The sequence below is a fragment of the Stenella coeruleoalba genome (genome assembly GCF_951394435.1).
Source record: "Stenella coeruleoalba genome assembly, chromosome: 14".
In the NCBI taxonomy this organism is placed as follows: domain Eukaryota; kingdom Metazoa; phylum Chordata; class Mammalia; order Artiodactyla; family Delphinidae; genus Stenella; species Stenella coeruleoalba.
This window is the reverse complement of record NC_137160.1, coordinates 74,982,717-75,052,700: the sequence shown is the minus strand read 5'-3', so window position 1 is coordinate 75,052,700 and position 69,984 is coordinate 74,982,717. Positions and strand designations below refer to the sequence as shown.

Here is a 69,984-nt window from a genome sequence, read left to right as displayed (position 1 = left end):
CTCCCACACATGGACACAAACACACAGGCATGCCCACAGGCACAAAAGCACACAGCCATGCACAGACGACTTGGGACGTAAAGCCAGTCTGAGCCATCGTGTCCACAACTGAGGGTCAGACCCTTCTCTGAAGGTACTGGAGCACGTATCTGCTTTGTACTGGGCTCTTGCCCAGGCTGGAGAAAGGAGAGCAGCAGTGGCATAACCCTGGTCCGCCTTCCCATGCCCCTGCCATGCCTGGGGCCAGCTCTGGGGTAAAAACATCCCCTTTGCCAACCAAAGGCTGGATTTCAACCGTCACCTTGGCTTAAGGCTGGAGTGAAGGACTAGACGGAGGCAGCCTCTGGAGGCAGGGGTTTTAGAGTCCACCTGATGAGAAGACAGAGGGAACCTCGGCTGGTAGGACCCACAGGGAACCAAAGGGCCCCCCCTCCCAGGAGAGGGGCCCCAGCTGGGATGGGGAAGCTGGGTGTATCTCAGGCAGGTACACACACCTGGTGACCCAGTGTTCAGTGCTCTCCACAGAGCCCTGGACCAATACAGAAAATCTCGTGCTCCCAGGACCCTCTTCGTAGGCTCCCCATTTCCCCCACTGAGTGGTCCAGGAGGGCAAAGGCAGAATGGCAATAGTTTCTTAGCTCCAGTGCCCATCCTGCTACATCAGGTCATAACAACCATCACCTCAGCTTCAACCATCCACGTCCTGCTCTCTCCCTGTGCCTCCGCCCTGCCCTTGGCATTCCTTGGATGTCAACCAGGAAGGGCTACTCCAAGGTAATTGACATGTGTTATCTGAACAGGGTCAACAGGCCCCTCGGGTTCTTATCTCAAGCTTGCCGAGACCAGGAGAGGAGCAAATGGCAGCTGAAAGGTCTCCCAAGAGTGCAGCCAAGGACAGGAAGCTTGAGTGGGAGACAGAGCACCTGGAGTGGAGACGGGCTCTGCCACTCACCTGGAGGAGTGTGGGGTTGGGGAGACGGTCTCTGGCTGAAGCAATCCCAGGGGCTTCAGGGAGGAGGCTGCCTTTACACTGAGCTTCGAAGAATGTGTAGGATTTAGAAGCGTAGAGGGCATGGCATGCAGGAGGCATGGCTTAAGCAAAGGAAAGGTGGTAGGAGAGCAGTCGTGGTTAGAGGCACAAGCCCAGGTGTTTACATAGCAGCGTTCCAGTTCAGCTGTGTGACTTGGAGTAAGTGCTTGACTGCTCTGTGCCTCAGTTTCCTCATTTGCAAACATGAAGATTATAATAGTATCTACCACATAGGTTACTGCAGGATTAACTGAAATGACTGCTGAGACCCAAAGCACACAGTAGGTGCTCAACACAAGAATAACTACTAGTTCCTCTGCACCCCTCACTGTTGCAGGAGGAACACTCAGGAAATGGTAAGAACTAGCAGTTACTGAAAGACGACACCTGTGCCGGGTCCTAGGCAGAATCTGCAAACAACCCATTTTACTAATTAGAACACTGAGGTACTGAACCAGACCATCATTTACTCAAGGTCACTGTGGTAGTGAGTAGGAGCAAAGTTCAGGCTCAAGCCTGGCTGTGTCCCGCTCTGGAGCGCTCAGTGTCTATTCCAGGAACCCACAAGGACATAGGGCTGGGTCCTGGAGCCTTCTGGAGGGACAACCTTGGCAACCGAGGTGGACGTCTACGGTCAAAGGGAGGATGAAACCGAAGCAGCGGGAGAAGCAGAGGGAGGCCACTGCTGCTCTCAAATCCTCAGCCACACCTGGTGGAGGGAAGAGTTTGGCCACAGGAAAGGAGGTGGGAAGCAGCAAGTGGGCCTCCTCCAGCACAGAGGGGCAGCCTGAGGCCCAGAGAGGAGAAGGCACTTGCCCAAGGTCACACAGCCCTCATGAGGCAGCCCCTCAGCGGGAGCCGGAAGCTGGGTTCTGCCACGGGCTGTGACACAGGGTGGCCCCCACCCTCTCTGAGCCTTGTTTCCTGCAGCGCTGGGAGGGGTTGGATAGGGCTCCCCCCATGCCCAGACTGTGCGGGCCCATTCGCCTCTGGGACCTCAGCACTCCCCCGCTGGGTAGAGTCAAGGAAGACCCTGGGGCAGGTCTCACCTGCCTGGAGCCGGGCTTCCCCATTGGAGACAGTTTGCTGCCCCCTGGTGGCCACAAAGGATTCTACTTTTCTCTCGGTTTCTGAAGAGATCCTTCCCAGGGGCTGCAGGTGCCCAGTTTCAGGACCAGTGTCCACCCTCCTTGTGTCCAGACCGACTTGGAGGCCCTACCTCCTTCTCCAATGTCCCACCACACAAAGAAGGCGGAGGTCCAAGAAATACAGAGTCATGTCGAAAATCACAGGGTTTGAAACTGGCCGGGCTACATTCCAGCCTGTGTGACCTCGAGTGAGTTATGTCACCTTTCCATGCCTCAGTGTCCCCATCTGTAGAACAGGGACGATAATAATGGTTTCTCCTTCATAGTGCCTTTGTGAACGTTAAAGAAGCCAAGGAATAGAAAGTTCTTAGAAGCATTTCTGGCCCATGACAAGCACTTGATAAAGATTGGTAATATTGTCCTACCAGCCCAGGCCTGAGAAGTGACAGAATGTCCCCCTCCCCTTCCTGAGCAGGTCCGCCAGGGAAGGGAAGCCTGGTTAGGAGCTCAGTATGGCCGGATTCCCTTAGGAACCGGAGTTCTGAATTCTTGGCTTTGTTGCACAAGCTGTGTCATGTGAAGAGAGTCACTTCATCAGAGCGCTGGCATCAGGTTGCTGTGTGCCTTCTCTGAGTTCATGGAGGCGGAAAAAATGGACCTGCTGGAGTTACCGGCCCAACTCAGAAAGGGTTTATTGGCCAGAGCTGCAGGGAAGCCAAAGGGAGCAGTTCAGGAGGGCTTCCTGCAGGAGGCAGCCAGCGTAGCAGCACAGGGCAGCTGCCACTGCCATCCATGAGCACAGAGGCCCCTCAGCCAGCAACCCCCTCCAGGGGTGTCCAGGAGCCTCTTGGGGATCACTGGGGACCAGCCGGCCCTCCTAAACCAGGAGCCCTCAGCCCTGGCCCAGCTGGGCTTTCAGAGCCTGTAGCTCTCCACTGTCAATGTTGTTGCCTCCACACACGATGACCACGACTGAGGCCGGGGAAGGGTGCAGGCGGCCCTCAGCCTGGAGCCTCCCCAGGAGGCCTGAGTAGATGGCGGCTAAGGCTGCCCCGCAGGCAGGCTCCACCAACATTCGCTCATCATCTGCCCAGAGCAGGGGAACAGGGGTGGAGGGGGGAAAAGGGAGGAAGAACCAGTTAGTGCTCAGCAGGCTCTGGGCACTGCAATTCCATGAAGCCAGCCATCCAGGCACCCATCTCGCAATCCATCATTTGTCTGACTCTCTCTCCATCCATCAATCTGACCATCTATCCCTCCATCCATCCGCCTTTCATCTCTCCATCCATCCATCCCTCCCTCTATCCATCATTAGACTGTCTGTCTGTCCATCTATCAGTGTATCTATCAATCATTGTTTTATCCATCCATCCATTCATCCATCCATCCATTCATCCCCTATCCATCATTTGACTGTCTGTCTGTCCATCCATCAATGTGTCCATTAATCAATGTGTCCACCCATCCTTCCATCCATTTCAAACATGTCATTTGTCAATCCACTGCCCATCAATCCAACCGTCTATCCACCCACCCATCCACCTATTCATTATCCACCTTTCCACTCACTCATACATTCATCCATTCACTCAACAAATATTTATTGAGCGCCCCCTCCCTGCCAGGCCCAGTGCTAGGAAGGCCCTGGGGACACAACAATGAACAAGACACACCAGCCCCCGCCCTCATAGAGTTCACAGTCTAGCGATGTAGTTGGATAAGAATCTGGCAGTTATGAGACTGTTGGGATTGGTGCATAGGAAGTCTTCAACCCAGGTGGGGTGGGGGTGAGAGATCAGAGGAGGCTTCCTGGAGGAGGTGCCATGATAGCTGAGTAGCCCTTAGTTACATGAAACCAATAGGGAGCAGGGCCAGGATGGGCAGCAAGAGGGAAGAAGAGTGGGTGCAGAAGTCCGGAGGCTAGAGACAGCAGGACACACCCCTTCTTCACCCCCACCCTTTCCATCCACTCAACGTGCACTTACTACATGATTACTGTATACCCAGCCCTGCGATAGGCACTGAGGATACAGGCAAGAGAGAGCACACTCTCTCCAGGGGATCCAGGGACTTTGCTGGTTTCTGATCCCGGGTGGGGGGCAGTGCTTACTCACCCAGGAACCGCTGCACAGCGCTCACGGCCTCAACATCCTCCACCACCTCAGAGAAGACCTTGAACTCCTTCGTACACGCCAGGGCCTGTGCAGCCACCGTCCTGGCACCCAGGCACTTGGCTACACTGCAGGAGCGGGCAGGTGGGGCAGGGAGGGCAGGGGTGCGGAGAAGAGCTGGGGACTCGAGTCTACTCCCCGCACAGCCCCAGCCCTCCCCAGCCCCGGCCCCCCTCCCATCCTGCAATGGGCCGGGGGCCCAGCATTCCAAGAGTCTGGAGCAGCGCCTGGCTCAGAGGCAGCACTCAGAAATCGTGTGTCCCGTGGACAGCTGGTGAACGCACATCACCCCCTCTGGCTCTGCAGCCGTGACTGTTGTTCTTGCACAGACCCCAGAAAGCCAAGCCTAGAAAATGATTTTTTCATTTTATTCATGAATAACCATTTACCGTGTCTATGCTATAGCTAATATTCACTGAATGTTTCCAAGGTGCTGGATGCTCGGATTTTCCGACAGGGGTTTTGTTTGTTTGTTTGGTTGGTTGGTTGGTTGTGCCGTGCAGCATGTGGGATCTTAGTTCCCCAACCAGGGATCGCACCCGAGCCCCCTGCAGTGGAAGCACGGAGCTGTAACCACTGGACCGCCAGGGAAATCCCTGGATTTTCTGTCTTAATCCTTATGCTGTCCCTTGGAGTTAGAAATGTATGAGTTCCATTTTATAGGTCAGGAAACTGAAGTTCACAGAGGTTGAGTAACTTGCTCTAGGACACACAGCTAGTCAATAGCAGAATGTGGGCTCAAATTCAGGTAGTCTGGCTCCAGAGTCCACGCTCTTTACCTCCGTGCTTGGGATCACCTACCTGCTGGTATTTCCCTGAGCTAGGCAGTGTTTCAGGCCTGGGAGAGGCTTTGCTGAGCTCATAAGAACTGGCTCTGAGCCCTAAGTGGCCCAGAGTACGGACTCTGGTACCAGGCTGCCTGGTTTCAAACCCTGGCTCTAAACTAGCTGTGTGACCTTGGAAAAGTCACTTCGCCTCCCTGAGCCTCAGTTTCCTCATCTGAAAAACTGGGCTAATAACAATAGCTGATAACAATAGCTAATAACAATAGGCTCACGACGTTGTCGCAGACAATGAGCTAAAACATTTCAAGTGCTTAGAATAGAGCCTGACAGATAGTGAGTTCTGCAGAAGTGTCGGTTGCAATTATTGTTATTGCTGTTATCAAGAACCAAGTCTGGGAGGGGAGACAGCAGTGAGTAAGGAAACGCAAGAACAAGTAAGTAAATGCCCACTGTAGGTAGACACTATGAGGGAGAACTTGGGAGGGGAAACCCCGATGACAGGGTTGTGGGGAGAATCTCTCTGAGGGGAGAAAAAACAGCCAGAAGAAGAAGAGGGAACCCTAGGACTTCTGGGCCGAGGACACAGCCCGTGCAAAGGCATGGCGGGAGGAAAGAGCATGACCCCTTCAAGGGACAGGAAGACGGGCCAGCGGCTGAAGTGGGATGGGGAGGAGTCTGATTGGGGCCTGAGAGCGTAGGGAACACACTGATGGGTTTAAGCGGGGAATGAAAAGTCCTATAGATCAGCCATGCAGGATTAAGGAGACCCCCCCTTGAGGGGACTTCCCTGGTGGTCCAGTGGTTAAGACTCTGTGCTTCCACTGCAGGGGACATGGGTTCGATCCCTGGTCAGGAAACTAAGATCCCGCATGCCATGGTGTGGCAAAAAAAAAACTTTTTTTAATTAAAAAAAAAGGTGACCCCCTTGAGTGCCCCACTTCCACTAAGTGGCACTGGGAGGTCCTAGGGCAGCCTAGCGCCCCACAAATGCCCCCAGCCTATGCCTACCTGGTGATGTCCGGCAGTGTCACCAGCCTGCCTGCCTTAACGGCCGCATTGGAACAGTGTGCCCCTTGGGTCTCCATGGCAATTATGGGCACGTGCTGCCAGCCCACCTCCGCCAGACCAGCCGATACCCCGGCCAGGAGGCCTCCGCCCCCCACTGCCAGCACCAGGGCACCCGGTGGGGTCCCCAGCACTGCCTTCAGCTCCCGCACCAGGCTCCCGTGGCCTTCCCTGCAGGATAAGGGAGCAGGAGAGAGGAGCAGGGGTGAGGGAGGCCCCAGTCCCACAGGCTCACAACCACACAGACTCCCCGCGTCGCCATCCGCCTCCCCACCCGTGGCACGTGGAGGGGAGACCCTGCCACGCTTAGTTCACTCAGCTTTCATCCACTCAGGTTATTCATTCACTCATTCTTTCCGCCTTTCATCAACCTCCCAGGCACATTCTCAATCCATTTAATCCATTCCACAACGCTGGAAAGAGGCAGCGTTCTTGTGTCTGGTTAAGGGGAGACCAGAGTAACACTCAGAACCAGCCCAACTCAAGTCCTGGACCTGGGACCCAAGGTCTCTGCCACTTACTAGCTGTGTAATCTTCAGCAAGGAGCTTGACCCCTCTGTGCCTCAGTTTCCTCACCTGTAAAATGGGCATTAAAAAAACCATGTCTAGGGCTTTGGGGAAGACTAAACGGATGGAATGTGTCCCAAAGTACACACTCAGTCAAGGGGATTTATTATTAGCATTTCCATTTTACACACGTGGAAACTGAGGCACGGGTGGTGAGATGCTTTGCAGAGTCACACAGGTCACAAGTGGCAGAGGCGGGGTCTGGACCTCCACGTGCCTGGCTTCCAAGCCTCTTCTCCTCTTGGGGCCTCAGTTTCCCCTCTGTCCAGCGGGAGGACCCTGACTCAACGAGGGTCTCTCAGTGCTGAGTTCCATGGGGAGAGGGGCACCAGCCTTACCATATCAGGGGGTGATCAAACGGGTGGATGTTCACCCAGCCGTCCTTCTTGGCCAACTCTTGTGCCCTTAGATTGGCCTCGTCCCAGACCTAAAGAGAAACCGAGGCCCTCAGAAGACGGGAGTCAGACGGCTATGGAGGTTGGAGCAGAGCCTGAGGTCTCCTGGATGGCTCCAGGGGCCAGTGGGCTGAGGAGACCCCCGAGGGTGAGACCAGAGCTGGTGTGGACCCAGCAGCCTCCTGGGACAAAGGCAGAGGCTTCCAAGGGGACAAATGGATGCCCTGTGCTTTCTACAATCCAGGCAGGACCCATCATGTTCTATTCTCATCATCTGGTTGCCTGCGAGTCTCCCCAGCAATATTTGGAGCTTTGTAAGAGTAGAGACCACGTCTTATTACCTCTGTATTCTTAGCACTGCCTAACATAGGCACATGCAGGCACATGGCAGGCACATGGTCTGTGCTCAATGAATATCTGTTGGATGGATGATGGACGGATGGAGGGGTGGAAAAGAAGGCAGAGGGAGGGAGAAAGGGTGATGGACGGAAGGATGTTGAATGAATGAGTGAATGAATGAGTGAGTGAATGAATGAATGGATGAATATATGAAGGAAGGAAGGAGAAGGGAAGACAGAAAAGCAGGCAGGCAGGAAGGAAACTGTATACACTAAGTATTTGGAGACCAGCTTTTGGGTACCATGATATGGCTTTTAGTTTTAACCTTGATGGTTTTTAAAAGCCTGTTTTCCAGGGATGATGGATGGATGGATTTTTTTTCTTCTTCTTCCCAGGAGGGGGGAAGGATGACATGTTTGGGTCTCTGTTTCTTGGGTAACAAAGTGAACCAATGATATCCTTATCAGATGAATATCCTTTCATTTCGGGGTGGCCTCAGAATGGGGGATGATGCTGTCACCATCTTTCTTTATACTTTTTGTCTTATTGAAAGGCAAAAATTTTAAGTGGATAGTACCAAGTGTTAGTGAGGGTGCAGGGAGACAGATACACTCCTGGTAACCACCAGCCTCCTGCTTCTCTTGGGATCACACAGGAAAAGTCTCCTCGAGGTGGGGAGAGGCAAGTTGACAGATCCCAGCCCTTAATACACAACACATCCCACTCACCCCTCAGCTCAGCCATCCTCGGGGATGACTGGGTCCCAGGCACAATTCACAGAACGGAAAAGGAAACAGGATCTCTTGGGGCTGAGGAGGGAGTAAAGGGGGAACAGCTCCCTTCAGCTGGTCTCCCCTTCTTGAGGTCCTTACCTTTCCCGTCAGCTGAACTTCGGCCCCCTCCCCCTGCAGCCTGCTCACCACCTGCAGAGAGGTGCCCTCGGGGAGCACAATGGTGGCTGGGATGCCCAGCTTCCGAGCAGCGTAAGCGGCAGCGATGCCTGCGTTACCCCCTGTGGAGGCAGTAGAAGGGGGGGCTGTGGGCATTTGCATTAGCCTGTTGACACACTGCTCTCCCACCCCCTCCATTCCCCTTTGGGAGTCACGCCTTCCCGACACTTATATGCCCCACCATTGGCCCCAGAGGTGGACACATGATCTATGTGGAGCCAATCAGAGAACGCACTCACCTGAACGCTGATTGGTTCAGGGATGAGTACATGGGACAAGCTGGGCCAAAAAAACCAATTCATGGATTGATGAGGCCATTGGGAAGGGGTACTCCCTTTTCACCAGCGTTGGTAGGATGGTAGGAGGCAAGCCTAAAACTCCGGATGGCCATCTTGCTACCATGTGGTCTATATGAGAGTAAAGTTAGTACAGAGGAACGACAAGCCAAGAAAAGGAGAGATACAGAGGAGAGCTCCTGGGTCCAGCTGTGCCTGAAAGCCAATTATCCCAAGAATTCTTCAATTCTTGGAGCCTGTAACTTAAACCCGCACGATTGCGGTTTTATCACTTACTACCAGGAGGCTTGAATGATGGGAAGGGGGCTGGGAGAGGACATACAAAGCAGCCATCTGACCATGACCTTGATGAGACTGGACCTTTAAGAAGAGGCCAAGGACCTCCCTGGTGGCGCAGTGGTTGGGAGTCCGCCTGCCAATGCAGGGGACATGCATGGGTTCGAGCCCTGGTCCGGGAAGATCCCACATGCCGTGGAGCAGCTAAGCCCGTGCACCACAACTACTGAGACTGTGCTCTAGAGCCCGCGAGCCACAACTACTGAGCCCACATGCTGCAACTACTGAGGCCCACGTGCCACAACTACGGAAGCCCGGGCGCCTAGAGCCCGTGCTCTGCGACAAGAGAAGCCACCGCAATGAGAAGCCCGCGCACCGCAACGAAGAGTAGCCCCCGCTCGCCGCAACTAGAGAAAGCCCACGTGCAGCCAAAATAAAACAAACAAATAAATTTATTTACAAAAAAGAAAAGAAAGAGGGGCTTCCCTGGTGGCGCAGTGGTTGAGAGTCCGCCTGCCGATGCAGGGGACACGGGTTCATGCCCCGGTCCGGGAGGATCCCGCATGCCGCGGAACGGCTGGGCCCGTGAGCCATGGCCGCTGAGCCTGCGCATCCGGAGCCTGTGCTCCGCAACGGGAGAGGCCACGGCAGTGAGAGGCCCACGTACCGCAAAAAAAAAAAAGAGGCCAAGCCCTGGACATCTACTGCTGCTCCAGCCAGGTCCTCCTCCCCCAACCCAGCCCTGAGGACCCGCATGAAGTAGAAAGGGGTGGGCTCACCTGAGGAGCACACCAGGTGTCTGCATCCCTTTTTGGCCACCTGGGAAGACAAGGTATGTGGGTGGGGGCTGACCCAAGCAGGTGTCATGGAGGCCAACTCTCCCCACCCCTCGTCCTGCCCACAGCTGTCCCCTTCCACCTGTACAACCTCACTCTCCCCTCCTGCCCACACACCCTCACCTCCTGGCAGAAACGTCCAATGCCACGGATCTTGAAGGAGCCAGTCGGCTGCACGTTCTCATACTTGAGGAAGACAGGCATGCCCACCACCTGGGACAGTGCCCAGCTCTCCAGCAGAGGTGTGACGATGTGGAAGTGCTCACCCTTGGCGCACTCCGCCAGAGGGCCCTCCATGCCAGCAACCACCTAGAGGGCCTGCAGGAGGGCACAAACATCATAGCCCAGGCAGCTCCAGCCAAGAGTCCCTGTGACCAGAACGGGGAACGGGGAGAGGGAGAAGCTCCTCCGCTTGGCGCCCTTAGTGCCATATGGCTGCCAAGCTGTGAGGCTCCAGGGAAGTATCCGCGCCTCTCTGGGCCTCACTTTCACCAGCTGGACAGGGAGGTTTGGACTAGGGGCTCTTTTCTTCTGTAACTGGGGCTGCTCACAGCGCTGGGGATGGAGAACGTGACCAATATGGTGATGAATGAATGAGAGTGGGAGAATTCATTCATTCATCATTCATTATTCATTCAAAAGACATTACTGAGCACCTACTATGTGCCAGGCAGTTCCAGGTTTTGGGTCCCAGCAGGGGACACGTCAGAGGCAGCCCCTGCTTTGCCGGAGCTCACGGTCTAGCTGGGGAGACAGAACCACAGAATTTCAAACAGGAGTGACCTAGAGGGGAGGGTATTATTTTAGCAAGGGTGGTCAGCAAAGCCGTCTCCCAGGAAAGAAACTTTTTTTAAAACTTGTATTATGGAAAATTTAAACACAGCAAAAGTGTCAAGAACTGTCTGACGAAGCTCCCGTGTAGCCATCACTTAGTTTCAACAATCATCAACGCGTGGCCTGCCTTGTTTTCTCCATATCTGTGCCTAACCCTCCTTGCTGTATTATTATTTTTTCCTCTTTTATGATTATTATAAATTTCCTCCCATATTATTTCTTCTGTAAATATTTCAGCATGTAGCTCTAAAAGCAAAGAACTCTTTTGAAACATTGTAGCCACAGTTTCAGAACAGTATACATTTGTCCAAACTCTTCAAATTCTAACCTTGAGTAAGCTAATTTTATTTTATGGAAATTATGCCTCACTGATGTTTATTTTTTTAATGTAATCACAACGCCATTATCACGTCTAAAAATATTAAAATGATTTCTTAATATCATCAAATATCTGCTAAGTGTTCAAATTTCCAATCATCTCATTAAATGTAATAAACCACCCGTCTTGCTGTTGGTGATGGTTTAGGGTTTTGTGCATTTTTGGTTGGTTGAGAGGTAATTTACTTTCTTTTGACCTGCAAGTTCTCGAAGGGGGAACTTTGAGATGAATGACGAGAAGAGAAGCAAGGGAAAAGCGTTCTGTAGGGGGAACAGCAGGTAGAACCACTGCCTTGAAGGAAATGAACTTAGAGCGTTCCTGGTGCTGAGAGAAGGGACTGGTGGAGGTGAGAGTAGGAGGCGAGCGAGGAGAGGTGGTCAGGGATGTTGGGGAGGGCGTTCCAGCCCACGGTGAAAGTTGAGATATTATTCTAATTCTACTTGCTATGGGAAGCCGCTGGGAAGTTTTAAGCCAGAGTGCGGATGAGTGAGTGAGTGAATGAACCAGTGTGTAAGGGCGAGAAGCAGAGAGGGAGGACATTAGAAGGGAGAACAATAGAAGGATTTTTTTTTAAGGAGCAAACGCTCTGCCCTCCCACTCACCTCCCTTTTTTTTTTCTGGCGCAGAAAAGCATTGGGCCGCCCAATAGTGGGGCTGCAGTTCCATTATTTGCCACTAGGCGGAGCGCTGCAACCTCCCCCGCCCACCACAAGCCCAAGTTTCTCGTCCACCCTTGCTTAGTCAAGAGCTGGGCTCCCCGCTTCAGAGGTTTCCAGGTCTCCTGTCCCTGGATTTGACTCTCGGCCTTTGTTGGGATGGCCCTGGGGTTCCCCAGGCATGGCAAAGCCTGAACCACCTCCACCCAGTTCCATCCAGGACAATTCTTAAGCGGGGCATGGCATTGGGGGAGGGTAGCCCACGGGTCACCCAAATCCCTCATACCCAGCCCTGGGCCTCACCTCAGCCCCAGAGCCCAAGAATGTGAGCTTTGGGGTCAATCAGAGACCAAAGTTAGAAACTAGCTATGACTTCTTGGCTGTGTGACCCAGACAAGTGTCTCAACCTCTGTGTGCCTATTTCCCCTTCTGTAAAATGGGAATAATAACATCCCAACTCACAGGTTTTGGGGCAGATTAATAATAATAGTAATAATAATAATAGCTATCCTTTGTGGAATCCAATTACCAGAAACTGACTGAGTCTTCTGGAGGCATTATCTCACTGGGGTCTTCTAACAGTGCTGGTAGGCTCATTGTTACTCTAGAATGCTTCCAAGGTGTAGGTCCTGACCTAGGAACTGGGGACACCATGGTGAACCAGACAAATATCTACTCCTGGGGGTGACTTATAATCTCAGAAGGGGATCGACATTCAACAAATAACTGTATAGACAAACAATCAGAAATGGTGAGAACTGCTAAAAGGGAAACAGGCATATACGGAGTCTTGAAGAGAAGAACAGGGGACCTACTTTGGGTCAGGAGGTCAGGAAAGGCCTTTTGGAGGAGGTGACCATTAAAACTGAAACCTGAAAAATGCAAAGGAACTAACCACACAACAAACTGGGAGAAGAGCTTGTACATCACAGGATCATTGTGATGATTACGTGAGACCACAAAGTAAAGGCATCAACTCTGCTTCACATATAATAATAGCTAATAATTATATGGGACTTACTTTGAACCAGGCACTATACCAACCACCTTATATTTTATCTCATATAATCATTACAATGACCCTGAGATAGGTTCAATTATTAACTCCACTTTATAGACAATGAAACTGAGGCCCAGAGAGGTTAAGTAACTTGTCCAAGGTCACACAGCTAGAAGTGGCATGGCCAGGATTCAAACTCAGGCAGTGCACTTTGGCATCTGTGTTCTTACCCACCATGCTTTACTTTCTCTTTTATATTAGCATTATTATCATTAAAGGGGTGAGCATTTAGTACTTAACTTTCGGTTGTCCTTAGGAGCTAAATGCTCCTGTCCAGTCCCCAGGCGCCCCCAGCCTTCTTGGTTATACCGACTGCCCAGAAGAGGACAGCAGGCGTCAGTGAACCCCAAGTTGCCAACAGCCTTATCAAGCCCAGACGCCCAGGAGGGCACCTGCTACTTCTATGAATCGGGGTAAAAGACCAACTGACTACCTTTTCCACCTCCCTTGTCCCTCACGCTTTTCCCCAGAGGCCACCTGGGTGACGCTCAACAGTCAGATCTCTGGTGCCAGGGCTGGGAAACCTCAGCCACCCCTTGGCTGGCAGAATGTCAGCCTCACCCCACTGGGATCAGGACGTGCTCCCCGATCCTCAGGGTCCCAGATCCCTAGCCTTCTAGTCCAAGGCAGACGGGCCGCAAGCACCCTGAGCTGAACCCATGTTCCTGGGAGGACTTCGGACAGTCTCACCCTCCCACTTTCTGTCCACTCAGCTGGAACTTGGCCCCAGAACTTTCCAGACTAGCCTCTACTCACATTCACAAATGTACGTAGAGCCCCAGGGCCCTATTTGGGCCCCAGACCCCCTTACCTTCCTTCTCAACAGTCCCCAGACCAGCTCAGCCCCAGCCCACTGCCCACCAGCCTGCCTGGGCACTGGCTCTGCCAGCTTCCTGCAGCTTCCTGTGGCCTTGGCCCCACCTCCTGTATTAAAGGGACAGCTCCCCACTGAAGGAGAAAGGGGACAAGATCAGCCTTCATTGCCTCCCGGTTTGCTGTCCGAGACATGTGATTACCTGGTCCCATTTCACAGACGAAGAAACTGAGGCCCAGAGAGGGGGACTCACTCAGCCAAGGCCACCCAGCCAGCGAGGGGCACCCTTTAGCTCTCACCCTGGACCACCTTTGCTGTGACATAGACACCTCCAAGCCCAGTGCTTGTGCCAAATGCCAAGCCACTTCCCCTGGACCACTGTCAAGGTCAACTTAGGTCTGAGACAAGAAAACAAGGATAAAGGAACAATTATTATCTGTCACATGAGAAAGGCATGTTTTCTTCTGAAGCTCCTCCTCATCTGTGATATTTTATACCCAACATTGGGACTCAAACAATTATTTATTGTTCAAATGAATGACTCTGACAACCGATTCATTCACTCAAAGAATATTTATTGGACACCAACTATGTGTCAAGTCCTGGGACCTTTAGCTTCAAACAAGACAGCATGTCCCCTGCCCTCAAGAAGCCCCAAGATACCACTGAAGAGCAGCTATGATCAATGCTGTCAGATGTTGGCAAGAAGAGGTGGGGTAGGGCTGTGGGCGCCCAGAGCAGGTACCTCACCTGGCCCTTGAGGGCTGGGAAGGCTTCCTGGAGGAGGAGACTGAGAGGGGTCAGGAATCAGGAACAGGGAAAGCAAAGGTCTGAAACTGAAAAACATGGGGTGTTCCAGGAACAGAGACATGTGCAGGAGGACTCGAAGAGAAAAGGCAAGGATGGGACAGCATGTGGGTTTGGGGCTGAGGAGGTGGGCAAGGACCAGAGTCCACTGGATGCCTGTGAGAGTCTGAACCTCACCCCAGGGGCACTAGGGAGCCATGGAAGGCTTTAGGCAGGGGAATGACGTGATCACATTCATGTCTTGTCTCTATCAGCATCTCACTGGGTGAATCTGAGCTGGTCACATTAATTTGGGGGGGGCCTCAGTTTCCCTATATATCAAATGGGAGGTGAGGTCCAGGCAGCACCTGGCAGCCCAGATGGTCTGTGCCCTTCTTGACCTGTGTGTGACCTCCCCGGGTTTGATGATTAACTCCTGGCCACTTGGGGTCAAGAGGAACTGCTTGGTCATGATCCTTGATGAGGACTTTAGCAGTTTCATCCCCATCCTCACATTAAACAAACACCATCCTTGACAGGTGTCCTGTCCTGGCCTGGGCACTGGGGACACAGAGGTGATAAACCCAGTTCATGCCCTGAGGTGGCCCCCAGCCTGGAGGGGAGAGGAAGTCACTAATTCAGTGACAACCCTAACACCCCCTAGGAGAACAGAGAGCAGAAGGTCCCCATAGGGCAGCTGAGGGTGGGTGTGATCAGGGAGGGCTTCCTGGAGGAGTGGGGCCTTAGCATAGAGTTCAGGTTTGGACAAGAAGCATGATGGCTGCATTTATTGCACGCCTACTGTATGCCAGCCCTTTTGTGTTGATGAGAGATTCCCAAAGGTTTTTTACTAGTTGGGTATTTATATCCTCTGTGTGTGTGTGTGTGTGTGTGTGTGTGTGTGTGTGTGTGTGTGTGTGTGTGTATAAAGTAATACACATAATTTTATGGATGTTATTGCTTAGGAAGAAGCTAAGGCATGTATTAAAGTTTAAAAATGGAGGGTTTTTTCTTTTTTTAATATTAAATAGTAGCAGTAAGTTTCTGGCATGAAGAGGCAGTAACAATTAGAACACAGACCCTGAAGCCAGCCTCTAGTACAAATACCAGCTTTGCACTTACTGGCTGTGGCTTGGGTAGGTTACTTAACCTCTCTGTGCGTTGGTTCCTCAAGTGTAAGATGGGGATAAAATACTACTTCCCCAGTAGTGTATGCAGCCTGTTGCCTGTATGGGTTGCCCTAAGGGACCTTGGAGACAGCCCTTTCCAGTGGACATTCATGTCCGGCATGCGGTCCCCAATCTAGGCTCCAGACAGGTATGCGCGGTGCCTTTGGAAAGCCCCAGGGCACAGTGGCCAGGGTCCACATTGGCCAAGTCATAATGTTCATCCGCACCGAGCTGCAGAGCAAGGAGCATGTGATTGAGGCCCTACACAGGCTGAGTTCAAGTTCCCTGGCCCCCAGAAGATTCACATCTCCAAGGAGTGGGGATTTACGAAGTTTAAGCAGATGAATTTGAAAACATGGTGGCAGAAAAGTGGCTCATCCCGGATGACTGTGGGGTCGAATACATCCCTAATCGTGGCCCCCTGGACAAATGGCAGGTCCTGCATTCATGAGAGCCTTGGCACTGTCCTCTCCTTACTCATGCCCACCAATAGATACTACTTTCCTGTCCAAAAATTAAATTAAATTAAAAGCTATTTTTCCTTACATTAAAGCAGTATGGGAGGAAGACTTTGAAGTTTTGATTATAATACTGAATTTCCATTTGGTGCGTAGAAAAAAAAAATACTGCTTCCCTAGTGGAGTTTATGTGAGGATCAAAAGAGTTAACAGATGGGGACTTCGCTGGCAGCCCAGTGGTTAAGACTCTGCGCTCCCCATGCATGGGACACGGGTTCGATCCCTGGTCAGAGAACCATCCCCCATGTTGCACAGTGCGGCCAAAAAAAAAAAAAAAATTAACAGATGTAAACTATTTAGAACAGTAGGAAGTATCCTGTGTTTGCTGCTGCTGCTGCTAGTGTTGTTTTATCAGTATTATAAAAGGTGTGACACAACAGTGTGGCAAAAATTGCAAAGGCAGCACGTGAATGTACGAAGTTTGGGAACATGACATCGTTCTATCACAGGACGCTTACAACACCCTGGGGGAGGTAGGTATTGTAATGAACTCCACATTGTGGAGTCAGATTTGGCTCAGAAAGCCTAGGTCATTTTCCTGAGGTCACACAGCAGGGGCAGAGCCAGGGCTTAGACCCAGAGCTCCTGACCTGGAAGAGGATGGAGTGAGGAAGCCAGAGTGGCTGCATCAGAGAGCAGATGAGGCTGGAGAGGGGTCCAAGTCACTGACCCATCCCCTCCCAGATCCACATTTGTTAGCCAGGCACTGTCCCTGACACCTCAGGCTGCCAAACACCCCGGCCAGTCTCCCGGATTATTCATTAAGCTTCATTTCACCATCTTCACCCCCAGCTGGCCTTCTTGTTCCCAGGGCAAGGGAACTGCGTAAAGGGGAGGGATGGAGTCTTGGACACAGTTAACTGGCCCTCTGAATTTGCAGGTTTAACTCTGGACTCTGCGTCATACACTTTCCAAGGCACAGAGGTTCAGTTCCATTAACAGGTAGGAGAACTGGAGTTCGTGCAGTCAAGCATCCAGTCTAGCTGCTGAGTAGCCCAGCTGGGATTTGCCCTGGATCTTCTAACACCCAATATGTCTTAGCTAATGTCTCAGACCCTTGCCAAGATGATCAATCATTCTAGAGCAGAGAGGGTCTCAAACTAGGGGGCCACGTTTTTGCTGGCCGGAGCTGATTCACTCTGTCCTCTGTAGAGCTATCCCGTGGGGGACTGTTCTATTTGCCACTGTCCCCATCTTTCTCTATTGCATCCCTAAGACCCAGAAGGCTCCTGCCTGGTTCCTGGAGTTCTTTGAGTTTGAAACCCTGTGCAGAGGAACTTTCCCTCTCTCCTCTTGCCCTGATAAGGAAAGGAGTCCGTTATTAAGGGAGAAGCTGAGGCACAGAACGGTTAAGTCACTTGCCCAGCAAATAGCCCATGGGACCAATCACTGAGGGATCCCACATCCAACATAGGTGGTCTTGTCCCAAGAGACTTACAAATTCACAGCCATGATATCTGAGCTGAAAGAATTTGTCAGGGCCATCTAAGCCACCCTTATAGTGGATGGGGAAAACGGGGCCCAGAGGAAAAAGGGGAACAGTTCTGGCCCCATGTTCAGATTTTTGAAATAAAGATAAATGGATAGCCAGCTTTAAGGGTGCAGTGTATTAAATATCGCACAATATAGGAGGTGGTACAACTCGATACACTTGTATACCTTTAATAGCACAAGTGTAGGGACAAGCCATGCGATTGGAGGAAAAACCCAGGACTGAACTGAGTGGTCCTCTGTTACTGATAGAAGCTCCCTGTGAATTCAGACCTGAGACCGAGGAGTTGGTCAGTACATAAAACGCACTGAATTCAAGACAGACAGTAGCAGCAGGGTAGATATTAAGGAATTGGCTCTTGCCAATTAGGATTGGCAGTAGGAGCCAGTCTGAAGTGAGCAGGGTGGCTGGAGACTGGAAATCTAGATGCTGCAGCTCAAGTCCAGGATCTGTAGATTAGAACAGCGGTCTAGAGATGGAATGATTAGTGCATTCTTCAAAAATCCCAGATTTTCCAAACAACTTCTTAGGATGCTTTCCTCAAACAGGGGTGTGATGACTTTTTTTTTAAACAAACAACAATGTTGCTTTTAAAAAGACAACAAGAGCAAAAAGTTCCTGATACACCAGTCTATGATTGCATCAATACCTGTAGGTTCATGGAGAACAATACTGATAACATCATTTGTCCTGGGGAAATGAGAGAGGTGGGGATGAGGGCGGAGTGGGGCAAGGAGGCGGGGGCCATCATGGAAACATGGCATGAAAATGGTCCGTAATCTCCGCTGTGCAATATGGTAGCCGTTCACCACCCATGCATACCGAGCTCTTGAATTGTGATTCTGCAACTGAGGAACTGAATTGTAACTTTCGTTTAATTTTGTTTAATCGATATGTAAATAACCTTAGGATGGATAAACAACAAGGTCCTACTGTATAGCACAGGGAACTATGTTCAATATCTTGTGATAAACCATAATGGAAAAGAATGTATATATATATGTATAACTGAACCACTTCGCTGTACAAGAGAGATTAACACAATATTGTAAATCAACTGTACTTCAATAAAAATTTTACTTTAATGTAAATAACCAGAGGTGGCCAGGGGCTACCATACTGGAGAGCATGAGCTAGAGAATCTGTCTAGGAGGCAGTGTGGACCCAACACGAGAGGCGTTACTGTCACCAGGGGAGGGGAAAGCGTGTTAGTCAGTCCTTGGGCTTTGTGTAATGATTCCCCCATTGAGACAGACAGATCCAAGTGACATGCAGACAGAAGGACAATCACAACACAGGGACAGGAAGTCCCCCAAGTAAATATGGGATCTGTGCGCCATACACATGGACGCAACTCAGAAACACTCCACACCTGGAAGAAAGAGGAACGTTACAGGGGGGACACCTGACAACCAGCACCTGGGCCAGGTGATCGAGGTCAGCATCCACAGTGATGAGTCATGTTGGGAGTTGGCATGGTCTTAATGGGATGGGATGAGATATCGCCCCCATGGTCTTCCTCCCCAAATCCTATAACCCCCGTCCTTCCACTCATGAGAAAAAACATAAAATCCACGACAGGTCTGTTCAAATCTGTCGAGGTCATCAAAAACAAGGGAAGTCTGAGAAACTGTCACAGCCAAGAAGAACCTAAGGAGACAGGATGGCTCAATGTAACGTGCCGTCCTGGATGGGATCCTGGAACCGAAAAATGACGTCAGGGAGAAACTAAGGAACTCTGAGTAAAATATGGACTTCATTGAATAATAATATATCGACAGTGGTTCACTAATTGTGACAAATGTACCGTGTTAATGTAAATTAATAATAGGGGAAACTGGGTGTGGGGTATATAGGAACACTCTGTACTATCTATGCAGTTTTAGATTTCCATTTCTGTAAATCTAAAACTATTCTAAAATAAAAAGGTTTTTTTTTTTTAAGTCCCTATACCCAAACCTGCAAAAGTAGTGGAAAATAACAATATTTCTTACAAGAGGATTCTTTGCTTTGCAGAAAGATTCTCCTCAGAGGGTGCTTAAATAACGAGGTGCTTTTTTTTTTTTTTCATTCTCATTCAAAGCGAGCTTAACTGACTAAAGTCCTATGTTTTAAAACGGAGGGAGAAACAGGCCCACTGCATGGACGCAGATGTTGAGAAGCTAGCCGATGACAGAGAAAAAGCTGGAAAAGAAACTGACTGCAACCATTCAGTAAAGAGGGGGCAATGAACAAGAGCCAGTCCGGGATCCGCAGTAACAAGTTTTTCCCTTTTGCCATAGTTATTTTTCTGTATAATCAGGGGAAATGCATAGCAGAGGCATGTATCATGGAGGAATAATATTTTGAGAATATTAACTTATCACTCCCTCCCCCTCACTTCCCTCCCCTGGGGAGGAGACAGACAGTGAGAGACAGAGAGTAACAGAGAGACAGAGACAAACACAGAGAGACAGAGACAAAGAAAGAGAGACATTGAGAGACAAAGAGGCAAATCAGAGAGAGACAGAGAAAGAGAGAGAAAAAGAAAAAGGAAAAGAAGGAAGGAAGGAAAGAAGGAAGGAGTCCTCATTTGTAACATTTGTTGATTTTCATGGTATCAATAGTCTCCAGCGGATAGTTCAAGCTACCAAAGTTTAACGACTTATTCAAACTTTCCTGCAGATGTACAGTTGATAGGCATCTACTCCACACTCCGCTGCTGGAAGAGGGGCCGTGCACTTTGCCTCAGGGAATGGAGATAAGAGAAAGTTTAAGGCAGTGGCCAAAACAGGGAGGGAAGTGAAGATACCTTGAGTCTCCAACCTTTCTCTGGAATGGTTGCCCGTGGCCCCCAGACTGTGGGACAAGGATTCACGTGGCAGGGAATGAGGAAGGGCCCCCCCAGCAAGCTGGGGCGGGGGTCAGACAAGTGAGGACCAGGCAGCATCCCCACCCCATCTTGTGTTGACTCAGCCCTGGAATGTCACTGCCACCCCTAGTGGGGAGGGGGGAGGGAAAACCCCTCATGGTCTCCAATTATTTACCTGCTTGAAATAAAAATTAAGCAGAGTTAGAGGAAAATAAAAAAGTCTTCATTTGGTGCACATGCGGTTTGTGTTCTGAGACTGAAACCCCCTGTAAATATCTTGGTATATGCTGGGCTTACAACTGTCCTTACAACTTTACATCAATTAAGTCATTAAATCCTCACGACAAATCTAAGGGGTGGATACTACTATCCGTTAAAGCAAGTTCATGGCAAAAGTTGGATTTGAACTTGGTTCTGTCAGGAAACTGACTCACTTGCTATCTGGAAACGGACACGCCTTGGATGCTAGAGTCATGGGCATGAACTGATCTCTCTGAGGTTTGTACAATGACAGCGGCCAGCCTCCCCCTAAGACCCTCCAGCAGCTCTCCGCACTCTCCCGGCTCTGAAGCCTCGAGAACACCGCTAGGCAGCAGTAGTTTAATGGGGAGTTTGCCTGCTGGGAACTGGGGGCCTGCTGGGGTCTCAGTTCTTGGCTGGCCCCCGAACACGAGGTTGGCAGGCGTGTGACGGCAGCAGGTAGGAGTGAGCCGCTGGTGCGGTGATGAGCAGGAAAGGGAGGGCAGCGGCTGTTGGCCTGTGAACCTAGGCAAGAACGACCAGCCAACACAATCCAGACCAAGGTCCGTGGCTCAGCTCGGTCCTGTGCAGCTGGTCAGTGGAACAGACCTGCAGGTGTGGCTCTTGTCACTCTAGGACTGGGTTCAGGGTAGAGCCTGCTGACGAGCCCAGGGCACCGCCCTCAGTTCTCCAGGAGAGTGAACCGGAGTGGAGCCGGGGGGGTGCGCCCACTCAGCACCACAGCCACGCGCATCCCGTCTGCCGGCAAGGGCAGTAGAGAGCCCGGGAAAGTCATGGCCTTGAAAATGTCCTCTGATGACAAAGAACCTGCAGGCTTAACTTCTGTGTGGAACGTTGGTGTGCTGAAAAGCAGTTCTGTGTGCCTTTCCCCCTTGGTGTGGATCAGCGATGCTGAGGCAGCAGGCGTGTCACAGAAGTGTGAGCAGAGACCGTCCGGAATGCCCGAACTCCAGGGAAACTAGAGGTGACAGCCAGCCTAGTGAACAGGACAGGAGGCGGGGGCAGCAGCCCAGCAGGTGCCCCTCGTCTCAGGGCCCTAATCCTGGCTCCAGCCGGGTGGTCAGGGAAGCCGCAAGGTCTTCTGGGTGAGCAGAGCCCACAGTCCTAAGCTGTTCTTCGCTGTGTTTGGGTCATCTCCTCCCATCCAAGGGGAGAAATCTAGATGAGGTTTATTAGTGCTTTAAGAATGTGGATCTCATAGTCGAAACCTCGGAACACGTGTTTTCAGCACAAGGTGTTAAAGTGAACGGAAGGATTCAACGCCCTTTCAAGGAGGGTGTGGGCAGAACTAGAGAACAAATGGATCTTGAATTAAAAAAAAAATTAAAATTAATAAATAATAAATAACAATAAAAAGGAAGGAAGCACTGACACATGCTACAATGTGGTTGAACCTTGAAGACAGAATACTCAGTGAAAGAAGCCAGACACAGAAGCCCACACAGTATATGATCCCATTTATATGAAATGTTCAGATAGAAGAATTCATAAAGACAGAAAGCAGATTGGTCGTTGCCAGGGGCTGGAGGGAGGGGGGAAAAGGAGAAGTGATTGTTGTTGGGTCGGGGGTTTCTTTGTGGGATGATGAAAATGTTCTAAAGCTGATACTCTGTAAATGGGTGAATTGTATGCCTTGTGAATTATATCTCAATAAAGTTACTTTTTTTTTTTTTTGGCTGCACTGTGCGGTATGGTATGCAGTTCCCGACCAAGGATGGAACCCATATGCCCCCTGCATTGGAAGCACGGGAAGTCCCAGTAAAGTTACTTTTTTTTTAAATGCCCAGACGGTATATCAAAAATGATATATATTTTGTCTTTTCCTCTCTTTTTGGTTCTTATAGGATTGATTTTCTTAATTTGGTGTTTTTCAAATCACAGCCGTGATCCATTCTTGTTGAAATTAATGGACCAATACATAGAGGTCAAAAGAAAGAATTAATCACCTTGTTTCCACCACTTGCAGCTTCCCACCGCCCAGTCAGGGTGCTGTTCCACTGGAATGGAGCTTAATCCCCCGTGTGGAGGCAGCATCAAAAGCCTAAATCTGGGACTTCTGACTGTGACCAGGCTGGGCCAGATGCCCTCCCTGACCCCCACCTCCAACCCCTCCATCAGCCTTGTATCCATGAAGGACTCAGAATTCCTGAATTTGCACTTGACAACTAAAAAATGTCACCGGTCACCTGGTTCTACAAGAGTGACGTCGCTAGCCACTGCAATCTCTGACCTTCAACACACCCTGCCCAAAAGGAGTTCAGGGCTGTGATCAGGAATGAGGCGCTCTGTGCTCTGGGAAAATTGGCAGAACAGGCCTTCAGACAGTTGGATATTTTCAGGAAAAATTTTTAGGAACCCAATTTCTTGTATCTTCTCATACCTAGAAAAGCACTGAAGTCATTAACGGAGATGTCTGTTCCTGGTGAATAGCAGCAACGCTGTACCGAGATGTTTGCTGGATTGCGTGCACCCCCTTCACCAAATCTTATATGTATTGACCTCTCCGCGCCCCCCCCCCCCGCCCCCGCCGCCACCTCTTTGGAGCAGCTCCTTAGAGCGATCTGGGAGGATGTCTCCTGCCCGGGCTACTGTCCTCAGTAAGCTCCCAAATAAAACTGAAACTCACAGCTCTCACCTTGTGCGGTTTTATTTCAGTTGACTCATTTCATCCCTGCCTCCTGGGTGACCTTGGGCAGTTTTACTTCACCTCTGAGCCTGTTTCCTTACCTGTGAGGTGGGATTCAAAATGCCCACTCCCCTAGCTGTCTGAGGGTTAAGTGAAAACCCACATAGGAAACACTTGACATGGAATCAGGCACAAGCAGATACTCGGGCAAAGTGAGCGCCAGCTGTATACACTCAGATGCACACCAGGAGGCTGTGGCTACACGTGAGCTTCCTGATGCTCACATCCCTTCAGCTCCGCCACCCTGGATCCCCAACACACAGCTGTGGATGTCCCACTAGGAAGGGGGGCTCGGGATTGTAAGGAACGGCACCAAAAAATGGAGGAGAGCTTAAGCAAGCTTTATTTGGGAACGCTCCCGGGCGAGGTTCACTGGTCCGAGAGAAAGGGGCCAGAGAAGTCGCGCCCGGGTGTGGGCGCGAACAAAATTTATAGGGGTGGACGCAGGGGAGGTGCTTGCTGTGTGAAGCAGCCCTTTTTTGGTAATCTCTCGGGTGTTGTGGCAATGTCAGGTGTCGTTGCATCAGTCTCAGAGCCCTTGGTTCCGCCCCTCGGGGAGTGGGAAGATCAGGGCCGAGTGGTGTGGCAAGGTCAGGTGTCGGTTGCATCAGCCACTTTGGTGGGGGTTCCGTCTGGCTCCCTGGGCCCTTCCCCGGACCTGCTGGCCTTACAGGGATGGCCTGTGGATAGTCAGAGGGGGACAGCTTGTCGCATGGAGGGGGATGGCTGTGTGGTCTGTCTGTGCCCTCTCTGCCCTCTGTCTCATCGATATTCTTTTCCTGGCCAGTTGGACAAGAAAGCTTTGTTGAAGGGGCCAGGGAGAAAGCTGACTCTGTGTGTGTGTGTGTGTGTGTGTGTGTGTGTGTGTGTGTGCGCGCGCGCGCGCGCACCACCCCTGTGGGGATGCAGACCCCTGCAGACAGCCAGCGACAGATCCGAGGCTTGGCATGGGGCAGGGAGGCAAGACCTTCCACTTCTGTGATGATGAAGATGATGGTGAGGATGATGGTGATGGCTGCCAGCACTTACTGAACACTCACACTCAATTCCATACATACATACATTATCATGTCATCTAATCCTAGGAGGGAGGTACCATTATCATCCCCATTTTACAGATGAGCAAACAGAGCCCCCAGGAGCCAAAGTGACTTGCCTAGGGCCATGCAGCTAGTAAAGGGCAGAGCCTGGATTTGAACCCTGACCCTCCTGGGTCTTACCCATAAGGCTGTCTGCCCCTTTAGGACAAAGGGGTCATAAAGGATGACAGGGGACGGCAATTTTAAAAACTGTGTTTAGATTGCAGTTTTGGGAGTCAGACTGCTGCGTTCAAGTGCCAGCTCATCCCTCTTACTGTGTGCCTCAGTTTCCCTTTCTGTAAGACGGGGATGATAATAGTATCCACTTTCTCCACTGTTTGTTTCTTGGGTGTCTACTAAGTGCCAAGCACGCGCTAGCGACTTTAAGTGCGTTATCGCACACCCTCCTCCAGCAGCCTCCTAAAATCCCTAGGGAAGTAGGTATTTGTCCTCATTTGCAAGTGAGGTTGTGGATGGGGAAGGGGAGGTGGCTACCGGGACTGGGAAAAAGACAGAAGCAGCTGCCAGAGAGAGGCGCCGCTAGCTTCTGGTTCCCCTCCTGGAAGCCCCCGGCCTTGGGCCAGGGGGCGGGGCCTGGAGGGGGTGTGGCCTGTCCTGGGGCCCCATTGGCTGCCCGGAGGCGCCTGGGGGGATAAAGCCCGGACCCGTTAGCCCCGGGACGATTCTGAAGACACTCTCTACCTGTTCTGCACTTCATCTGTCCGTGGGCCGTCTACCCATCTAGACCATCTCCAATCTATCCCTCCCTTGCTCGCACGCTTTGTGCAGCCGCCAGCTCATCGCCTTTGCCCGGTAAGCGGCCCCATCCATCCTCAGCTCCATCCCTGCGACTGGAGTGCCTGCGGCCAGCCTGGGTTTTCCCAGGGGAAGAGGGGGAGGTAGAGTCAGTTGAGCATAAAAACCCATGCTTTGAAGCCAGACTGTCTGGGTGCACTGCCAGCTCCGTGCCTCAGTTTCCTCATCTGTAAAGTGGGGGTAATAATAACAGAACCTTCCTCTTAAGGTTGTTGTGAGGGTGAAATGAGATAGTGCACTTAAAGTGTTCCGTCCATGTATAATAATAGTTCATTTTTACTGAGCTCGTACTGTGAGTCACGTGAGACTGTAACTTCTGACTGCCGGGTGACAGGTAGGCAGACAGCAGCTTCCCGCGCCCCCTCCCTCCTCTGCACCTGGCTCAGCCTCCTTTTTTGAAGTCTTAGCAGGTGGGAATGGCTGCCCAGTGCAGTTTACAGACGCCCCCTTTCCACAGGGCACTGTGCTGGAGGGACCCTGCCCCCTCACCTGCGGGCATCCGATGGCACAGTGGGAGACGGGTTGGGGGCGGGTGTTCCGAATCCACCTGAAAGGGGTGGGTGCCTCCCCCACCCCCACCAGGAGGGCTCCCTGAGGCCAGGACTTGGCTACCTGCATAAGACCTGCATAAGACCTTAAGGTCCAGTCAACCAGAACAAGAATGCCATTGTTTGAGGAATAACCTCCAGGAACTAAAAGTTAATTCAAACAGATGTGGGGATGCCCCTGGTTTGGAGTGCCTCCTGTTTCTGACTTGTATTCAGCAGATCTAGGGGAGAGGTGGTGTGTGTTTGGGCCCCCCCCTCCCAGGCCCTGAATGTCAGTTAATTCAGAAAGACATGGGAGGCCCATATTTGGGGGGTGCTAAGGCTGCTGGGGTGGTCAGAACGCCATCCCCCACTTTTCTTCCAAGCCAGGCATATCTGGACCATTCCAGGAGGGGGGATGCCTGGGCCAGGAGTACCCAGGTCCAGGGGCTGGACCAGTGGAGTCACTGGAAATGTAGTGGGGGGATGGGAGGGGGTAGCCACCCTTGCCTGGCCTTCTGGGGTGGGGGGGAGGGGAGGAGCAAATAGGCTGTTCAACCACCCGCTGATCAATTCTGGCTCCGATCAAGCTGGGGAGAATCAGTTTCCCCTGTGACTCAGCAGGAGAGGCAGGATGGAAAGGGGGCGTGGTCAGAATCTGGGCCACCTTAGTTTCTCAGTCACCCAGAATCCGTGCAGACAGGAGACCCTGAGCCACACCCATGTGTCCTGGAGAGAGCCTGGCTCTGGGCCTAGGCTGCCTGGTTCAAATCCTGTCTTCCCCACTTAGGAATTCTCTGGCAGTCCAGTGGTTAGGATTCCACGCTTTCACAGCCAAAGGCACAGGTTCATTCCCTGGTTGGGGAACTAAGATCCCACAAGCCACGCGGCATGGCCAAAAATAAAAAGAAAAAGTCCTGCCTCCCCTACTCCCTAGTTGTGTGACCTTGGGCAAGTCAATACTCCAGCCTCTATTGCTGTGACAAACTGCCCCAAGGTGAGTGACTGAAAACAGCAGCAGACCATTCTTTACCTGTCATGACTCTGGGGCTTGACTGGACTCAGCTAGGCAGTTCCCACTTGGGTCTCACCTGGGGGCTGCAGTGTGATGACGGTAGCTGGGCTAGAGTCATCCCTAAGTCAGACCCCACGTCTGGCCATCAGCTGGAATCTCAGCTGGAACTGTCGGGCGGGACACCTACCTGTGGCCTCCGCGTGCGGCCTGGGCTTGCGCCCATCATGGCATCTGGGTTAGGACAGGGAGCTTACCAGCCAGGTGGAAGCTGGGTCACCTCACGTGGACCAGCCTTGAGAGCCACACTGGGCTAGAGCCACACACTAGAAATCAGGACTTTCTTTTCCTTCGGAGAAGCCACAGTTAAATATTCACCAGCACCTCACTGCTTGGACGTCACATAGCGTCATTTCCACTGCAGCCACAGCGCCCCTCCCACCTCCGACCCAGTTCAAGAGGAGGAAGCATAGACCCCACCCCACCTCCCATCTAGAAAAGTGTCAATGTCGCATCATAAGAGGTACATGTGGTCAACCTGAAAAACAGAGTCAGAGTCCGTTTCCTCACCAGAACTGGAGAATAAAGACACCTCCTAGGACTGTTAAAAGGATTAAGTGAGTTAATATCTGTAAAGCTTAAGACAGTGTCTGGCACATGGTAATCACTTTAGAAGTGATTATTAAATAATATAATAATTATTATAAAAAATAACAATAGGGCTTCCCTGATGGCGCAGTGGTTAAGAATCCACCTGCCAATGCAGGGGACACGGGTTCGATCCCTGGTCTGGGAAGATCCGACATGCTGCGGAGCAGCTAAGCCCTTGCGCCACAACTACTGAGCTTGCGCTCTAGAGCCTGCGAGCCACAGCTACTGAAGCCCACGTGCCCTAGAGCCCGTGCTCCACAAGAGAAGCCACTACAATGAGAAGCCCCGCGCGCCACAATGAAGAGTAGCCCTGGCTCCCCGCAACTAGAAAAAGCCCACACGCAGCAACGAAGACCCAATGCAGCCATAAATAAATAAATAAATAATTTTTAAAATAAAATAAAATAAAAATGCATATTTAAATAAGTAATATATATGCACATGGCAAAACATTCAAATTGTACATAAGGGGATGCCGAGTGCCAGTTCTCCTCAGAGGTCCCCACCCTGACTGGTTTCTTGTGTGTTTGCTGAGATGTCCTGTGCACACAGGAGCAAGTGGATTGTGTGTGTGTGCGTGTGTCCCTGCACAGACTAGATCTGATGTCCCGCCCCTGCTTCAGCCACTTAGCCATCCTGTGGCTCACTCTGCATCAGCACCTGCAAATCTATTTCCACCTCATGCTCTTCAAAAGTTACAAAGTCTGGATGTTCTTTCTTTCTTTCTTTTTTTTTTTTCTTTTTCACCGCGCCATGCAGCTTGTGGAATCTTAGTTCCCTGACCAGGGATCGAACCCACGCCCTCGACAATGAGAGCGAGGAGTACTAACCCCTGGACTGCCAGGGAATTCCCTGGATGTTATTTCTGATGTTCGTAGCTTCCCAGCATAGCGTATGTGTGTCTTGGGGTGGGCAAGGTGGGGGGGCAGATGACCCTTATGCCCATTTTACAGATGAGGCAGCTGAGGCTGAAGGGAGATTCCTTGTCCCATGTCAAGTAGGTGGCCGAGTTGAGATTTGAGCTCAGGTCTCCAGGTTGCTATAATCTGGGCCTTGTCCTTGGCCTCCTGGGAAGTTAGGGACAAGGTCCCTCCCAGCCACACTGCCTACTGAATGGCAGCAGCTGCCACCAGGGCCAGCTCCCCTGACCCTCTGGGTTTCCTTCCTTTCTCCCAGCAATGATGTCAGGCGAACCCCTGCACGTGAAGACCCCCGTCCGCGACAGCATGACCCTGTCCAAAGTGGCTGGTACCACCGTCTATCTCAAGATAGACAGTGCCCAGCCCTCCGGCTCCTTCAAAATCCGGGGCATCGGACACCTCTGCAAGACGGTACAGCACGGGCTCTGCATCATCCGGGAGAGTGCAGCAGGTCCTCTTTCTGGACAGGCCAGGGCCGGTGCCGTGTGAAATCCTAGGAGCTACAGGCTAGGCCCTGCAACTTCCCCGCAAGGCCTGAGCACCCACCATTAACGCCTCCTCTGGTTCAGGGGTGCCAGTGCAGAGGGTCCCCTTGTGGACTGATCCCAGAGCCATCAGTGGCCTGACTCTCCCTCACCCTTCCCTGAGCCAGTCTCTTTGGGGAGGGAAGATGTACGGCCTGATCCCCTCCTTCTTTGTCTCTACAGTGGGCTGAGCGAGGCTGCGAACACTTTGTCTGTTCCTCGGGTAAGTGGCCTGCATGCCTCCTCCTGTCCTCTGCTGTGTGTCCTGGGGCCAGGGGCTCCACCTCTCTGGGCCCTGCAAACATCTGCAGAAGCCCCAATTTAGAATTCCAGCTGGAGGCCAGCAGTCACCCAGGGAGGGTTCAGAGCCTAGCGGTCAGGGAGTCCCACTAACACTTTCTACCCCCCACCCCTGGCACAACCCCGGCAGCAGGCAACGCAGGCATGGCAGCTGCCTACGCGGCCAGGAAGCTGGGCATTCCCGCCACGATCGTCGTGCCCAGCACCACGCCCGCCCTCACCATCCAGCGGCTCAAGAATGAGGGCGCCATGGTCAAGGTGGTGGGTGAGGTGAGTGCCAACCTGGGGCAGGGGCCACGGAGGGCACCTGGTAGCAGGGCCAGGTCCCCCAGCCCCTCACCCCTCCCGCCTCCTCTGTGATCTTGCAGACATTGGATGAGGCTGTCAAGGTGGCCAAGGCCCTGACGAAAAACAACTCAGGCTGGATCTACGTCCCTCCCTTCGATGACCCCCTCATCTGGTACGTGGAGCCCAGGGTCACCCGGGGTGGGCAGTGACCACCCCACCACCCCACCGAGTAGACACCTGCCATGATGCACACCATCACACACAGCGGTGTACACGTGTGTGCACATCACCATGTAGAAGCACACACACAGGCACGGCAGCTGGTGCCCACACACACGTGCACCAATGCCCATTCTCCTTGACCGTGAGCGAACACATGCGCTCAGATACACAGGTGTGTGCGATCGGGTCCCCCAGAATCAGACCCCGAGACAAAGATTTCGGGGAAAGCAGTTGACTTGGGAGGTGACTCATTAGAGGAGTGAGGAGGGAAGCCAATAAAAAGCACTGATGGGCCAGTGACCACTGTGGGCAGCTGGCGCTCAGTTCCTCGGGGGCCCCTGGAAGCCAGCGTGGAACATGAACCAGACTTACCACACCTGCAGAAGATGATGCTGGGGCGTCTGTGCATCGACTCCCGTAATTCTTAATTCCCATAGTTGGTTGAGGGCTGCTCTCAGGGGGTTTCGTCTCCTGGCACCGCCAGCTGCCACAGTCATAGTGCTCCAGTGGTCAGAGAAAGCCCTCAGGTAGAGATGCAGTTTCTGCCATCTGGAAATCAGGGCGGAGTCGGGGACGAGGTGACCAGCCCCGAGGCCCATTAGCCGCCTGGGATGAGGGCAAATACAGAGGGTAAGTGGCATCTTCAGGGCTGCCTGGGGTCTCCAGGAAGCCCAGCCCTGACCTGCCACCCCCCTCCTCCAGGGAAGGCCACTCTTCTATCGTGAAGGAGCTGAAGGAGACGATGAGCGCAAAGCCGGGGGCCATCGTGCTGGCGGTGGGGGGTGGAGGGCTGTTGTGCGGAGTGGCCCAGGGGCTGGTGGAGGTGGGCTGGGGGGACGTGCCCATCATCACCATGGAGACCATCGGAGCCAGCAGCTTCCACGCTTCCACCAAGGCCGGCAAACTTGTCACCCTGCCCCAGATCACCAGGTAAGTAGGCAGGGGTGCTGCCACTATGTTTCGTGAGCATTGGGGAGCTCTCCCCTCGGTGCTGGCTGTGAGGCAGATCCCGATGCCAGTCCCATTTTATAGGTGAAGAAACTGAGGCTTTGGTCACTTGCCCAGAGTCACACAGCCAGTGAGTGGTACGGCTGGGACCAAACCCAAGTCTGTGTGACTCTGTACCAACATCACACTTCCTTGCATGAAAAGTCTAAGATTAATCATTTATTGGGTTCCTCTGTGGCAGGGTTTTACGCACCTCACTAATTTACCAACCATTTACTGAGCCCCTAATATGTGCAAGACACTGGCTGATCCTGGGGAGACAGTGGTGAATAAACACAGCTCCTGCTCCCAAGGAGTTCTTATCCCAGCCCCAAACTTTTGACAGATGGTGTTTGATTAGGATAAGGTTTGGCCACATTATACAGGAGCCCAAAATAACAATGGCTTAAACAAAATTGAACTTTATTTCCTCTCATATATAAAAATAATCTGGAGGTAGGCAGTCCAGGGGCAACTCCACGAAGCCAGGGGCCCGGGATCCTTGAGTTTGTTCTCCATAATCCTTATCATGTAGACTTATGGCCCAAAATAGCTGCTTAAGTGCCAGCTATCACACCCATACTCCATCTAGCAGGAAGAAGTCAGGGCAGAAGCTATGCCCCCTCCCTTTAAAGACACGATACTTCCATTTACCTCTCATTGGCCAGAAGGTAGTCACATGGTCTGCCTCCCTCCTCTCTCCTATGTCTTCCCCCGCTTCTCCATCCTTGCCTCTCCCAGTGTTGCCAAAGCCCTGGGCGTGACCACTGTGACAGCACAGGCTATGAAGGTGTTTCAGGAACACCCCATTTTCTCTGAAGTTGTCTCGGACCAGGAGGCTGTGGCCGCTGTTGAGAAGTTTGTGGGTATGTGCCAAGTCCTTTCAAGACCCGACCTGCTGATTCAGGACCTAAGTGGCCGTCCACTGGGCGTGCCAAGGGATCCCATTCACAGTTCTGTCTCCCGTCCCTCCCTGGAATTTCCCATTAATGGAAGTTAATGCAATGCGGTGGTAAAAATAGAAAGACCAGAGGGACAAATGAAGAAGTAAGTCTGATAACATAACAGCAAGGCAAAATAACGAAGTATTTAAAATGTTGGCTCTGAGTTTCCTGGTAGCCAGGGTAACAAAGGAAACTATGGGCCTCAGTGTTGGATTCAGAGGTGGGTCTGTAACTAAGCTGGACTCTTACCGGGTTCATCCTGGGACAGGGATGACAAACACACACACACACACACACACACACACACACACACACTTAAGCTGCCACTTAATTCTCCTATACTCACAGTTAGTTTGGCTAATCAACCCTGGCATTCTTGCTCAGATGATTCCTCAGAATCCTCAACACGGTGCTCAGGAAATTACAATCATCTTTTCAGTGTTAGCACTGATGATGAAACTCAGCCCTGGCTCAGACCTTGGAAGTTCAGTGTAGGGTAATGATGGCAGGTGGGGTTGGTCCTGGACCAGAGTCTGTGCCCAGGGCTGAGAGCTGAGTGGCTTATGCTTTACCAGTGGCCCGACTGTTCCCTTGCACCCTGCGGAACTCTGGCTCCACCCTCACCATCCCCCTCCTCTGGCAGATGAGGAGAAGATCCTGGTGGAGCCCGCCTGTGGGGCAGCCCTGGCCGCCATCTACAGCAACGTGGTTCAGAAGCTGCAAGGAGAGGGGAAGCTCTGTACCCCACTGTCCTCCCTCGTGGTCATCGTTTGTGGGGGCAGCAACATTAGCCTGGCCCAGCTGCCGGAGCTCAAGAAACAGCTGGGCATGAAGAGCGGGCTGCCCCAGTGAGGACGCCTCCCCTACCCGGGAGACCCCTGGAAGGGCTGGAGTTTTATCCAGTGACTTGTGAAATATTATTCTCGTGTCTGTTGGGAGCCTGTGGCCCGGGCCAGCCGGTAACCTCATTCTCATGAGAACACTGTGCAGAAGGCCCGGAAGGGAAGCAGCTAGCAAGGCTGTGAACTGCACTCTTTGGTATCTGTGTGACTGCTCTGTGGTTTCTCCCCGCCCCTCGCTCTTATCCACCCCTGCTAGGGTGACAACTGCCCACATGGGATAGACCAGGTACCCAGAGAGGGTGGGCAGGAGGGACAGGAACCACAGCAGCGGGGCCTCCTCAAGATGAGATGTCCTCTGATGCAGACGCCCCAGCATCATCTTCTGCGGCTGTGGTAACTTCTCCCTGGGAAGGTGGACAGGGCCACAGTCCAGGGTGGAAGAACCATCTTGTCTCTCCTCCCAGAAAGCCCAAAGTCCATCCTTACTCACTTTTCTAATGTGCAAACTTTCATTGAAGAAGAAAAGCATTATTTATTAAAATGAAGCTCCTTTGAGTTTTTCCAACATGGCTGTCTTCCTCCCTCCCTCCCTCCCACCCCACTGTGCCTGCTGTCACCCCCAGCTCTCAACACTGAGCACCATTACATCCTCCACCCCACCCCCACCCCTGGGAACCCCGGGCTCCCACGTGGAGGCCAGGATCCCAACTCCCGCTGGGCTTGTGTGCCGGGAGGGGGCATCCCTGCATGGCAGGGAGCAGGTGAGGGGGAGCTGTGCTGAACACGAGGGGTTTGGGATGGGATGCGGGCCTCCAGTGGAGGCAGAAGAGTCCAACCTCATTCTGTTCAGAAGTCCTTCCTGATAACAGAGTGATTTTATCACAGAACCACTGGGAGCGGAGTAGTGAGCCCCCCATTCGTGGGGGTTTGTAAACTGACACTGAACACCCATGTCTGGTCAACGTCAAGCAAACCCTCTCAAACACAAACTCTCTCTTCCAAGGACAGCACATTACTGAAGCCAGCCTATAAACGGACAGAAGAGGAACTGCCGGGGCTGCCTGGAGGTCCTGAAGGGAGTCCCGCATAGCCACTCAGGAATACCCCTGTACTACCTATAGCAGCCTCTGGGACACTAGTGGATCCCCAAGTTCAAAGTGAAGTTTGAGAACCAACCTAACCCTTTGGGATACCACACAGACCCACATGGGCTTGCAGTCCTCCACCCGCCTTGACAAAGAGCAGGTGCTGTGAAATTTCAAGGAAAACCCATCCCAGCGACAGGCCTACCTGCCGATTTGCAGCCAGGAGGGACAGCACATGTACTTTAAAAACCCAGGAGAGAGGACAGCAGGAAAGGGCAGGCAGGGATGGGAAATCATCAGCCCCAGGAGCCTCCAGCTTCCACTGTCCCGCCTGAATCAGGTACAAAACCCCCAAAGAAGGGAGGCAGACATCTCTGCCCACTAAAGGAGGAGCCGCTGTGGGCCAGGGTCGACCAGCTGGCCAGACCCTTGTCCTGCAGGGGAGGGCAGAAGTCACAGTTGAGCCTGCGGCTGCCATCTTGAAGCTGAGGATTGTGGGAAACCCCCAGGGCAACGGTGCTGAGGGAAACTGCCTTTCAGGCTGCCCCTGCAAAGGTGGGTTCTGCCTTTACTGGATCAGCTGAAGCTCAAGGGGGGGCCATCTGCATGGCCCCGCATCCTCTGTTCAGTCACCTTAGCTTCACGCCTACCCTTAACTCCTGAAAAGCCGCAAGAGGGACCAGAGTCGTTCTAGGGAATAGACAAGAGTTGCCCCTTCCTAGAGAGTGGCCCTGTTTGAGTTCCGCCAGCCTGAGCCACTGACTGTATCTGCCAAGTGGGCCTCATAAAAGCCTCAGCCTCAGGAGTGGCTGGGAAGATCCAGTGGCCGGCGCACGGTGGTGGGGGGTGGTGACCTTTGTCCTGCTGGGGCCTGCGCCATCACAAGGAGGTGGGGAGGGAGAGCTGTGTCCCGTGGGAGAGTCTGCAGACCTGGGCCCCCGTCCTAGTTCCGAAGGGCCCAAGACTTGAGATTTCAGGCACGTCACTTCCCTTCTCCAAGTCTGCATCCTCACCTTTTAACCACATGTGAACATCCCGGCCTACCCCGCCTAACAGGGCTGTTGTGAGCTCAAGAGACCTGGGAAAGACAACACTCTTAAGGGAGCTGGGAAATGTACCGGCAGAAAAGTTACTTTTTAGAACCACAAGTTGTCAATTCCCAGATAACAAGAATTGTAAAGCTATGGTGAGAAACAGCAAACTTCCCTGGCAGTCCAGTGGTTAGGGCTCCGTGCTTCCACTGCAGGGGGCACAGGTTAGATCCCTGGTCAGGGAACGAAGATCCCACAAGCCACACAGCGAGGCCAAAAAAAAAAAAAGAAATAGCAAACCCATCCCCGGCCCTCAACTGCGCTTTACTTTCTCCAGAGCACTTACCAGCATCTTACACGCTGTATGTCTATTTTCACTATCTACCTCCCCAATGTAAATGTCACAAGAGCAGGGATTTTTTTTGGGGGGGGGGGATACCTGTTGTTGTGAGGTATCTCCAGGACCTTATAACAGTGCCTGGAATGTTCTAAGCATTCTATAAATTCTCGCTAATGAATGAACGTTGCGTGTGTGAGGCCCCGTGTGGGCTACGTCACAGCCACCTTCGCAGCAAATCCTCACCCTCCTCCCACCAAACGTGCACACACACGCGTGGGAAAATGCTGCTCACGTGGTTATATCTATTTTACAGATGAGGTAACCGAGGCTCAGAGAGATTAAGTCCCATAACTAGTAGGAGGTGGAGACAGGATTCGAACCCAGGCCTCGGACTCCCGGGTTGTGTGCTTTCCTCTCCCGAAGCACATCGCATTGTGCGAGTCTCCACTGTAGGCTTTGGGTAAGATCAGGTGGGGAGGGACTCTGTGTTGTGTTGATCTGTCCCCGCCCCACCAGTAGGATTTGGGAAGGTCTTGGTGGTTAAGAGAGCCCTAGAACAGGACCCAGAACAAAGTAGGTGTTCAATAAACACATGGATAGACGGATGGTGGGATAGATATGGATGGATGGATGAATGGGTAGATGGGTCAGTATCTGGATGACGGATGGACGGATGGAAGATTGGAAAATGGAAGGATAGATGGATGGATGACTGCAGATGGACAAGGGGTGGGTGGGTTGGCAGGTGAATGAAGGTATAGATGGACAGACAGAAGGATGGACAGGAGGATGCATAGGTGAATGGTCAGAACCCAAACCTGAGAAGAGAGAGGGCGCCAACCCAGCCTGCCCCACTGCCCCAAGAAGCACAGCACGGGGGCCATGGCCTCTCTTTTTAATGGCAGCGCAGCCTGCAATTCGGTTCCTGTAGCAGGGGACCTGTGGGCAATGCCCTGAGGCCAGGGGCAGGCCTGGGTTTGAGGGGGCACGGGCCGAGGCTGGAGCAGGGGGCTGACACTCCTGCCTGCCCCCAGAGAGAGAAGGACACTCAGGCCCTTCCACCCACAAGTGGCCAGAAACTTTGGTTCTTGTTTGGTTTCAAGTTCCTGTCCTCAAGGGGGCTGTCCAGGAGGAGAAACAGGGGAGCTACTTCCCAGACGGAGCAGAGTGGGGCTGGGGTCGGGAGCTGGGAGGAGAGATGCCAACCAGAGGCAACGCCCGGGTCTCGGGGGCTGGAGCTCCAGAGCCGCCGTTAGAAACAGCACTGGGAAGCAGGCACTGGAACAGGCCTCTCCTGCCGGCCCCACTAGGGGCCCCGGAACCTGGTCCCAGGATCCGGCTCCCGCCCTCAGGAAGGGGCGGCATGAGGAGGGGGCCCAAGGCTGGAAAAGAGTGAAAAGCAGGGGGAGAGAGAGAGACGCAGAGAGGCAGAGGGAGACGGGGATGGCATCACCCACTTAGGGGGACAGAGTCAGTCCTGGGTCCCATCGGGTTCCGTTCCCCACCCGGGAGGCCACCCAGACGAGAGTGAACCTGGCCGACCCAGGTCCCCAACCTGGGCACAGTGGCAACGCTCACACGGGGGACCGGGGCGGGGGGCCAGGCAGGAGGGCAGGGTGGCAGCCAGTCGGGTGGCCCTGCTGGGGTCAGCAGAGTAGAGATGGAGCCTCAGTCCCACCAGACCTCGATGGGTGAGAACTTCCAGAGGTCGGGCTGGCCCATGTGCAGCAGGCTGCTGAAGGGCGAGCTGCTCCACTGGAACGGGGGCAGCTGGTCCCACGTGGGGCCGCTGACCGCCAGGAGACGCAAGGCCTTGGCCAGTGCCGTGCTGGTCACCTGGGGGTAGAGGGGAGGGCAGGTCGTTGAGTTGTCCCAACCTGGGAGTCTCTGCTGCTCCCTGCCCCAACTTGGACCCCATCCACAGCCCCAGGCCCGGCACCTTCACGTCGATGCCCCCATGCGAGCGCTGGTGCAGGGCCTGGAAGGGGTAGGAGCCATTGGCTGGGTTGAGGTCAGAGCGGGCCGAGACGGCATTCTCCCCGTTGGGCTTGGGGTTGCAAACTTTGCACAATGACAGGGGGTCATGCAGGAAGTCGTTGTACCTGGATGTGGAAAGAGAGGAAACCTCAGTCGTGCGGGGAGCGGGGGAGGCCAGACTGCTAGCGGCAGCCCCTAACCCAGCCGCCTGCTTTCAGTGTGCCCAGCTCCCTCCCGCCGCCTGGGCTTCAGCCACCACCTCCCCCTTCAGCTGGTCACTCCACAGGTATCACTCAGCCTCGGCTCTGCCATCCCTCCCTCCGGGAATCCCTCTGGGCCCCCATCCCAGGCCAGGCTAGAGGCCCCGTTTTGTCCCTTCATAGCATTTCCTGGAGCTCAGACGGTTCTCGTTACACGTCCACATCAGTGTGAGTACGGGAGGGATTTCTGCATCCCCCAAAGGACAGGGTGCTCCCCAAGGACAGTGGGGACACGTTCTGTGCCCGTTTCCCAGTCCCAAGCGCGGAGCCCGGCACAGGGCGGTCACTCCACGGCTGTCCGTCATCCTCACCCACGACATGAGGGCAGCAGCAGGGCTCAGCTGAGCGCTGCCCCGGTTCTGCCGTCTTGGCTGCTACACAGTTGCACCCCACCCCTGCCGCCCCCCCGGGCTTGTCGGGAACTTGAAATGAGTTACGACAAAGCCCCACCACGTGACTCTGGGCTCATGGTCCCCCATGTACCTCATAAGCCGGATCATGGAATTCAGGTCGTGTACCAGGGACTGGTTCCGCCGGAAGATCTGGGCCCGGGGGCTCCCGTCGTAGGAGAACCAGTCCCCAAAGTGGGCCACCAGGGCCGGAAGCCCACTGGCATTGAACACAGACTCAAAGGACCTGCTGGGAACGAGGATGGTCACTCACGACCTCCACTGACTTCACCTGGCCGTGACCGTGGCCAGGGAGGGGAAGGGGGCGGTCGTGCCACGACATTAACACCAACAACCACAACAGTTGGGATAGCAATAATCATGTCTTTTGTTTGTGCTGTGGGGTGGCTTGGTGGGGTGGCCAAGCTAGGGCTCTGGGGTCCAAGAGGCATGGGTTCAAATCCTGACTTCACTGTTGGCCACCTATGGAACCTTGGGCGAGTCAGGTACTTTCTCAAGGCCTCAGTTTCATCATCTGTGAAATGGGAATAGGAGCAGTGGCTACCACGCACGGTGGCTGTACGGATCAAAGGGGATGACCCAGGTAAAGCACAGTGAGGGTCAAGAGGTGCTGGCTGTGCAGCCCGGTTAAAGCAGCGCCAGCTGGAGAGCCACGGCAGGGGTCGGCACCTGAGCCAGGCCGCCCCCTACCACCCTGCGGTGGGTGGGTGCGGACTGGGAGGCTGAACGGATGCCGACCTCCCAACTGTACCCTAAAACCGTCAGGGCTTTCCTGGAGAAAAAGGGGGAAGGGTGGGTTTCTTTGTGGAGTTAAAGAATCTCCTGGGAAGCACCCCTCCCCAGCACGGAGAGCTGAGCAAAGGGTGGGGAATACCAGGAAGGGGGGACATACGGGATATTGTAGCTGGCCCAGTAGGTCTTCTGGTAGAGTTCCGAGGTCCTGTCAGCCACCACCACCATGCCCCTGCAACCGGGAAGGGACAGGAGGCAGGAGTGGTGGTGAGAAAGGGGGCTCCTGTGGGTGCTGCCCTGCTCAAGGACCCTCGCTGGCTCCCCATTGCCTGGAGCTAGATTATGTTCCCAATCTCTAGCAATCAGGGGCTGCCTTCTCCTCCAGTACTGCCTTCCTGAGGTTTCCCCTCCCACACACGATTCAGCTGCCTCCAGGCCTCTGCCTTGGCAGTTCCCCCTGCTGGAACGCCCTGCCCCTTTCCGGGTACTCACGGGATCTGCTCCAGGATGGTAAGCACCCTTCTCCCAGGGCTGGGCCCGCCGGGGACAAATGCCTTGTAGTCCACGATCATCCACTGGTTGTTGTACCTGCCATGCCCAAGGAAGGAGGGCTGAACAGACCCTGGGGTCACTGCCCCGGCCTCCCCCTGCCCCCAGGGCCACACACAGTCAGGAGTCATGGGGCCGGGGTGGTCTGGGCACGTCCGGCCAGCCGACTGTCACCCGGACACTTTAGCTCGACCAGGTGTCCTCAGGCTTTTCTCTCATCATGCTGCTCACCTGCTCCAGAGGAGTCTATGGCTCCCTAGTGCTTACCGGAACCAAGGTCAATTCTGCGCAATGTTCTAAGACCCTGCCCTATCCAGTTCCCGCGTCTCTGGCTGATGGGGCCCCCATCCACCCATGTCCATCTCCTCAGACGGCCCTCTCTACTGTCCCCAGAGCTCTCAAGTTCCAAGTGTCTTCCTGCCCTTCCTCTGGGAGCCTTTCCCTGGGTGGAGAAGCCTGCAAGAGGGGGGCAAATCCTTTCCTTCCCCGTGCCTGTTTCCCCACGTATAAAACAAGGAAAGGACTCAGCAGAGGGTGTGGGGCGTGTGGCCCTCGTGCCACATCAGGTCTCCCAGGGTCTGAGCATTAGCGGGGAGGTTGGGTGGGACGGCCACAGTTCCAGAAGCCCACTCACGTGCCACTATTGAACCTCTTGAAGATATCGGCCCAGGAGTCCCCATCCAAGGCCAGGCGATTGGCCACAACATTTCGCATCCACTCCAGCACACAGCCCTCGGGTTGCACGTACTTCCACAGGGCCGAGTTCCGGTTGCCGATGGTGGTCTCCAGGGTCACCTGTGGGAGAGCCGAGGGGGCGCTGCACGAAAGGGCCCCCTCACTCACAACCGGGGCATGGTGTCACCAAGTGGCAGCGCTGCATCAATCGTGGTTCAAATCTGTTGACTCGTTTTTTAAAACTTCATGTCCTGGCTTAGGTGCGTGTTCCTCACTAGTTCTTTGGATGAGCATTGAAGGGGTTCGTGATCAAGATCGTGCATCCACCTTTGCCCTGGGAAACAGCCCCTAAGAGAGCCCAGGGTGTTGCTCCTACGGGACCCACTCCCCCTACCAAGTGGGTCAACTCTTTCCCCAGAGAGATAGCATCCCATCTCTACCCCTTCCCTGCAGTTCCGCAGGGAAAGCTGGGAGGCTTGGGGTTGGTAGCCTGATGGACAATCTCCATCAACTCTTACAGCCCTCCGGGGGAAAACACAGCACTGCTATTAAGCCCCCTTCTTCTTGAAAGGTAAACTTGAGGCCTGGAGAAGCTAAAAGACTTGCCAAAAGGTCATGGCCGCTACGTGGATGGGCCAAGATTTGACCCTCAGACTTCCAACTCTTAAATCGGGGCTTGCTCTCCTACAGCAGGATATTAGCATGCTTCTTCCTTTTTTATACGAAGCTGGAAAACAACTAAGAGACAGCAGTAGCCATAAATATGATGTTTCAAAGAGGAATGTGCAAAGCAAGCCTCTCAATAGCGATGCCCAGGTAGGAAGAGCTTCTCTACTCCCTCCACACTTGTACCCTCCTCATCCCTCTAGTGTCCCACGTCATCGCCAGGATTCAGACCCGCATGGCCTCAGAAGCCCTGGAGGGCAGTTTCCTCTCTCTGCGCCAGGGGTTGTTCTCAACCTGGGGCAGTGCTCGGGGAGTCTGCAGACTTGGGTGGGGAAACATTACATCTTTATTTCCACTAATGTCAAACCGAAATGCAGCATCTCCTTCCACTGCTAATGAGGTGACACATGACAGTGTTATTAGCGGTAACTGAGATTGTCATCAACAGAAATCACAGATGTTTTCCCACCACAGGACAGGATTGCACACATCTCAAGATATCGTTTATGCTCCTCACTATTTGTAAATTATGGCAGGTAGCCCACCTGCGACTGGAGTTTCTTTCTGTTTTTGGCCACACCTTGTGGCATGAGGGATCTTAGTTCCCCGACCAGGGATCGAACCTGTGCCCCCTCCACTGGGAGCACGGAATCTTAACCACTGGACCACCAGGGAAGTTCCTGGAGTTTCTTATTTAACGTGCTAGTAAAGCAGCACATACAGGCGGACCCGAGAGAGGTCGCGGGTTCTGTTCCGGACCACTGCAATGAAGCGAATACCACAAGAAAGCAACAAGAAATACCACAAGAAATCACGTGGATTTTCTGATTTCCCAGTGCATATAAGAGTTATGATTCCACTATACTATAGTCTATTAAGTGTGCAATAGTATTATGTCTTAAAACCCAATGTACATACCTCAATTTAAAAATAGAAAAAAAAAATACAAAACAAAAAATCAATTACAATAGTCACATCAAAGATCACTGATCACAGATGACCATGATGAATATAATAATGAAAACCTTAAAATATTGTGAGAATTACCAGCATGTGACACAGAGACACAAAATGAGCAAATGTCGTTAGAAAAATGGTGCTGACAGACTTGCCCGATGCAGGGTTGTTACAAACCTTCAATTTGTAAAATCTGCAATATTTGCAAAGTTCAATAAAACGAGGTATACTTGTATATTACATTAAAAGTTTACTTATATAATATTTCGATAAATGCATGTCGATACACTTGGTTTCCTTTATAATCCCATATATGTTGGCTTGTACATTTAAAAGCATTATTCTGAGAAGGGGTTCACGGCTCCCCAGCCCGCCAAAGGAGTCTGTGGCGTAAAAATAGTTAAGAACCCAGATGGAAGGTAAATTTCCTTCCCGGACACTTTTTGTAACTGGATGAAACTATTTCAACTGTCCTTCCCCAGGCTTCACTCCTGCTTTCCCCACCCCAGACCGCAGCAAGGGGGTCCCCTCACCCACTGCCTGGCCCCTTTCATGCTTCTTCCCACATTTAAGGGAACTAAATCCCACGCTCCTCTCACAAAGTAATAGAAGAAAAAGAGCCCCTTCCTCTCCCCTCCCCAGAGTTGGCGTCTTCTGCATCTAGGATTTTTTTTTTTAAGTGATGTTTTTTCTCCTCTGCAGTGTTACCCTGGCGACTACAGGGCTTGCTGTGTCTAGAGGGGTGCCAGGAACAGATTTCTAAATGAGTTTGGAGCCCAGCCAGGAAAACCGATAAAAACAACACATTGTAAACAACATTTATTCAGAAAACCCAGCCAGGTTTAGAGGGGGTTTTGTGGAAAGCAAAAGGGAAGGCAGAAAGAGCAGAGTCATGGTAGGGAGAGAGATGGCTCGTCCTAAATACATAAACACAAAATGAGGTTACTGGGGCCACGGATATTTCAAAAGGGCCCAAACCAGGGATTTCTGAGGAGCTGCAGGACAATACAGAGTCCCAGGCCAGCTGCAGGGTCTGGAGGCCCGGCCGTGACCTGGGGAGCGACATTTTACAAGCGCTTCCTGGCCTCGGCCCTGGGGTGGTGGTGATGCGGGAATGGGGGAGTCTGCGTCCCCCTGCTGTGCCTAAGCTGCTGGGTGCAAAGCTGCCCCGGGGAGAAAAGTGACACCAGAGGATGACTCACCAGCCCGCTGCCCAGGATGTAGAAGTCATCACAGGAGAAAATGGTACCAGGGTAGGATGAGAAGATCACCCTGTTGCCGGGAGCCCGGGTAGATTGCTCTGCAGGCGGGAGAGTGAGCCCGGGGGCGGGGGGGGCCTGGTCAGACAAGCACATACGGAGAACCCCACTCCCCCTCCCAGCAAGACTTGGGAGTCTCCAGGTGGAACAGCAGGCTTCAGAGAAAGCCCCTACTCCATTCTTTCTGAGAATCAGCAAACCAGGCCATTTGTGTCAAAGCTAGTAGCAATATATATACACACATACATATATATATAATTGTCTTGATTACTGTACCTTTTTTTGGCTTTTTTTTTTTTTAATTGCAAAAACCTATTGTGAAAAAGCTAATTCACAGAGCAAATTGGGCCCGCAGCAGTGAAAGCACAGAGTCCTAACCACCAGACCGCCAGGGAATTCCCTCGAGTTCAACTTTTTTAGATTCTACATGAAAGTGAGATCATACAGTATTTGTCTTTCTCTGACTTATTTCACTTAGCATAATGGCCTCCAGGTTCACCCATGTTGTCGCAAATGGCAGGATTTCCTGCTTTTTCCAGTTGAATAATACTCCATTGTGTGTGTGTGTGTGTGTGTGTGTGTACGTGTACATTTTCTTTATCCATTTGTCTGGCTATGGACATTTACGTTGTTTCCATATCTCAGCTATTGTGAATACTGCAATGAACATAGGAGTGCAGACACTTCCTCAAGATTTTATTTCCTGGAAGTGAGATGGATGGATCAGATGAGAGCACAGGCTTTGCGGGGAGGAGACCTGGGCAGAATCCCGGTTCAGGCCCTTATCAACTGTTTGATTTATGTCAAGTTACTTAGCCTTTCTGAGCCTCAGTTTCCTTATCTGCAAACTGGGAATAATAATCCTTCATCCCACACGGGGCAGTTGTAAAGATTTAATTTATAAGATCGTGGAGGTAGTTTCTAGCACAACAGTGGGTACCCAGTAGGCCTACAATCAAGGTTATTGCGTAACCAGACCAGCACTTGTCAAGGGATGGACTTTCGGTACAAAGTGTTCTGGGGCGGGGATGAGGGCCACTAGGGATGAGGGGATGGACCAAAGGAGCTATTTCTATATAACTGATGAATAGATAAAAGTAAAAAGGGCAAAGTCATCAATGAACAGCTAAAACTGGAAGGGAAAACAACCAACACCAATGGTGGTTTTTCAGGGGCTGGTGGCAGGGTGGGTTACAAGTGATTTTTATTCCTTCCTTGTGCTCTATTTTCTAACTTCCTACAGTGAACATGTATGACTTGATTAATTTGTTTTAATTATTGAAAATTAGTCTAGAATACAAAAAGAAATAACACAAATATCCATCAATAGATGGATGGATAAACAAACTGTAGTATCGCCACGCGGCGAAATATTAGGCAGTCGGAAAAAGGAATGAAGTGCTAACACCCGCTACGACATGGAGAGGCCTTGAAATTATGATGCTGAGTCAAAGAAGCTAGTCGTAAGAAAACCACCATTGTATCTTTCCATTTTGATGGGATGTCCAGAACAGGTAAATCTACAGAGATAGGAAGTAGTGGTTGCCAGGGGCTGGGAGGAGGGGGAAAAGGGAGTGATTACTTGGTGGGTACAGGGTTTCCTCTCTTGGTGATGAAAACGTTTTGGAAATAGACTGAGTGGCGGTTGCACAGCACTGTGAATGTACTAAATGCCACTGAATTGTTCACTTTAAAACAGTTAATTGTGTTATGTGAATTTCATCTCAATTAAATAAATAAATAAAACTAGAAAAAAAAAAACTTTTTTTTTTTTTTTTTTGGCTGCACTGTGAGGTACGCAGGATCTTAGTTCCCTGACCAGGGATCAAACCTGTGCCCCCTGCAGTGGAAGTGCAGAGTCCTAACCACTGGACCGCCAGGGAATTCCCTTAGAAAATTTTTAAAAATTAGTGCAGGTTTATATGAAGTTCTAGAACAGGCAAATCTAACCTCATGGGAAAGAAATCAGAAGAGCGGTTGCCTGGGGAGAGGGGTGGAGGCTAACTGCAAAGGTCACAGGGAACTTTCTAGGGTGATGGAAATGTTCTATATCTTTATGGAATGGTGTTTACGTGACTGCATGTTTGTCCAAACCCATCAAATTATATGCTCTAAATGTGTATTTAAGCTATCCATCAATAAAGTGAATTAAAAAAAAAAACAGAACAAACTTAGTCCGGGACATCATTTATCACCCAGCAGAATGGCAAAAAAATGTGAAGTGAACGATAATACCCAGTGCTAGCAAGGCTGTGGGGAAAGACAACATATTCACAGAATGGCGGTGGGAGTATAAATTGGCCCAACCATTTTTTGAGGCAATTTGGCTGTTATCTATCTAGAAACTAAAATTTTAATTATACTCATCTTTTAACCCAGCGTTTCCACCAGGAAACACATCTGGGGGCCCACTTGCTTGCTGTAGTACTGTTTGAAACAGCAAAGACCTGGGAATTCCCTGGCAGTCCAGTGGTTGGGACTCCTTGCTCTCACTGGACAAGCCTCACAGTGTGGCCAAATAAAGAAATAAATATTTTTTAAGAAGAAAGAAGGGAGGGAGGGAGGGAGGGAGGAAGGAAGGGAGGAAGAGCAAAGACCTGGAAATGGCCCACATCCTCAACTGGGGACTAATTAAAATTTAACGTCCAGGGCTTCCCTGGTGGCGCAGTGGTTGGGAGTCCGCCTGCCGATGCAGGGGACACGGGTTTGTGCCCCGGTCCGGGAAGATCCCACATGCTGCAGAGCGGCTGGGCCTGTGAGCCATGGCGCTGAGCCTGCGCGTCCAGAGCCTGTGCTCCGCAACGGGAGAGGCCACAACAGTGAGAGGCCCGCGTACCGCAAAAAAAAAAAAAATAATTTAACGTCCAGCTGTTAAAAGGTGGACCGAACATGACAATATCAAAAGCTCTCCAAGGCCAGCCGTGGAGCAAGAGGAACAAGTGGCAAACAACCCATATAGCATGATCTCATTTATGTTTTTTTTTAAAAACCCAGAAAGCAAACTTTTTAGGGCTGTGCAACTATTCTGTAAATACTGTAATGGCGGATACATGTCATTGAGCGTTCATCAAAAATCCATAAAACTCTACAAAGAGTGAACTCAAATGTAAACCATGGACTTCAGTTGACAATAATGTATCAATATTGGTTCATCAATTGCAACAAATGAACCACACTAATGCAAGAGGCTAGTAACAGGGGAAAGTGGGAAGGGGGATATATGGGAACACTCTGTACTGTCTACTCAATTTATGTCAATGTAAAATTTTTCTAAGAAATAAAGTCTATTAATTTTTAAAAGGTCCATATATACACACATATAAATGCATCCCCCCAAATCTAGATAGATCCAAACCAAAATGGCATCAGTGCTTTCCTCTTAGGAGAGATCTGGAATTTGGGACGAAGGGATCAAGGGAGATGCCTTTCTTCATCTCTGTTGCTGGAATCTGTGCCAGTGAGGATGTATTTACATATAAATAGTATAATAAAAATATTGATAAGTTAAAACAAATGGAAAAGTGAGGTACGTTTTTTAAAAGTCTGAAAAAACATAACCAAGTGTTTGCAGAAATGACCTCTTGTGGGATGTGGGGTGTTCCAGTGACTTTCATTGTGTGTATGTGTGTTTTGCCGCATTTTCCAATTTTCTATAACATACATGTATGACTTATGTAGGTTTTTCAGATATTAAGATGATAGTGGATACACAGCAATGGGAACGACAGATCTGCAGCTACAGAGGACAACGTGGATGAAACTCACAGACGTTACACTGAGTGAAAGAAGCCAGGTGCAAACAAGCTCATGCTGCATGATTCCATTCGCAAAACATTCCAAATCCATCGAACCTAATCCAGGCTGTGAGAAGTCACTACGGGCTGGGGACAGTGCCTGGAAACGGACAGGAAGGAAGCTTCTGGGGGCTGGGAATGTTGTTTCTCTGTCTGGATGCTACACACACAGGTGTGTGTTCAACGTGCAAAAATTCCAGCTGTACACTTATGATGCGCACACTTTTCTGTACAAATGTCAATGTAGAAGTTTAAATTTAAATTAATGGGCATTAGGTTGTTTCCGAACCACTAATGCAGCTGACAGCCACGTACACAATCCCCTTGCAGAAACAGAAATGTTTCTCCAGGGACAGATCTGAGCCAGAGGGCTGCTGGATCACAGGCGAGACAGATTTTAAATTCTGTTAGACGCCAGCTGGGCTCCTCTTCAAAGTGGCCGTGCCAGATCCCACTCCCGTTAGCAGTGAATGAGGGTATACGTTTCCCCACCCTCTCGCCACCTCCTGGCAACATTAACTTTTTTAAGTTGGGCCAAGAAGGAGGCACTGCAAACATCTGGCAGTGGCTACCTCTAGACTTAACACTGGGGCCAGGAATGACGGGCACACTATCTGGCACTTGGGCCTTAGTGGCAAGGTTTTCACATTTGACAGGAAGAACGTATTCATCCATTCCTGTGTAGCTGTTTGCAAAAATGGCTGTAACTCTCCCCATGCTTGTATCCACGTCATCTGCAATGTGACTGCAGTTCCTTACATCACATGGTCGGGTCTATTTCCCCACTTCTTGAATCTGCACGGGTCACCTGACTTGCTTTGAGCAACAGAATGCTGTGCCAGTTTCAATCAGCCCTCGAGAGGCCTTCCACACTTGCCTGCCCAGATGTCACATGAACAAGCCTGAGCTAGCCTGTGGGAGGATGAAAGACCATGTGGCCCAGCTGTCACATCCTCCCAGATGACAGCCAACCCCCAGACGTGCAGACGAGGCCATCCTAGGTCAGCCAGCTCACCCCAGCTGACTACAGAAGCATCAGTGAGGCCAGCCACAATCAGCAGGCTTGTCCCAGAATAACAAAGCCACCCAGCAGACCAATGGACATGTGAGCAAAAATAAATGGCTATGTTTTAAACCTTTGTTGTTTTAAGTTTGGGGTGATTTGTTACACAGCAGTAGCTTACTGATATGCCTTGTGAGATAAAAATTAAAAGGAAATAGACATGTTAAAAATAACATGAACTCTTAGACTGGCCTTATGGTGACCCCAGTGTATACGGGGCTGAGGCCCACACCTCCCAGTACTATGCCCACTGTGTACCCACATACATGCTCACACACAGACCCACCCACATCTACCCACCTTGGGGCCCTTCTCTGAACTGGAACCAGTACTTTTTCATGATGCGCAGCATGTACTGGTAGGAGTGCCAGGTGTTGTGGGCGACCAGGAGGTCACTCTGGCCAGGCAGCAGCTTGATGAGGGCAGAGCAGGAGCCAGAGCCCGTAGCATGCTTGGTCTTGGTCTTATTCAGGGCCAGCTCTAAGTCTTCAAGGTCCCCAGAGATCTGCAACAGGCTGAGGAGGGTCAGAGTGCCGGAGGGTTACCACGCCTGCTGGGAGCGCCATTACATACCCATTTCACAGAAGAGAAAGCTGAGGCACTGGGAGGCTGGGCGACTGGTCCGAGGCCATGTAGCCAGGAAGTGGCAGGGCTGGTACTGGAACCCAGGTCTGTCTGACTATAGGTGTGCGGCACTTTCCCCTGCCCTGTCCACTCTGGGGGTGGCACTTACAGGAACCCCAAGGGTTTGATGGTGAACTTCCCAGTTGGAAAGGTCACACTGCCTTCATAGCTGTCCTCTAGGCCTTTCAGCTGCAGGAGGGTCAGCCGCACCTAGGGGGAGGGGGAGGGGGCAGGGGGCAGGGGGCAGAGGGAGGGTGAGGCCTCTCCCCCAGGCTCATGCCTTCTGCAATGGGAGGGGCTTCAGCAAGGGAGGCTCAGGTGCACCCTCTAGGCTCCAGGCAACCCTGACCCCCCCCATAACCACCACCCACCCCTCCATGCCAAGCACCCTCCTGCCATCATTTAACGATATGTCTCCATCCTGTAGCAACCCCAAATTACCCCACTTAAGAACCCAACTCAAATCCACCTCCTCCAGGAAGCCTCCCAGCCTGCCCTGGCCCACTGCTGGCTGCTCCCTGTTCTGAGTTTTACTGGCTGTGCTGCTGGCTCAGCAAACTTGTGTCATGTGGTTGACTTCTCCCCACTGTCACTGTCATTGTTCTGTAACCATGGAGTATATCACTGTGTCCCCCACCGGGCCTTGGCCTGTGCTGGGCATACACCAGGCACTTAGCAAGCATCTGTAAGATGGATAGACAAAAGGACAGATGGATGGATGGATGGATGGTGGCTACTGAGTTAAATGAGAGAAGGACAGAGAGAAAGGCAATCATCTAGATGGACAGGAAGGTGAAGAGAAGGATGGATGTTCAGGCAGGTGCTGAAGTAGATGGATGGGACCAGATGGATTCACTCCTTCATCTGTAAATACTCAACAAACCTTCACTTATAAAGCACCTACTATGTGCCAGCCCCTGTGCTAGGTACTGGGGATACCACAGTGGACAAGGCAGATGTGGTCCTTGCCTTGTCCTCATGGGGCCCAAGTCCAGTTGAAGACAGAATCTGAATGCCTCACAAGAGGGCTACAAAGAAGTGCAGGGAGGGGACGTGGAGGTGAGGAATGGTGGGGGTGAGCCGGGCAGAGGGGGAGAAGGAAAAGTGTTCCAGGCAGAAGGAACAGCACACTTTAAAGCCCTGAGTGAAGAGGTAACATCTTGTTCAAGGAACTGGGAGGAGGCCAGGGAGGCTGGAGCACAGATTGAGAAGGCCAGTAGATGAGGCTGGGGAGGGAGAGGGTGCAGGGGGGTGTTGAGGCCACATTAAGGAGTGTGGGCATCACCCTGGGGAACTGGGCAGCCCCTGGCGAGATGTACGAGCAGCAGAGACAGAGCAGAGGGGATGGACCAACAGATGGACAGACTGAGAGTTGCCTAGGCTCTGGCCAGAAGGAAGAGGTGGAATGAAGCAGAGAATTTGGTCCATCAGGAAGATGGCTAGGCAGGTAGATGGGAGGGTAGATGGACAGACAGGTAGATGATGAACAGAGAGAGAGACAGGCAACCAAATGGGGTACATCAACAAGGCGGGTGGATAGAATATCTGACAACTAGGCTAGGATGGGCAGGTCAGTGACAGATGAATAAATGGGAAGAAGAGAGTGAAAGATGGATAGACTTGTGGGTGGGTGGACGAATGTGCTGAAAAACTAGATGGATGGATGGATAGATGAATAGATGGATGGATGAACGGGTAGATGGATGGAGGGGTGGGTGGCTGGATGGACAGACGGATGTATGGGAGGGAGAAAGGGAAGGATGGACATGGAGGGAGGGAGGGAGGGAAGACTGGATGGATCTGTGGATGGATGAGTAGATGGATGGGAGGATGGGTAGGTAGATGGGTGGATGGATGCGGGAGGGAGGGAGGAAGGGCTGGCTAAGAGGGGCAGGGGACAGATAGGTTGGCCAGCTGGAACAGTAGCAGCTGCAGTGGTAGCAGGTCCCCAGAGCAGACCCAGCCTGCTGCCCCAGCCCTCTGAGCATGGGGGCCATGCCCACCTGGTGCCAGTAAGCAGAGCCATTGTTCAACTCCATCTCCTTCTGCATCCACTCCAGGTTGGCCTCCAGGAATTTCTTGAGCCTCTCGCAGTAACTGACTTCATACTCGAAGGGGCCGCAGTAATTCACCACCGTGTTCATCCAGTGCATATAGATGAGCTGTAGGGTGGGCGAGGACAGGGGCGGGGCAGCAGGGCTGCGCTCTTCCCTGAGGACCCCACTGGCCCCCACTCGGGCTCAGAGTCCTCACTCCTATCCAGGTCTCCAAAGAGTCGAGGAGCTCTGGTGAGGACACCTCCGCACCTCTGCTCACGCTGGCTTCTCTCACCCAGCCAGCTCTCACCCCCACCAGGGCCCAATGCCTCTGGATGCCTCCCTCCTCTGAAAGCCGTCAGCACTCACAGTCTGTCCTAGATTACGCCTCCTCTGTTACTGGGGACCGCCACCTCCATCTATACATGTATTCAGTCACTCAACTACCTTTTTTTTTTTTTTGAGCACCTACTATGTCCTGTCCTGAGCACTGAGGACACAGCAGTGAACCTGGCAAGAGAATCCTGTGGCAGTTCCACCAGCCCTCAAGAGGCCTTCCCCACCTCCCCACCCCGATGTCACATGAACAAGCTGGGCCAGCCTGCTGGGGGGTGAAAGACCATATGAGCCCATCGTCCCCACCACCCCAACAGACGGAGAGCCTCCCTCGGGGGCTGGTGTGCAAGCTCAGAGAGGTAACGTGGGCAAAGCCCCTGGCACGTGTGTCTGGGCTTCCTCACATGAGAACCACGTTGGGCCTTGCCTCAGTGTTCCTGGATCAGGCTACGGGGCCCTTGAGAGATGGAATCTTGTCTCAAATACCACCCAGCACCCAAAACACGCGGTCTGACCCAGTGTCTGACACCTCCCCAGACATCGAGGTCCCAGGAGGGCATCTCAAACTGCAGCTGGATGTCAGAACGAGGAGAGGGAGTTTATTAAACGCTGTCACACTGTACACCGTCTCCTGTGACGTGCTCTGTCCCTCTCACCACCATGCATCTCACACCCATCCACTCTGCTCGTTCATTTTCACTGCTCTGTGATTCTGCACTGTGTGACACTGCTGCAATCCGGTTACCCATGCACCCACCGGTGGCGTTTGAGTGTGTTTGCCTCGGGGCTGCTTTGAACCCCTTGGGTCACCACTAGGGTACACACCTAAGGAGTGGGGCCCCTGGGTCCTAAGGCATGTGTGTATTCAACTCTACAAGTTAACGCCAAATTACATTCCAACCTGGGTGTCACACCTTCACGCACAGTGTGGGAGCGTGGCCAGCCCACCGCGGCCTCACCCACTCCTGATGCAGTCTGCCTTCTGAAATCTGTGATTATCACTTTTAAAAAGCCCAAAAGCAGGTAATGCAAAATAATATGTTGTTTAAGGCTTCATCACATGTAGTAAAACTAGTTTAACCAAAGGAAGGGAGTGGAAATAACTCAAATGTCCACCCACTGATGAAAGGATAAAGAAAATAGTCTATCCCTACAATGCAATATTATTCGGCCATAAAAGGGAATAACGTACTAACATACACCAGAACATGGAGGAACCGTGGAAACAAGTTAAAGAAGCCAGCCACAAAAGACCACATATTGGATGATTCCCTTCATAGGAACTGTTCAGAACAAGCAAATCAGTAGAGACAGAAAGTAGATGAGCGGTTGCCAGGGGCTGGGTGGAGTGGGGAAAAAGGGAGGTGACTGCTAACAGGTATGGGGTTTCTCTCTGGGGAGATGAGAATGTTCTGGAATCAGATAGTGGTAGTGGTTGTGCAACCTTATGAATATACTAAAAGCCACTGAACTGTACATTATAAAATGGTGAATTTTATGGCATGTGAATTCTATCTCAATATAAATGAATGAATGAATGAAAGGGAATGACAGCCACCACATGTAGTGTGGTGGGTGTCTCTGGGGTAGGAGAGGCAGGGGAATGGAGTTGAGAGGGGGCTTCAATGGTTTTAGAAACATTCCAGGGTTTAGTTTGGGTGGGTGTTCATTTTATTACTAAGCTTCGTAACTTGGAATGTGTTGTGTAGTTTTTATATGCATCAAATAGTACCCAGTGTAAATTTTTAACAAATACATGTGAGCCTTTTCTCCCCAACTAGATGGAAGGCTGGGGGTGGGAGAGCCCCCTCTACACATATTTCAGAACCCTCCAAAGCTCCCTGGGGAACACACTTGGTGGGCGGGGGAAACCCCGGGGTCCCTGTCTGGCCCGCGTCTGGCCCTTACCTCCTCGGACACAGCGGCCTCCACCACGCCCGCTGCGTAGGCCTGCAGGCTATCGTTGTAGTGGCCGTTCGTGTGCAGCTCCAGAAAGGCCCACCTGCAGGGGTAGGAGAGGGGACACTTGGTCAGCGAGGGGGCAAGCGTGAAACGGGCCCTCAGCTCAGCATGCACCTGTCTGCAGTTTTAAACCATAGAAAACAACGCAGTGACGAACTGCCATTCACATGAATGTCTGTCGGTCTGGGTCTGTCTCTGTGCACGTGTCAGGCTAAATCCCTAAAAGAGGAACTGCTAGGTCAAAGGACACATGCATTTTTAATTTGAATAGATACTGACAAACAGCCTCCCCCAGGGCTGTACTAACCTTCATTCTCCGCCCCTCCCCCAGGATAATACCAGCTAATATCTACTGAGGGTTTCTTCTGAGCCAGGTACTGTTCTAGTCACTTCCATATCTATTAACTCATGTACTAGTCCTCATGACAATCCCACAGTCCTGCAAGGCAGGCACCGTTACTGTCTCCATCGTACAGAAGGGGAGGTAGTTCAAGCAGAGTTACGCACCTGCAGTGGTAGATGGCATCGCAGCCTCTTCCCCCCACGTCCATGCCTTTTGCTGGGTGGCTTTACATCCCTCCCACCACTGGCCAAATGTCCTTCCCTGTCCCCTTGATTTGGGCTCAGTCATGTCATATGACTTGCTCTGGCCGATGGAATGCGGTAGAAGTGACTTGTCTCAGTTATGAGATTAGCCTTCAAAGGGCCTCCCATGTTCCCACTTGTGTCCCTCCTATGGCCACGAGAGAAACATGCCCGGCCAGCTCGCTGGTCCCAAGAATATGAGAGACACATGTTGCTGACCAGGTCTGCAGAACTACAGCATGAAGCAGAGCTGCCCCAACTGCTCCAAGGATCCATGAGCATAAACGGCTGTCATTCCAAGCCACTGAGTTTGGGGGCAGTTTGTTATGCAGCACTGTTGCCCAGTACTAGCTGATATACCAGAGGTCACAGAGCTAAGAAAGGGCAAAGCTAGGATTCAACTCCAGGCAGGCTGGCTCCCAGGAAGCAGATTCTGATCAGGAGGTCTGGGGTAAAGCCAGCTCCCAGGTGATGCCTGGGGTATATACTGCATTTCTACAACATACGAACTCCTGTCTGTGCACTTCCCTGCTTAAGATCAATCTTTTTCATCCTTACTAAGGTGACAGTTGAAAAATTCAATCACGTAATTATAATCCTTTAATGAGTTAAGTTACATATATTTTCCTATTTCTTATTGGTCATTTATAGTTCTTTGGTTCATGTCCTTTACTCATTTTTCTCTACCGTGGTTTTTTTCATCTTATTATTATTATTATTTTTTGGCTGCACCGTGGCTTGCAGGATCTCAGTTCCCCAACCAGGGATTGAACCTTGGCCACGGCTGTGGAAGCACCAAATCCTAACCACTAGACCACCAGGGAATTCCTATCGCCTTTTCTTATTGGTTGGTGAAATTCTCTATATACATGTTAGCCCTTGGCTTGTCACTAATATTGAAAATACCTGTATTTTAATTGATTTTTGCTTTTGTTTTTGCCATATGGTAGTTTTCAGTTTTGTCCTGTCAGTCTTTCCTTTATGGTTCTGGATTTCATCCTTGCTCCAAGTACACAAAGAATAGTCACCCAGGTGACTCTGTAACTAAGGAAAACACTTGGAAGGCAATTTCTATTAAGAAAATGAGGGCAACAGAAGACACTAATGAGACCTTTAAGAGGCTACACAACACGGAGAGCCAGGCTCAGCCAGGACTGTCTCACAGGAATTTGGCTAAAAAGTCACCAAAGAGCTCCAGGACAGGCACAGCTCTGCCCTAGAGAAGACACAGGAGAGGAAATGACTATCAAAATACTCACACCCAATAGTTTCGGCAATCAAGCTTCTTTGAGCACCTACTGGGTGCCAGACACCGAGGGTATACAAGAATGAATATATGTAACTGCTATGACGAGAAAAGGAACAAAGTACCCTGAGGAGTACGCTCCTGCTGCTACTGAGTGAAATCTAGGAAAGCTTCACAGAAGAGGTGACAGCTGCTCCAGGTTTTGAAGTTTAAGTAGGAGCTTGCAGGGAGAAGGGGGGTTGGGGGGGAGGATAGGGAAAGTAAAAGAAGGAAGCCTGAGCTCTGAGAGTTCCAAAGCAAAGAACTTGAGCTACAAGATAAAATGGAGCTGTGGGGACTGATAATGAGGCCCTGCTACGGTGGATAACAATAGCCCCCAGTGCTAAGCACATCACATGTCTACTTCTCTCTCTAAATTCTCCCAAAGACCCTATGACATGAGTTTGAGTCTCCCAATTTACAGTTGTGGGACCCGAGGCTCAGAGAGGTGAAGTCACTTGCCCAACAGAGCTGAGACTAACATCACAGAGCATGATGTGCTCTGAGCCTCTGCCTTAACTGAGTTTTGTGGGGGATTGTTTTGTCCTTGAAGGTGAAGGAGTTAGTTCTTATCAAACAAATCTAAGAGCCATGAACTTCCGGCTAATGACTCACATATAATCACAGATATGGACAGAAAAACACAAGAGACTAGAATAAAGGTCTTAAATTTCAAGGAGAGTGGAGGACAAAGAGAGTCTGGGATTGTGGGTCCCTCAGGCATCGTTTGAATCCCCAGGTCTCTCTCTTATCAACTGTGTACCTTTGGGCAAATTGCTTAAGCTCTCTGGGCCTCAGTTTCCTCACCTGTAAAATGGGCAAAGCGATTCCCACTTCAGAGGGTTTCCATGGCAGGTGCCAGAAGAGAACTCACGTTTTATACTCAGTAAATGTGTCTCATCATGAACCTGAGAGGGGAGGTTTGGAGCAATCCAGTAGACTTGGTGGTGGGAAGAAATTTAAAACAGCGTACAGAATGTAGTTCCCCTTGTGATAAAAAAAAAAAAAAAAAAAAGCGGGGGAATCAAGGGAGAACATACACAACTTACATAAAACCAAAAAGGCTGTTCAGATGCCAAGTCCTGGTTATAACTGAGAGGCCAGTGACCTTCCAGACAGCGACTGCTTAAAAGCTCTCCTTCTGCAGGGAGCAGGCGCAGTCGAGGCCACAGCGCTGAGGCCCTGAAGACAGGCCGCAGCCAGGAGCTCACCCTGGGACCGGGGCTCACACAGCCCTCACGGATGTGTGTGAACATCCCTGTTCACAGCAGCATTTTTTTTTAACATCTTTATTAGAGTATAATTGCTCTACAATGGTGTGTTAGTTTCTGCTTTATAACAAAGTGAATCAGTTATACATATAAATATGTCCCCATATCTCTTCCCTCTTGCATCTCCCATCCTCCCACCCTCCCTATCCCACCCCTCTAGGTGGTCACAAAGCACCGAGCTGATCTCCCTGTGCTATGCGGCTGCTTCCCACCAGCTATCTATGTTACATTTGGTAGTGTATATATGTCCATGCCACTCTCTCACATTGTCCCAGCTTACCCTTCCCCTTCCTCGTATCCTCAAGTCCACTCTAGTAAGTCTGCATCTTTATTCCCATCTTGCCCCTAGGTTCTTCATGACCATTTTTTTTAAATATTCCATATATATGTGTTAGCATACTGTATTTGTTTTTCTCTTTCTGACTTACTTCACTCTGTATGACAGCCTCTAGGTCCATCCACCTCACTACAAATAACTCAGTTTCATTCCTTTTTATGGCTGAGTAATATTCCATTGTATATATGTGCCACATCTTCTTTAGCCATTCATCTGTTGATGGACACTTCGGTTGCTTCCATGTCCTGGCTATTGTAAATAGAGCTCACAGCAGCATTTTTGACTAGAGCTGAGGACAACAGGACCCTCCCAAAACATCCAATGTTAGGGGCCTGATACAATAATCTATCTATATATGAGGTGGGCTTCTAGAACCACGTGGCAGACCGCCGTGTGCTGATGAGATGTCAGACACAAAGTTTTTTAAAAAAAAATAAGATTAGAGAAGGACAAACGGTGGACTCAGGATAACCCCATGTACAAAAACATTACACGCACACACATACCAGTACGTGTACACATGTATGTATGTATGTATGTTTAGGCCTGTTTATGCATAGAAAATTCTAGAAGAAAGAACTAACAGTGGTTATATATAAAAAGAAAGAGTGGGGAGCGCAGTTTACCTCCCACATTCCACCTCACCTTTCTAAACTTTCTTACCATGGAAAGTTAAGCACTTGTGTAATAATTACAAAGATTTAAAAGAGAGCAGTGTGACTCTTTCAAGCTGGACAGAAAGGAAAAGGATGAGTGGAGAGTGACAATTCCCCCCCGACCACCCCCACCCCCAGCCAGGCCACAGTACGGTAAATATGGAATTAGTCACTGCCCTTGTTGGAGAGAGTGCCTTCTGCATTCCTCTCTGAACCGCCTTATTCCAAAGGGCGATTGGGGTGATTCGGTTTGGATGGAGTTTGTGCACTTTGCTCGAGTTCTCAGAAAACCTGGCTATGTAGGTGTCTGCCTATCTTTCCAGAATACCTTGGAAAGAGAGAGATTCCCATTCATGAGGGAATTTCAGTGCTGGAGCCCCTCTGGCTGATCTCTGAAGATCCCTCTGTTGCCTCGGGCCCTAAGCCCTAATCAAATGATGTTCTTCCAGGCCCCTGCAAGGCTGGCGCCATCCTCATCCCGGTGGGGTGAGGCAGCTGCCGACAGCCACCTGTAGGAAGTGTCCGGGCAGAGATCTGAACCTAGATCTCTCTGATGTTAAACCTGAAACCCTGCCTCATACCACATCACCACGCTCTCCCAGCCTCAGCTTCCCCGTCTGTAAAACGGGAAGGCTTGGACATCAGCAAATGGCTTCTGGAATCCCTCACTGCTGTGCTGGCTGACAACTTTGGGAGACTCTACCCCAGTCCCTGGCCAAAACAAAACAAAAAAACAAACCACTGGAAAGAATGTGTTTCTAAAGCAAAATGTCCCCATTAGACGGTTCTTCATTCAGAGATCATGTCCTTCCTGCTTGTTTGGTTCTAAAATAGCTCATCTTTTATTAGATGAAATGGGCAGAGATCAATAAATATTGTTCTGGTTTGTTTTTAATGCACTTGCTTGGCAAAAATTAAAAGTCGGCTGCACTGAATCTATTTCCCCCCATTTTTTTTTTTTTTCTGGAAAGTGTATGGGCCACACTGTGGTTTTACGTCAGGGACAGCTAATACCTCTGAGATGACTCCAGGATCTAATGAAGAGGCCATGTTTGGGAAAAGCCAGACCATTCTTGTGAGATGAGCAAGGGGTCACAAATCTCCCCTCACCATCATTGTCCCTTCAGTGTATAGTGTGGCCTGGACACCCGCTACTATGCGGGATGTACCACCTCATCTGTGGCTATCACTCCTTTTCCATTCTTGATGGTGTAAGTTTACCTTTTGTGACTTTTCAAAGAAACAGTTGGATAACTAATAAGAACCTGCTGTATAGCACAGGGAACTCTACTCAATACTCTGTAATGGGCTACGTGGGAGAAGAATCTAAAAAAAAAAATGTAGATTATGTATAACTGATTCACTTTGCTGTACACCTGAAACTAATACAAAATTGTAAATCAGCTATACTCCAATAAAAATTTTTTTAAAGAATTAAAGAGAGAAGAGAAGAGCTAACACCCATCCTTCTCAAACTCTTCCAAAAATTTGCAGAGGAAGGAACATTCCCAAACTCATTCTATGAGGCCACCATCACCCTGATTCCAAAACCAGACAAAGGTACTAGAAAAAAAAGAAAATTACAGACAGATAACACCGATGAATATAGATGCAAAAATCCCCAACAAAATACTAGCAAACAGAATCCAACAACACATTAAAAGGATCATACACCATGATCAAGTGGGATTTATGCCAGGAATGCAAGGATTCTTCAATATATGCAAATCAATCAATATGATACATGGTATTAACAAATTGAAGAATAAAAACCATATGATTATCTCAATAGGTACAGAAAAAGCTTTTGACAAAATTCAACACCCATTTATGATAAACACTCTCCAGAAAGTGGGCATAGAGGGAACCTACCTCAACATAATAAAGTCCATATGCGACAAACCCACAACAAACATCATTCTCAATGGTGAAAAACTGAAAGCATTTCCTCTAAGATCAGGAACAAGACAAGGATGTCCACTCTCACCACTATTATTCAACATAATTTTGGAAGTCCTAGCCATGGCAATCAGAGAAGAAAAAGAAATAAAAGGAATACAAATTGGAAAAGAAGAAGTAAAACTGTCACTGTTTGCAGATGACATGATACTATACATAGAGAATGCTAAAGATACACCAGAAAACTACTAGAGCTAATCAATGAATCTGGTAAAGTTGTAGGATACAGAATTAATGCACAGAAATCTCTTGCATTCCTATACACTAATGATGAAAAATCTGCAACAGAAATTATGGAAACACTCCCATTTACCATTGCAACAAAAAGAATAAAATACCTAGGAATAAACCTACCTAGGGAGACAAAAGACCTGTTTGCAGAAAACTATAAGACACTGATGAAAGAAATTAAAGATGATACCAACAGATGGAGAGATATACCATGTTCTTGGATTAGAAGAATGAATATTGTGAAAATGACTATACTACCCAAAGCAATCTACAGATTCAATTCAATCCCTATCAAATTACCAATGGCATTTTTTACAGAACTAGAACAAAAAATCCTAAAATTTGTATGGAGACACAAAAGACCTCAAATAGCCAAAGCAGTCTTGAGGGAAAAAAGCAGAGCTGGAGGAATCAGACTCCCTGACTTCAGACTATACTACAAAGCTACAGTCATCAAAACAATATGGTACTGGCACAAAAACAGAAATATAGATCAGTGGAACAAGATAGAAAGCCCAGAGATAAACCCACAGACCTATGGTCAACTAGTCTATGACAAAGGAGGCAAAGATATACAATGGAGAAAAGACAGTCTCTTTAATAAGTGGTGCTGGGAAAACCGGACAGCTACATGTAAAAGAATGAAATTAGAACACTCCCTAACACCATACACAAAAATAAACTCAAAATGGACTAGAGACCTAAATGTAAGACCGGACACTATAAAACTCTTAGAGGAAAACATAGGAAGAACACTCTTTGACATAAGTCACAGCAAGATCTTTTTTTGATCCACCTCCTAGAGTAATGGAAATAGAAACAAAAATAAACAAACGGTACCTAATGAAACTTCAAAGCTTTTGCACAGCAAAGGAAACCATAAACAAGACAAAAAGACAACCCTCAGAATTGGAGAAAATATTTGCAAACCAATCAACGGACAAAGGATTAATCTCCAAAATATAAAAACAGCTCATGCAGCTCAGTATTAAAAAAACAAACAACCCAATCCAAAAATGGGCAGAAGACCTAAACAGACATTTCTCCAAAGAAGACATACAGATGGCCAAGAAGCACACGAAAAGCTGCTCAACATCACTAATTATTAGAGAAATGTAAATCAAAACTACAATGAGGTATCACCTCGCACCAGTTAGAATGGGCATCATGGAAAATCTACAAACAACAAATGCTGGAGAGGGTGTGGAGAAAAGGGAACCCTCTTGCACTGTTGGTGGGAATGTAAATTGATACAGCCACTATGGAGAACAGTATGGAGGTTCCTTAAAAAATTAAAAATAGAACTACCATATGACCCAGCAATCCCACTACTGGGCATATACCCAGAGAAAACCATCATTCAAAAAGACACATGCACCCCAATGTTCACTGCAGCACTATTTACAACAGCCAGGTCATGGAAGCAACCTAAATGCCCATCGACAGATGACTGGATAAAGAAGATGTGGTACATATATACAATGGAATATTACTCAGCCATAAAAAGAAATGAAATTGGGTCATTTGTAGAGACGTGGATGGATCTAGAGACTGTCATACAGAGTGAAGTGAGTCAGAAAGAGAAAAACAAATATCGTATATTAACGCATATATGTGGAACCTAGAAAAATGGTACAGATGAACCGGTTTGCAGGGCAGAAATTGAGACACAGATGTAGAGAAGAAACGTATGGACACCAAGGGGGGAAGCAGCAGGGGGGTGGGGGGGGTGGGGGGATGAACTGGGAGATTGGGATTGACATGTATACACTGATGTGTATAAAATGGATGACTAATAAGAACCTGCTGTATAAAAAATAAATTAAATAAAATACAAAAAAAATAGATAAAGAAATGGTTGGGTGGTATTTATCCATTTTACTGGGCTGGGCTTCTGCCTGTTGGGTGGTAGATTTGGGTTGTTTCCCAGTTTCCTAATAGGTTAGTTCCCTCTTATTGGTATTCACTTCCTCTCCCAACTCGAAGGCTATTTAGGTCAATCAGCTTGTTGGGGGGCATCAGGTCAGAAAAGGAGGAAAAGGTAAGGTTGGAGGGTTCGGCCTCCCCAGGACCAAGACCAGAGCGAGGCTGGAGCAGGTGCTGCCTCTGGGTGCATCTCTGATCCCCTAGCGTTAAATCCTAAATGTTTCAGGCTCCATGGGGAGTGTCAGTCCAGAGTCAGATACAGCACAAGTAAGAGGAAAGATTATGGGGGAAGGAGACGTGCAAGTTATCCTGACAATCCCAGGATCTGGTGAAATCTGGGAGCCAGAAAGGAGGAAGGATCCCAATTCTAGGTGAACAGAAGAGTCAAACCATGATTTCCACCCTCCAAAAAATAAGACAGTCACCTGCAAATCAGCGGTTTTGTTGCTCGGGCGCCAGGACACCCCAGATGTCTTTCTTACATCTCACTCCTGAGTTCTCAAGAGGGTGTCTTTGAAGGCCTCCGTATCCCTGCTTATAAAATGGGGGCTTCCCATACAGTTTTCCCTACATCATAGTCCCAAATGCTGTCAAACCCACAGGGAAAGGGGCAGACTGGACAGAAAAGATGCTGCAACAGTGAAGTGAGAGCAAGAAGTGTGGAAGAGACCAGGGCTCACTTCTCAGTTTCCCCACCTGCAAAATGGGGGCAGAAGACACGCGCTCCTTTCTCTTTCATTCACTCCTTCCTTTAGTAAATAAACAGAGGTGCTTTCTGTGATCCCCCGAATTTCACTTCGAGCTCCACCTTCAGGAAGGAAACAGGCTCAGAGAGATGAAGTGATTTGCCCAAGGTCACACAGCGCCAGAGCTGAGCCTGGAAGAACTTTCCATCCAGCACAAGCAGGGGAGCCCTCTCCCCACTTCTCTGTTTTCCATAATTGACAGCAACACAGCCTAGCAGGGAAGTGCTGGGGCCAAAGCCCCTCCCCATGCTGAGCCTTACCTCTGTGCCTCCTCCCTAGCATCTCTCTTAGCTCTGCTAAGCGGGGGCCCAAAACGTATGAGTCAGCAGAGACTGGGTCACCAGATTCCAGAGTCACGTCGCCACAGAGTTCTGATTCCCTCCACAGACGCCAGCCCACTCTGTGGTTTCCTCTCCCTGGGAGCCTTCCCAGATTAGCCACACCCAGCTCCTGTGTCTGCAGCAAATCCTCTCCCCACAATCTCTGGTATGTCTATCTAATATACTCCCAAGTGCCACAAAGCACCAGAACGGGGGTGTCCACAGTGTCCTATGTCACCCCAACACCTGCAGAAATGAATGCAAGCCAGCCAAATGGATGGGGGCAGCAGTGGGAGAAGCCCTGCCTGCTGGAGGGGGTAACGTATTCTAAGCACTGGGATGACCCCAGGATGGGATAGTGCAGGTGGGGGAGGGGGTGGGTGGGACACAGGGTTCCCCAAGATTCCCCAACACAGCGTGGATCCAGGGTCTGGGTCTTGCTGACAAGGTTTTGAGGCAGATATTCCCCACTCCCAGGATTTTCCCTCCTGGCACTGTCTCCCTGACTGAATGGGGACCCCCTCAGCTCTGTGTCCCCATAGCCAAGAGCACCAGGTGAGTGAATGAATGAATGGGCACCAGCCCTGGTACAAGGCCTGAGAGGGGCACCACCCAACTTCCCAGTCAGAGCACATCATCAAAATCCAAGTCACAGATGGGGAAATGAGAGCCCAGACAGGCAGAGCAGTTAGGTAAGAGCCATACAACAGAATGACAGCCTGGGTCCCGGTTATAAGAATAGAGACGGTGACGGCCAAAGATGGAGTGCTTGACTCCATACTAAGTATCTGGCCAAGCGACTTTCCTCTGGACCAGGAGAGAGGAGGGAAGCAAGGAGCAGAGGCCAAGCAATGATACAGTCTGGGTCTTTGTGAATTTAGGGACCCTCTGTTTTCAGACTGGCCTGGAATCCAAGCTCAGTCCTGCTGCTCTGGTTCTGGAAAGAAGGCAGGGGGGCTGGCACCCATGGGGTTAAGCTAAAACCAAGGAAGTGAGAATCTCTCCTGGAGAGCCATTACCACCCCTCTGGTCATAGGGGTGAGATGAGGGTTGAGGGGGAGAGTGCCAGCCTACGTGGGGATAAGAGTTACTGTATCACTAGGGAAACAGAGGTACTGTCATCCCTGGCTGAAGGCAGAGGACTGGTCCCCATGAGCTGAGGGATGCTGCATCAGCCCCACCCAACTACGGTGCAGCAGCCTCAGAGGTGGGACACTGACCCCTAGGGAGACAAGGATGGGACTCTGTCACCGGCAAGAGGCTGGTCCTAGGGGCAGGCGAGGTCCGGCGCCCACGCAACTCCCTCCCCCGGCTGGTCCGCGCGAGATCGGGCCAACCCTTACCCGGTCTCGCGGATGGCGTTGGTAAGGTTGGCCCAGGCCACGGCGTCAGGGTGGCGGCCATCTACCAGGCGCAGCTGGCCCGTCTCAGGGTCCAGGAGCACCGAACGGCAGCGGGAGGCGGGTGGGACCGGCCTCCCCGGTCCCCGGTGACCCCTCGGGGTCGGGATCGCGCCTGTCAGGCCGCTCAGGAACAGCCCGACCAGCAGGGCCAGCACCAGGGCCAGCGCCAGTGCCCGCGTCAGCGCCCGGGCCAGGCGGCCGCCCGGGCATCCATACATCGGGTCCACCATGACGGTGCGGAGCGGGGCGCCGCAGCCCGGCTCACGTGACTACACTCCGCTGCGGAGGACCGGGCCAGGGCTGGCTGGAAAAGGAGGTTGGCGGTGGAGGGGCGGGACTTGGGCCGAGCCCTTCCGGGTGGGCGGGGCCCGGGGGCGGGACGTAAGGGACGGGGCCGTCTTAAAGGGGCCGGACGCCCTCGTCAGCCTACTCAAACCTTGCAGTGGCACGCTTCCTCCTGGCTTTTTATTTTTCAAAAGTTTGAACCTGAAGAAAAGTTGCAAGAATAGTAAAGGATAATAAATATCCATATGCCTGTCATCAATTGCTAATATTTTGTCACATTTTATTAAGTGTCTCTTCATACTTATATGTAATTTTGCTCAACCATTTGAGAGTTAATTGAAGACAGTGACGTATCAACCCTAAAGACAGCAGGTGGTCATATAAGATAAAAGACATTATTCTTCATAACCACAGTACCATTATAACACTCAGGACATTTACCATTTACTTCATACTATTGTCTAATACAGGGTCTTTATTCGAATTTTACCAGTTGTCCCAAAAATACTTTCTCTGTTTTTCTTTTCTTTTGACCCAGTATCCACTCCTCACACAACACACAAGAATAAACTCCTGGGACTTCCCTGGGTGGTGCAGTGGTTAAGAATCCGCCTGCCAATGCAGGGGACATGGGTTCGAGCCCTAGTCTGGGAAGATCCCACGTGCCGCGGAGCAACTTAAGCCCGTGCGCCACAACTACTGAGCCTGTGCTCTAGAGCCTGCGAGCCACAACTACCGAAGCCCACGCACATAGAGCCCGTGCTCCACAGCAAGGGAAGCCACCGCAATGAGAAGCCCGCGCACCACAACGAAGAATAGTCCCCACTTACCGCAACTAGAGAAAGCCTGCGTGCAGCAACGAAGACCCAACGCAGCCAAAAATAAATAAATAAATTTATTTAAAAAAAAAAGAATAAACTCCTAAATGATGAGCATCTAGGTGTAAAACATGAAACTGCAATTCCTAGATGTATATGTATGGGTGAATTCCTCCATAACTTGTGTGTGGAAAAAAAAGGCCTCTAACTATGGCTCAAAATCCAAATGCAATAAAAGGTTAGTACATTCGACTACATAAAACTTTCATAACTTTTGCATGTCGGAAACACCATAAGCGAAGTCAAAAGACAAGTGACAAACTGGGAGAAGATATTTATAACATGTATCATGGATAAAGGGCCATTCTCACTAATATATGAATAACCCTTTAAATTTGAGGGGAAAATGTGAAAACCAGATAGAAAAATGGACGACAACTATGAACAGACAATTCATGAATAAAGATGTTAAAATGATCTTTAGGGGTTTCCCTGGTGGCGCAGTGGTTGAGAGTCCGCCTGCCGATGCAGGGGACGCGGGTTCATGCCCCAGTCTGGGAAGATCCCACATGCTGCGGAGCGGCTGGGCCCGTGAGCCATGGCCGTTGAGCCTGCGCATCCGGAGCCTGTGCTCCGCAACGGGAGAGGCCAAGGGAATGAGAGGCCCGCGTACCGAAAAAAAAAAAAAAAAAAGGCAAATGCAGGATCCACTGAAATGCTGCCACTGGGGTGTGCAAGGCACAGACAGGATCTGTCAGTGACTGCAGCCACAGTGAAACTGCTGAGGAGAAGGGCAAAGGAGCAATGTAGGGGCTCAGAAGTTCTCGATCTCTCCTCAGCTGGGTAACCACGATAGGTTGAATAATGTCTTTCCAAAGATGTCCACATCCTGATCCCCACAAGTGACAAATATGTTAGTGCACAAGACAAAAGAACTCTGCAGATGTGATTGACATGAGGAGATTGTCCTGGATTATCCAGATGGTGGGCCCAATGTAATCGCAAGCGTCCTTAGAAGAGGGAGGCAGGAGGTCAGAGTGAGGAAAGGCGGCGTGATTGGAAGATGCTACACTGCTGGCCTTGAAGATGGAGGAAGGGGCCACAAGCCAAGGAACACAGTGGCCTTTAGAAGCCGAAAAAGGTACAGAAACAGACTCTCCCTTGAAGCCTTCAGAATGAACGCAGTCCTGCCAACACCTTGACTTTAGGATTTCTGACCTCCTGAACTGTAAGATAATAAATTTGTATTGTTTAAAGCCACTAAGTCTGTGGTCATTTGTTACAGCAGCAATAGGAAATGCATATAGTGGCCTTGGGCAAGGCTTTTTGACTTTCTGGTCCTCCAGGACCTCATCCATATAATGAGAAGAATGATATCTGTCTCCCTTGCCTGTGGGGATACCTAAGAGGATAAATGTGAAAAGGCTTGGAGAGTATCCTATAAATGAGGATTGAATTTTCCAACCCGTTTCAGGATACCCTTGACCTCTCTCTCTTTTTTTTTTTTTACTGCTGTGGCCTCTCCCGTTGCGGAGCACAGGCTCCGGATGCGCAGGCTCAGCGGCCACGGCTCACGGGCCCAGCTGCTCCGCAGCATGTGGGACCTTCCCGGACCGGGGCACGAACCCGTGTCCCCTGAGCCCTGGACCCGAGCCGTGTCCCCACCCTTGACCTCTCTTACTGGCTATTAGCTTTGGGGTTGAGAGCTCCCCCTCTTCCCTCTCTCCTTCCACCCCTACTCCCTGCTGGGGAAATCTCCGCGGTCTCCCGCCTGCAGAGTCAGCTTCTAGAACAGCAGATGGCTGTCCCGGTGTCAGAGGGTTGGCCAGAGCCCAGGCTGGGAGGCCATGGGACGGAACCAGATTGTCACATCAGAGAGGACAAAGGCTGGTGGTGGCCACTTCTTCCTCTGCAACTGGGCTGCCCTGTCTACCTGACCAGCTAGGGTCTCCCAGATAGCCTGTTCATCGTCAAGGGCACTGGGCACGCCATGAAAGCTAAGCTTGCAAAGGAGACCCAAGCCAACTCTCTACACACTTGGTTTCCTTTATCGGACTCTTGCCTCTACCAAGTTTAAGTCATCCATTGGTTCACTCCTTAGCGTTTATGAGCATCGAGCACACACCAGCACTGTTGGTTGCCTACCCAGCAGTCATTCCTCTATTTTCCCTTGCTACCCAAATTCATCCACCTGGTCCCAGGGGATGAGTCTTGATTGGTCTAAGCCAATTCTGGCATCCTGTGTCCCCTTTCCAGTGATTGGTCTAGAGGTGGACATGTGACCTTATTCGGTCCAATTAAACCTAGAGAGAAGTCTGCTAAGGGATTCTGGGAAGACTGTCTTCCAGTCTATTCCCAGACTGTCTATTAAGAGAGAGATGGGCAAAGAAAAGACTTCCACTGCTCTGGACAGTATTGTTGTCTGAGATTGTGATTTCTGGAGTTCAGCAGCCATCTTGTAACCTTGAGGTGACAATGCTAAGGCTGAAATGTCAACACATCCAGGACAGAAAAGCAGAAGGATGAAAGAAACTTGATAGCTGGGATGGGTAATTTTATGTGTTCCCTTGGCCTGGCTATAGTGCCCACATGTTTGGTTATACACCAGTTGAGATGTTGCTGTGAAGGTATTTTTAGACGTGATTAGCATTTAAATTGGAAGACTTTGAGTAAAGCAGATTACTTTCTGTAATGAGGGTGGGCCTCATCCAATCAACTGGAGAGAGAGAGAGAAAGAAAGTAAATACGGTAAAATGGTAATATTTGAAGACTCTGAGTGAAGGATATACAATAATTCATTGAATTCTTTGCAACTTCTCTTTAAGTCCAAAATGAATTTTTTAAAATAATTTTCTTTTAATCTATTTATTATTTATTTATTTTTGGCTGCATTGGGTCTTCGTTGCTGCACATGGGCTTTCTCTAGTTGCAGTGAGCAAGGGCCACTCTTCGTTGCAGTACGTGGGCTTCTTATTGCGGTGGCTTCTCTTGTTGCAGAGCACAGGCTCTAGGCGTGCGGGCTTCAGTAGTTGTGGCACACGGGCTCAGTAGTTGTGGCTTGCGGGCTCTAGAGCGCAGGCTCAGTAGTTGTGGCTCACGGGCTTAGTTGCTCTGCAGCATGTGGGATCTTCCTGGACCAGGGCTCGAACCCGTGTCCCCTGCATTTGCAAGTGGATTCTTAACCACTGTGCCACCAGGGAAGCCCCCCAAAATGAATTTAAAATAAAAATGTAAACAAAAAAGAAAAAGGGAGCCAGGTACAAACTTGATTTGTTTGATACAAATGCCTGAGCTTTCCTTGGGAGCCCAGGGTTGGAGTACCAGCTCCCAGAAACCCAGAGATGATCTCAGATCAGTCACGGCCCCTTTCATACTCAAAACCAGTCCTTTTTCAACAAAGGTGGCATGAGGATTAATCCCTCTGAGCCGTGAGAATCCTTTGCAAACTGTACAGCATCACATACACACCAGGAGGGAGAGTTGTGGTAGTGATGCTTTTATTACAGCAAATACTCCTTCCCTCATTTTTACTCTGGGAGGATTTGGATTTTCATAAACAGGATTTGCTGGAAGCTATGTGTGCCCATAGGAAGGCAGAATAGGACACTGGTTTCAAATCCTGGCCACTATTTAGTGGCCATCTGACATTGAGCATGCAACTTGAGTTTTCTGTGCTTCCGTTTCACCATCTGTTAAATGGGGATAGTAATATATCTCATAGTATTGTTGTAAAACTTAAATGGGTTAAAATATATGTTAAAAAGTGGAGGACAGCACCTGGCACAGGCATAATGCTCTGTGACCACTAGCTGTCATCATCACCACCATCATCACCAAGATGAATGGGATTGCTGTCAAGATCCTGGGCTGTAGAGAGACACACAACTAAGTTTGAGGCCTTGATGTAAATATTACTGGCTGGTGACATTAAAGTTAGTTACTTGTCCCTTCAACCTCTGTGCCTCAGTTTCCTCATCTGTAAATGTGGACGATGCTAACACTTTCACTTGCTAACATGAGGATTAAATGACAGCAAACATGGAACCCACTTGGTCCGGTACTGGGCACATGTAAGCCTTCACTGAATGGTCAGGAGGAAAATTACCTGGAACACCCATGAGGATGGTTACTATCAACAAAATAGGAAATAACAAGTGTTGGGGAGGATGCAGAGAAATTGGACCCCTTTTGCACTGTTGGTGGAAGTGTAAAATGGTGCAGCTGCGGTGGAAAACAATACAGCGCTTCCTCAAAAACTGAAAGTAGATTTACCAAACTGTAATAGTCAGTCCAGGCTGCCATAACAAAATACCATAGACTGGGGGGCTTAAACAACAGAAATGTATGCCTGGAAATCTAAGATCAGGGTGCCAGTTTGGTGAGGTTCTGGTGAGAGCTCTCTTCCTGGCTTGTAAATGACCACTTTCCCTGGTGGCGCAGTGGTTGAGAGTCCGCCTGCCGATGCAGGGGACGCGGGTTCGTGCCCTGGTCCAGGAAGATCCCACATGCCACGGAGCAGCTGGGCCCGTGAGCCGTGGCCGCTGAGCCTGCGCGTCTGGATCCTGTGCTCCGCAACGGAAGAGGCCACAACAGTGAGAGACCCGCGTACCACAAAAAAAAAAAGACCGTTTTCTCGCTGTGGCCTCATGGCCTTTCCTCAGTGTGTGAATGAAGACCGGGAAAAGAGAGAGAGAACTCTGTCTCTTCCTCTTTTTATAAGGCCGCCCGTCCTATCAGATCAGGACCCCAATATGACCTTGTTCAACCTTAATTACCTCCTAAAAGCCATGTCTCCAAATAGAGTCACATTGTGGGGTTAGGGCTTCAGCAAATGCATTGGGGGAGGGGAAGGAGACACAAGTCAGTCCATAGCACGTATGATCCAGCAATTCCACTTCCGGGTATAGATTGGAAAGAATTGAAAGTTTGATCTCAGATATTTGCACACGCTTGTTCATGGCAGTACTATTTACAATAACCAAGAGGTGGAAGCAAACAAAATGTGGTGTGTACATACAGTGGAATATTACTCAGCCTGAAAAAGGAAGGAGATTCTGACACAGGCTACAGTATGAAAGAATCCTGGGGAAGTTATGCTAAGTGAAATAAGCCAATCACAGAAAGACAAATACTGTATGAGGCCATTTATAGGAGGTCCCTAGAGCAGTCAAATTCATAGAGACAAAGTAAAAAGGTGATTGCCAGGGCCTGGGGGGAGGGAGGAATGGGGAGTTGTTTAATGGGTATAGAATTTCAGTTTTATGAGATGAAAACGTTCTGAAGATTGGTTGAACAACAATTTGAATATGCTTAACACTACTGAGCTGTATGCTTACAAGTGGTTAAGGCGATAAATTTTATGTTATGCGTTTTTACCACGACAAAAATAAAACGAATTACCTGGAAATCCCTCCAGCATTAGAGCAATGACCCAAAATAGGCCACCAGGGGGCGCTATGCTTCCATTTCAATTCGCAGCCCTCCCCGCCCTTCCCTCCCCTGGACGAAACTGGCCGTTTCTAGAGGGGGAAAAAAATGCACTAGGATCCTGGAGAAAGTCAGAGCTCCTCTCTGCTCCCCGGCTTCCTCAGATGGACCAGCTTTGCATAAACCCCAGAGCTGCACCGCATCCCTGCCACATGCCCGCCACAGCCGACTCTGAACTCTGTTCTTTCTCTGGGTCCCTTCCCTCCCTCCGTGCTGGAGACACAGCAGGTCCTGGGATGGCCTGCGCCCACCACGCCTAGCTGCCCGCGGGCCTCCAGATTGCCCAGGGGCTGGAGAAGAGGGAGAAGTGACAAGGACTCACCTGCCCCCAAGTTACCCAAAGATGAGGGGACACACCAATGGAAAAGAGTCAGAAACCTCGTATCCCAGGTGCAGGGGCTTCACCGTCAAACAGACATGGGGTTTTCCCACTCGGCTGCTCACTTTGCATGTCATAACCTCCCTGGGTCTCAGTCTCCTCACCTGTAAAATCTATATTAATA

The 69,984-nt window shown here is 50.7% G+C and overlaps 3 protein-coding genes across 4 annotated transcripts; 1 reads left to right on the top strand and 2 right to left on the bottom strand.

The window, feature by feature from the left end:
• Positions 1-1,941: 1,941 nt before the first annotated feature.
• Positions 1,942-13,599, bottom strand: SDSL (serine dehydratase like). Its single transcript, XM_079942709.1, has 9 exons — positions 13,539-13,599; positions 10,459-10,542; positions 9,922-10,116; positions 9,742-9,781; positions 8,313-8,452; positions 7,045-7,133; positions 6,083-6,310; positions 4,233-4,357; positions 1,942-3,204 (listed from the first exon to the last, which is right to left on the bottom strand). Exons 3-9 carry the CDS (start codon positions 10,093-10,095, stop codon positions 3,011-3,013), a joined length of 990 nt encoding a protein of 329 aa, XP_079798835.1. The 5' UTR covers positions 10,096-10,116; positions 10,459-10,542; positions 13,539-13,599; the 3' UTR covers positions 1,942-3,010.
• Positions 13,600-28,558: 14,959 nt separating this feature from the next.
• Positions 28,559-32,515, top strand: SDS (serine dehydratase). Its single transcript, XM_079942683.1, has 7 exons — positions 28,559-28,720; positions 29,017-29,056; positions 29,264-29,403; positions 29,502-29,593; positions 30,346-30,573; positions 31,372-31,496; positions 32,218-32,515. Exons 1-7 carry the CDS (start codon positions 28,568-28,570, stop codon positions 32,424-32,426), a joined length of 987 nt encoding a protein of 328 aa, XP_079798809.1. The 5' UTR covers positions 28,559-28,567; the 3' UTR covers positions 32,427-32,515.
• A 2,634-nt stretch (positions 32,516-35,149) lies between these two features.
• On the bottom strand, positions 35,150-63,215 carry PLBD2 (phospholipase B domain containing 2). 2 transcript variants are annotated; one of them, XM_079942989.1, is made up of 12 exons: positions 62,832-63,215; positions 52,119-52,212; positions 49,842-50,000; positions 47,948-48,048; positions 47,515-47,729; positions 42,301-42,398; positions 39,435-39,595; positions 38,744-38,839; positions 38,412-38,483; positions 37,593-37,748; positions 36,812-36,974; positions 35,150-36,708 (listed from the first exon to the last, which is right to left on the bottom strand). In XM_079942989.1, exons 1-12 carry the CDS (start codon positions 63,119-63,121, stop codon positions 36,541-36,543), a joined length of 1,773 nt encoding a protein of 590 aa, XP_079799115.1. In that variant the 5' UTR covers positions 63,122-63,215; the 3' UTR covers positions 35,150-36,540. The 2 variants fall into 2 exon arrangements, with proteins under 2 accessions (XP_079799115.1, XP_079799116.1); XM_079942990.1 differs by having other exon boundaries at positions 37,593-37,745.
• Positions 63,216-69,984: the final 6,769 nt, after the last annotated feature.

Bases quoted from the DNA above. Each gene is read 5' to 3' on its own strand.
- SDSL (XM_079942709.1), bottom strand. From the start codon at position 10,095: ATGGAGGGCCCTCTGGCGGAGTGCGCCAAGGGTGAGCACTTCCACATC. The intron at 9,782-9,921 runs GTGAGGGTGTGT...TTGTCTTCCCAG, and splicing joins TTGGACGTTTCTGCCAGGAG to GTGGCCAAAAAGGGATGCAG. The intron at 3,205-4,232 runs GTGAGTAAGCAC...TGCTCTGGGCAG, and splicing joins CGCTGTGCAGCGGTTCCTGG to ATGATGAGCGAATGTTGGTG.
- SDS (XM_079942683.1), top strand. From the start codon at position 28,568: ATGATGTCAGGCGAACCCCTGCACGTGAAGACCCCCGTCCGCGACAGC. The intron at 29,404-29,501 runs GTGAGTGCCAAC...GTGATCTTGCAG, and splicing joins TGGTCAAGGTGGTGGGTGAG to ACATTGGATGAGGCTGTCAA. The intron at 31,497-32,217 runs GTATGTGCCAAG...CTCCTCTGGCAG, and splicing joins CGCTGTTGAGAAGTTTGTGG to ATGAGGAGAAGATCCTGGTG.
- PLBD2 (XM_079942989.1), bottom strand. From the start codon at position 63,121: ATGGTGGACCCGATGTATGGATGCCCGGGCGGCCGCCTGGCCCGGGCG. The intron at 36,975-37,592 runs GTACATGGGGGA...TTCCACATCCAG, and splicing joins TCCATGATCCGGCTTATGAG to GTACAACGACTTCCTGCATG. The intron at 36,709-36,811 runs GTGCCGGGCCTG...CTCTACCCCCAG, and splicing joins ATGGGGGCATCGACGTGAAG to GTGACCAGCACGGCACTGGC.